The sequence below is a fragment of the Telopea speciosissima genome, chromosome 1 (genome assembly GCF_018873765.1).
Source record: "Telopea speciosissima isolate NSW1024214 ecotype Mountain lineage chromosome 1, Tspe_v1, whole genome shotgun sequence".
Classification (NCBI taxonomy): domain Eukaryota; kingdom Viridiplantae; phylum Streptophyta; class Magnoliopsida; order Proteales; family Proteaceae; genus Telopea; species Telopea speciosissima.
In genome coordinates, this window is record NC_057916.1 from 63,640,470 (window position 1) to 63,698,013 (window position 57,544).

Below are 57,544 nucleotides of genomic sequence, written 5' to 3' on the forward strand. Positions count from 1 at the left end.
GAGGGATTTTCGGTTTAAAAGAGTAAGCCCTAGGTTTCTTTTTCATTCCTTTGGGTGTTTTGTAATGATTTGATCCGTTAGAAAGCTCCATTTGTAGACACCTCATTTCGTCCTTCTCCTCGGAAGTTTCCCGCGACAAAGATGAGCATCCTCCAAGGCGTAAAGTCGATGTATTTGTAGATGTAGCGTAAGTGTGCATTGCCTGAATCCATCCATCGATCATTTAAACCCCTACTAGAGCTGAAATCAGAGCCTCAAAACCTTCCAAGATCCTCTGGAAAAGCTAGCCCTGACCTAGACCCTTGGAACCAGCCTGGCCTAGCACAGAACCTAGCCCAAATAGCCTAAATCCATCTTGTTGACACCCAAACCAAGGTCGACACTGAAAGATCCCGAGTTGACATCGACCATACCTTCCATTGACATCCACCCATCCTTGTTGATTGTTGAACAAAGCCCTTTATTATCTATCTCACATCGACACTCAGGATATTCACACTGACATCCGAAGCACTTCTATTGATGTCGACAGATGTTCATCGACAACCACTTGATGTTGATCTACTCCCTCCTTGATGTCGACTCGACCCCAATTCAATGTCGACCCTGTGCAAATTTGAGAAGCCCAAACTTACTATGCTTAGTTGCGATCTGACTTCCTTTCGCGACTAAGCTCAATTTTGCCAACTCGGATGCGTATTTTGGCAACAAACCACTTGCCTACACCGCATTGACCATTATTTTGACAAAACACCCACTGTCAACGTAAAGACACCCATTTCAATGCTTCACCGATGATCCAGATCAAAACTAGCATCCAAGCACAAATTTGGTAGTGCGCACACCCCTCTACATTTAAAAATACATTCTCTCTCACGTTGAGGAGGGTCCTTTGATTCACTACTCAATTGGTCTTTGGTCCTTGCTTGGTCCTTAGTCCCTTGCTCAATATCTTTTGCCTTTTGAGTTTATTACTTGGTCTTTAGACTTTAAGCTTCAAGATCATAGCTTAGAGTCATCATACTTGGTGATTTCGGTGCTTGACAATGAAGTACTGCCTAAAGAGAAACAGAAAAACCATCACTATCGGCGATATTATCTTTATGTACCAATCTCCTGAGTCACAAAGAGAAGCCTCCACTTCTTCTGGTTTGAACTACTCTTAACTAGGTAAATCTTCGTTGCTTTACTTGCTTTTGCTGGATTTATCGTTCACCCTTTTATTTATTTTGCATTTCCTAGTGGTGTGTGATCCCATCTATCTAGATGATGGTCACACACACACACACAAACACACACTCGTTTTTAGTTGCATGTTCATTCTTATTCATGATCCCATCCCCCGTAGTCTAAGACTCCCCATGGTTCCATACATTTATTGAATCTTTCTTGCTTATATGTCTTTTGTCTTTTATCTTTTCTTTTCATGCACCCCTCTTTTAGTCGAAGTTATGCATTTTTAACGATATGATGCTTTGATCTATTTCTTTTATATTCATTTGTCCATGCTCCATATTTCGAGTTATGTTTCTTCCCACTTCCATGTCTTGGTTTCCTCCATACATACATGCAATTTAGGCATTAGTCTTTCTATCATATTTCCATCATCCTGGCATGTTATTACATAGATTCTCTACATCTAGTTCTGCCTTCTTGTCATTATCGTCTATACGTTTCGCATGTTATAGCCTTTAGCTTCTTTACTTTACATATACTAACCCTTACCATGCAACCGAGCTTCCAGGTAAATCTTTTTACTTCCTCTTATATTTTACCTTCATTTTCCCTTTATTCTGTATTTTACATTTGCTCCCCAAAAGCATGTTATAACCCTACTCAGCCAAGTAATAGAAGATCGGCAAGTCCGGGGCAGACTGGGGTGCCCAATATCTTCTCCGATCCGTAACTTGATCCATACCCAGACCAATGGACTGATCAGTCCCCAAAAGGATGTCATATGAGAGTCATTACATTAACATTCCAGGTCCTTGACCCTCCTCTAAGTGGCAACTTACAACATTTAATTCACCTCTCTTTCTTCTCTCCAAAGAGGGATGAGGTGGAGGACATGTGGTGATCCCTCGCCATAAAGTCATTTATTTCACCAAGTTGCCTACGTACCCTTAGATTTTTAAGGGATCAGGTCAAGCGTAGTTCTCTCTTAGGAAGAAGAAAGAAGACTCAAAATAAGAAGAAAGAACATGAAGAAGAAGACAAGGTCGGGTTGGGCTGGGCCAGGCAGGGCTCAGCTCGAGGCCTCAACCCTGAACCAGCCCCAACTCAGGGCCAGAAATTCCCAACCCTAACCTGCCCTCAGGGCCAAAGTATCTCAACTCAGGCCCTGTTCGGGCTCAGGGCGGGCTTGGGCTATCAGGGCCAAACTTGCACCCCTAGAGGTGCCCCAATACACACCATGTTGAGGTGGAGGAATAGCCAATCCTTCAATCTCTTCCCTTGTATAATAACGTAAAATCCTCAATGGGTTAAAAGGAAAAAGAAAGAAGTCTTCAAGAGAAGAGTTTCACATAGATGGTTATTTGGGCTCTTCTGTGTTGGCACATCCGGAAAGCCAGTGTCGTTTATTCTTTGGTGGTGATCAACTCTGTTTCCTCTGAGGATTTCTCTTCCACATTCTCTTATCCCTCAAAAGGACTGTACTCGGAGTCTGGCTAATAAGGAAGAGCTTAAATTGACTGTTGTTGATGGAGCTTATCGGAAGAAATATGGCAAAGCTGAATTTTTTTTTGTAATAAGAAATTGTTTATGGATAAGAGGAACAAGAGGAGCTCAAGGTATCCTAATTACAGAGATCAAAAGGCCAAGGATTGGAATCAGGCTACACTATCTTACTTGTTAGAGACAAAGCCTTCCTGGCTAGAGAGTGTGCAACATAATTCACATCTCTAGAGTTACAAGAGAAATAGCAATCTGAAATCCGAGTTGCTAAGTACAGGATATCCCCCACAATTCTAGCTATTTCGAGTGGTGGGGTTTCACTTGAACCCTGTAGCAAGGATATGAGGTGTGAGTTATTGGTTTCAACAATAATTGACCAAGCCCAGCTTCCCTTGCTAACTACAACCCAGCTCTAATAGCCATTGCCTCTCCCATTAGTGCATCTGAAAGTGAGTGGTTCTGAAAGAGCCTTAATGGGCTTCCCAAGGGGGTCACGGATGACAGTACCAATACCTCCATTATTCGTGTTCATGGGTAGAGCAGCATCACAATTCAACTTCAAATGGCCATTAGAGGGGGGGGATCCATTAATGAGGAGGATCCACAGGCTCCCTGCTCGAAGAGACATTAAAGTGCACCGTTTTGAGCTCGAGAAAAGTTGTTTCGCTTTAGAAAACACTTCGGTTGGGGTGTTGTCCTTCTGCTTGAAGATTTTATCATTTCGGGCAAGCCATAGATGCCAACAGATAAAGAAGAATAAACTTATCTTTTCAGCCTTCAACTTCTTACTAGGGAAATTGAATCGGTCCCAAATCTGCAATAGATGGGAGAAACTTGGGGTGGTGGTGGAAGGAGTGATGAAGGACAAGTTGCTTCCAAACCATGTAGCATTGGCCTTCGGACATCCCAACAATAGATGATCGGTTGATTCCACCATATGTCCACACCAAATGTAGTTGGGATCCAAGGGCAAACGCCGTTTCAACAGGTTCTCTCCGAAAGCCACACCTTGAGCACACACCTTCCAAAGGAAGGTCTTGATTTTTGGGGGTTTTTTTTTTAAACATGATTTGTTATACCCTGGGTTATAGAAGAAATGATTGTTAAAACAGAGGTTGTTTAGCTAATTTTGAACTTAGAGCTTTGCCACAAATCTGAGCTAATAACATTTTTTTTTTTTGGTAAAAGATAGATTTATTGCAAAGAACGGGAAACACTCCTTGAGTCCAAAGTCGCAGCTTCAGAAAACAAGGGATCGGAGTTGGGCCAAACCATCCTTCCCGCAACGGATAGAGCCCTCCTGGCAAGGCAGTCTGCTAGGGAGTTAGCAGCCCTTGGAATATAAGCAAAGTTACAAGCATCAAAGTAGGTGGAGATATGTCTAATGTCCTCCACAATAGGTAAAACAATAAAATTCAGGATCTTCGAAGGATTCAAAAGTGAAGAAATAATGCCCAGATTATCACTTTCCACGGTGATGGAGAGAGTTCCTTCCGAGATGGCTTCCAAAAGCCCTTCTCTAATCGCCATCGCCTCACCAACCAAAATTTCATTGAAGGGAGTGGGATTTGAGACAGCAATGCAGCATCTACTAACATGGTCTCTGATGACAAAGCCAACACCACTTCGCTTGGTCCCTGGATCCAACGAAACATCACAATTGAGTTTAAAGGAACCAGGGAGAGGGGGAAGCCAAGAAACTTGCCCAGGAACTCGAGAAGGGGCTTGAGAGGGATGGGCTATACTGGTGGCCTTAAAAAACTCATCACACACCCTCTTAGCAGCTTGGATGAGCTCTTCACCAGTCCAAACCTTACCACTAAAAAGCAGATCATTCCTCGAGGTCCAAAGATACCAAAGCACGAAGCAGCAAAGAGCTGTTACCTCCTTAAAAGTAGACTTGCCCCAGTCTGCAAGGGAGATCCACGCCTGGAGGAATTGATAAAGATGAAAGTTGTCACCAAGAGACAAGAGGGGGTGAAGGTTACAACCGAACCAAACAACTCTCGCAAACGTACACTTGAGGAGGATGTGATCAATAGACTCCTCATGGGCACCACATCTACGACAACAAGTATCAACTGGAACCTGACGTTGGTGTAGAGCAGTAGTCAAAGCCAAACCACCAGCGCAAGCTCTCCAAAGAAAGGCCTTTATTTTAGGGAGGGTATTACTCGCCCAGATTAACCTCCACATTGATCTCGGCACCAAGTCCCAAGAATGTTAATTCGCTGAAGAGGCCTTAGAAGACTCGCTTTCCATTCTTTGGTTGGAGAGAAGATGGTAAGCACTTTTGACAGAGAAAAAGCCGCCTTTTGCTGCCCCCCAAATCAAACAATCACTCCTAGGAAAAAGACTCAAGTGAATTCTTCGAATAGCTTCACTATCACTGGGGTGGAAGTATTTGGAAAGGACATCCTCCTTCCATTTCCTGCAAGAATGATTAATAAGCTCCCAAACCATGCTAGGGGGGTCTGGCTCCATAGGGGGGTATTGTAACCGAAAATTAGGTAGTGAAGGTTTCTGAATTTCATTGATGCTAGAAAAATATAATAGACATGTTACACAGGAATTTCCATAAAAGGAAAACAAGGATAATCTGAATTTCCCCTAGCCCAGTTCTCCGAATTAAGGGGCAATATATTTAATTCCACTTAATCATAAAGTAAAATGGATTTCACAAATCAAGAACAAATGCATTTGAACAACAGATAACAATGGACATTCAATTAATTTCCCATCTACTTGGTGAAGTAAAAATATTTGAGCTATTTTAGATTGGATTCTCATCCCTCTTGGTCATGTTTCTGCTAGATTCCTTTGCTATTTTTTCTTCTCAATTATTCTTTGTCAAGATCGTGAAAGGAATAATGAATTGATCATGTGTGTTTTTGAGTTCAATAGTGTTGTGATGATCATCGTTCTTGTAGATTAATACCTCAAGCTGGACCTGGGCATCTAGTAAAAGATTGTTTCTCTCAGCAAAATAGAAAGCAAGATAGAAAATCTTAGATCAAAGTCCCAGATGTCCAAAACAATAGTAGTGATAATACTTAAAGGCTAAGGTCGGACAGGTTTTAATCGAGGGAAATTTATGAAACACCCCCTAAAAATGGACCGATACTCAAATCACCCCCTCATATTTGAAAATACTCAGATCACCCCTTCTACACTAACGATGTTAGTTTGTTGTTAGTTATTGGGGTAAAAGGACTATTTTACCCTTGTAAAGACATTATTGTCAAATCAAACGAAAAGATAAAGTTCTTCTGGAACCAAAAACAAAAAACAAAAAAAGAGACTAAAAAGTGTTAAATGATCATCAGATCGGTACCGTCGGATTCGTTGGTTGATATGACAGAGAGACTCCGGCGATTCTTGGAGAAGAGATCCAAATTCTCATCCGTGTCTCTTGTGATTCCAGAGATACTCCTCCCCCTCCGGTGTTGCGATTCGGCCATAATACTCCTCCCGCAGGCGAAGGAATCCTTCGAACTCCGATTCATGGCGACAAATCATAAACCTTAACCGCGGAGCATGAGAAAAGCGAATCAGTTCCAAAGAGATCTGCTGCTTTGGAGAGTGAATGCAGTAGTTGCAGAGAGAAAAAAACAAAGTTTTTGTAGTTAGAACTTCCACAGCACATAATCTCTCCCTCTCTCTCTCTCCCTCTCCCGAGGAAGGGGAACAAATCACAATCCCTAATGGAAAACGATGGTTACCTTTTGCAGCTGTAATTTCTTCACTCTTCATTGTTTAGGGATGTTTGGAGTCATTGCAGTGAGAAAAGTTTGAGAATTGACAGCTTGAGGTGAGGTGCATTCCGAAACTGCACAAATGAGGGATTCAAACAACAGTGGTAGAAATGTAGAAATGGAGGTGTGATTTGAATTTGGAGTGGAGGGTATCATGGTCAAGGAAGGAACTGAAATTTTATCCAGTTTGTGGTGTGGTCCTTGTCGCCATTAATGAGGACCAGTCTCTTGGAAGAGGAAGGAAAGAAATGAGATTAAAAAAAACAAAAAAGAGATTTGGCTATGCAGGTTTTTCCCTTCAAGCTGGTTGGTTGAATCTTCACCTTTCTCGATGAAGGAAGGGTAGTATTGTAAATTTAATTGTATATGTTGGGTTTTTAGATCTAAGGGTAAAATAATAATTATACTCTTCTCAAGGGTAGTTTAGGATTTTCAAAAAATTTAACTAGCTGACTTCATCAGTTAACTAACGGTAAGGTCTAATTTGAGTATAGAACTCTAATACAGGGGGTGATCTGAGTATTTTCAAATATGAGGGGGTGATCTGAGTATCGACCCATTTTCAGGAGGTGTTTCGTAAATTTCCCTTTTAATAATATATTTGAATAACAAGGCCTTATAGCCAAAACCAGCCCTCCTTTATCCGGGTTTGCGATCGGCAGCAAACAATGGCGGAGTTAACTCTTTTTTTTTTTTTTGCTAAAAGGTATATTGTATTAAAGAGACAAAAAAAAAAAGAGTAAAAAAAATGAAAGGAGGGCATACCCTTCCTATTACAGAACAAAAAGATTAATGAGAACCCACATTCGGCAAATGCCATCAGCAAGATCTCAAAAATCCAAAAAAAAAAAAAAAACTATTTAGCTTCTCAATAGGACACAAGTCAAGCCACCCAACAATACAATTTGCTTACACAGGTTAATTACAGCCACAGTGATAGAGTGGCTTTCTGCTTTTGCTTTTGCTTCAGCTGCTTCATTGTTTTCCCTGTATAATAGAGTACTACACTTTCCCTTCAATAGCTAGATACCATAAGAAATCCAATTCTACAAATGGAGGAACAAGATAATTAAGAATTGAGAAATTTGAGACTATTGCAATGTCTAATTCAATAAATGAAATCAAATAAAAAAACGCGGCGGAAAAAATTATTTATACCTCTAGCAATTGTTTCAGTGAGCGCAAACTCTCCATGTAGAAACTGAAACTTAGCCTTGGCATGTTCCGACTACTATGTATAAATCCCTTGAAACTCTTGCTTTGATGGTGGTAGTGACCTAAACCTTTGGGACAAGCCTCAATTAGCACCTATGTGTCCTCCTCAATGTCTCTAGGTGCATAATATCCAATAAAATCGTTTTTCCAATCTATTCAGTAGCTACAGGGCAAGACATTCAGATCAATACTATATTCTTTCACCCATGTACCCCCACCGATATGATGATCATAGTCTTTAAACATCCATATGTCCACTGTAGAACCATTGGCACATGAAAGTTATAGCAACCCACTCAACTCCACCAACTAGAATGCATTGGGTTGTAAAGACCTAAGATCAGGATATCCTTCAGGATGTCGGACTAATCCGAATTCTTCACTCTGGACATCAAACGCGATGATCGTATTCTTAGGGTCAATCATATGCCCATTGTAGACCTTAATGTCAATCAAACGATCATAGAAGACCAACCAGTGGATGGCTCTGTTAACAAAAAGCTGGAGAACTAGAATGGCCGATATGATATGGAGAATCCACCACGTCTGTCCAAGCCCAAGAAGATGAAGAACTAGAACTAGAGGCCCTTCTTTTCATTCCCAAGGTAAAGATTTGACATTTCATGGTTAATGAAGCATGGTCAACACTAAATCCCCTTTCTACAAGGCCATAATCAGGTCAGTTGACTCAACATATCCGAAACCCACACCAAAGCAATAAAGGGGGCGAGGAAGTTCTGGGCCTTTTGGAAATGTTATGAATTCATGTGTAGTGGGATTACAAATATGAACAATCGCATCGTTCTGAATGCATACCAGATCGAAACTTGTAGGTAAGAGCACGGCGTAAGGATTCTCAGACTTGGAACTTAAAAATCTACTTATTTGATTCTTTTCTCTGTCCGTGGATGTTAGAAAAATGGGCCAGAGACCCCTTATCGTTGAATCGCCTGGACTTGATGTAAAGAAGAGACAAGGTTGTTTCGATTTGGATTGCTGAGACTGGAGTTGAATGAAACAAGGATCATCAGAGATCAGATTACGCCATCGTTTACATACGCACCTGAGTCTCAAGAGGATCTTTACAGGTAGCCTCGACAGAACGTTAATCAAAACATCTTCTACCTCAAAAAGCCGATCTTTATGGTCCAGACATTGTCTCTTAATCGTCTTCTCCTCCATATTCTTTCCTAAGTCTACGAAAACTAAAACCTTGAAACCCTTGAAACGACTGAGCGATATCGTCACACACACAGAAAGAAAAATCCTTGAAACGAGTGACTCAGAGACATCGTCAGGCACAGTTGCGAATTTAAAAACCTGATTCAAGGGGCATATTCCGTAAATAAATCAAACCCTGATTTTAAGGGGCATATCCGTCACGACATCATGACTTTGGTGTATCAACATCTCTCTATGCGCCATCAAATAACATCTAACCAAACTGCATCACGGTATTTATTTAAATTTTGGAATTTCAAAATTCAAATCTTAAATAATTTCAGCCATTCCTTTAGAACCCGCAACCAGAACTGTCGGATGGTCACTTAAGTGAACCATTCACGCATGTGCCATTTTATGCTATCATGTGTAGCACATCCTATTGTACTCCATGCGCCCATCTATTCAAATGCTACCAACCAATAAAAATGCTCGTGACAGAATCAAGTTTGACTTGTCATTCCGCACACTCCAAATGGAATCGAACCACTCGGATTCCAATCCAATGGCCAAGAAAGCTCTGGAACTGTAGCAATCTAATGGGAATTGACTGTTCACAATATGCAACGTTATTTGAAGCCATATTTTTTTGGCTAAGTATGAACTCCACCTTATGTGTTTGACAAATGTCCTAGTAAAGCTATGTACTTATTAGCCTTGACCCTTGAGCCAAGGCTTGCTCGGCATGGCCACCCTGAAGGTCTTGGATCCCAGATTTGGAACCTATTGGCTTATTGGTTTGGTTTTTAATCTTGACCGTTTAGGGCCGGTAAGAACTGAATCGGACCAATTGACACCTTCTCTATCAGAGAGAACCACCTCATGGTTCGCAGCTCATCCTGAGTTCTAATCTAATTGTTCAGGCGCTATGAATTGCCCTTCCAAGGTCCGGAAGATTTCTGCCTTGGTTACGGATTGCCTATGGCAGAAATAGCAATTTCAGAGCGATCAAAACTGCTCATCACCTCCTCTCACTGGAGCCTTGTGTCTTGCCTGTTTCTATCCCACCCTTTATTGAAGCCTTACGTTCCCTCTTCCTTTCTGAGCAAAAAAATCCTTCCTTCAGCAGCAGTTGGCATCTCAGCCATATCGTAGGTACAATGGCAAGTTCCCTCAACAGAAATGATCTTTTGCCAGACCCACAGACCACTGCACAGCTGAGAATTGAAGGTCAACTCTAGCAGGCAGGAACTGGTGTTCCTGGACCATCTCTCCCCTGTACCCAATGTTTATATTCTAAAACATCCCCATTGCGCTAGCAGCCATCAACCAAGTTTCAATACTTACAACCAAACAAACACCTAAAATTTGGTGAAACAAAAAATTGGTTTAATTGGGCACCAGAAACCTAAGAATAACTAGCTTCTCTCTATCATTATCAAATTGATTACAGTAGTGACATTGATTTATAAACATGTAACACAGAGGGTTTACTTACATGAATTTCTTTCGCACTCGGGCGCAAGAGGGGAGTCGGAGGGAAGAGAAGGAAGATTTTGGTAAAAGAGAAAATTAGCTCTAACTATAAACAGTCAGCTACTTGTGAAGCCTCAAATAGAGATCCTGATGGTTTTGTTTGCTATTCATCATCCTCAGCAAAATATTTTTCCTCGGCATCATGATTGGCCTCCGTCATCCAGTGATCGTCCAGTGTCTCGTCATCATCTATTTTAGTGTAGTCCAAATGCTGAGAGTCTTCCCCTGACAAAAACTTATGTTGCATTATGTGGATGAATTGCTCCATCTGATCTTGTATCTCTGCAGCAGATACAGGTGATTCCTCACGTGGCTCCATGCCAGCGTGCTGCACAGCATTGGTTGCCTGTCATTCCAGAAACACTTATTATGAATACTAAGACAAGAATATAATCAAATATCAACCAACAAATTCAAAAAAAAACACTGCTGTTGGAATTGTAACATAGCATGAGCAAAACATCAAGTTCTAATACTACCAAGTACCAACCCCATCCTCCATCCCCCTCCCCATAAACAAAAAGAAAAAAGAAAAGAATTTAACTCAGATACTCCATTGGTTCTGACAATCATTGACATGGATACCTTAGGTAGTACGGGCTCAGGAGCGAAGGTAGGGTTGTTCTTGGTTATGAATCTCGAAAGGTGATTCTGCAGGTTTAGAGGATGAGTGAAGGTGTTGACTCCTGCAGTGGGCCCATTTGCCCCTAAGAGGAATGCAAGCAGGGACAGGACTTATTAATATGGGGCAAGGAGGTTTTCCATGCAAAAGGTCTCATTTGATGGCCAGGCATCAAATGAGATTAGTGGAGGAAGATTGGAAATTTTCCTGATTAGTAATGGTAGTATTACTTACAAGTGTAACAAAGGAGCAAACATTCCACAGAAGCCTCTCTTCAGTCTCTAAGCAAGGGGAGCTAAACCTAAAACACACTCCCACCAAATTTTATAATAATGAACACTGAAAACAGACTTAACTTTCCATGAAGAGAAACATGCCAAACATTTAAAAGAATATGCTGCCAACATTTAATCCCCTTGAACTCTTTGAGAATATAAATGGGAGAAATGTCCATTTATCTAAACGAGGTTGCAGTGGGCAAAGTGGAGAATCTGTAAAACATGAACAACATTGGAGGCAAACAAGCAAGAGAATCTGAGGATGAGGTGTTGAAATACCAGGTATGTAATTTGAACTAGGCTAACCTGGACCTGATTGGATCCAATCTGGATTTTGCTGGGTTGTTTGAGGGTTTTGGAAAGGCCAACCACAAGGTCAGCAAGGGCTTGGTTAGGTTTGATGCTTGAGTTCAACCTGGCACAGCCCAAACCCGGCCTTTCATGTACACATGTATAATAAAAATGCATTTTCAGAATGACATAGTAGATATAGCTTAACATTGATTCAATATAATCTATATAAGATTAGGTGGTTGCAAGATTATGACAGAAAGAAGGAAGCACTCAGCATCGTATCAGCAATACTGCATCTAGTGTAGATCTTACATAGATTAGAGGTACATACTATGTAGTAAATCAGGCAAACTGAACCCAACCAGATATGATTCAAGAAATCACGTCAGTTGTGTGAGGTCAAGGTGATGCAGTTATGCGTAGGATATAAGACTTTTCTCTTTGGCTTATTTTGTAATTTTCTTTTGAGTAAATTACTCCCCCCTCCCCTCGATTATGCCTGAATGACAAAACCCACCCCTGGGTATTGAGTAATAACTCTCCCCTCCCCTGAATTCAACAGATTCTTATTCAACCGTACCCATTCTGTTAAAAATCGTTGTTAAGGACATCACCCTAAATATATTCAATTAAACCTCAAAATGCCCTTATATTTGTAATATTCCAATAATACCCCCATAATAACAAGAGAGAAAATGAAAAAGAGAATTTCAAGTTTTCTTCTTCTTCCTTTGTTCGAACACTCAGGCGGAACCCTAATCCACATTTCTCCTCTTCTTTTCGTTTTCTTCAATTCTCTGATTTTCTCTGTTCTTCGGACCATCTCCTATCGCCCTCTGATTCTCAGTTTTCAACCCTCAAATCTATCCAAGGCCATGAGACTGTAAAAAAAGCAACCCTATTTTGGTTATCTGACCGTCCCCCAGGGCCAGTAAAAGCTCCATAACCATTAACCCATTAGATTGTAGATATCAATAAGGCAAGGAGAAAGAGGAGTTTGCTGCGTAGTTATGGTAATGAAGAGGCCCTGTAAACCAATTTGAGAACTGCGGTTGGTTTAAACTTTGACTGTCTTGGTGTTCAGGTTTTGGTCTTTTATTGCTTCTTGGTTTTTTAGTAGGGTTTAAGGTGCTTAGAAAAGGGCAGACCGAAGGAGATGTCACCGGAAATAGGGGCAAAAGCCGAGGCTCTGACCTCTGAGTCTCTGGGAATCGTAATCGGAGATGGATGCAAATAGAACCCTTTCTCTGTAACCGCTTTCTCCTCCGCCATAGAAACTGATTCTATATTTTTGCCTTGGTGTCCCTTACATTGATTTGGATGGTTCATCTTTGATTGAACCAAAACTGAAAGGGGTTTTGCTACCGCCATTGCAAGTGATTTCCTGGTCTTGTTCTGAGCCCTGTTACGTCGTTAATCCCTGACCCCTTTAATAGGTCTCTTCCACCTCGGTACCTATCCATGATCTCTGGGTCTGTCCCTGGGCAATTACTTCAGTTTGAAGCTTGTAAATTGGAATCCCCAAATGAAACTGTTTTGTTAGGGTAGACCTTTTTTTTTTCTTTCCGACTTGCTATGCAGTATATTGGTTTGCAATAGGAGGAAGAAGAAGAGGAACAAACCTTGGAATGCAGTTGCTTCTGTGTTTGAATGTGTAACATGTTTGAGGATTTGCATATATGGATTCTTCTACATCAATGCTAATCCATGGCATTTGGAAATAAAAACCATTCTGGACTGGAGATGTCTTATCCATTAATGCAAAGAATAGCAGAAGGTTAGGTGTAGATAATACTAGAAACCAGTGAAAGAATCATAGAATCCACAAATAGCTTAATATCTATTTCTCATTAAAATAATCACCCAGATGACTCCATTTTTGCTGAGGAATTTGGGTATCTGAATGCAATGAAAAAGCTGAAATGGATGACTTCATTTCAAAGTGCAACCTGAACAAAAACAATATATATCCAAAAAACCAGAGTGGACTCTTTCACATCGAATTAACAGCTCTTATGGATGAGAGCACAAAAAAAAGGTTAATACAATGAGTAACAGAACCATTCAAATTAGCAACATTAACACAGATGAGAAAGGTTGTGGTGAGAGCATGAGTGGGGGAGGTGAGATGGGTTGCGTTGGCAGCAGGATGGGAGTGGAGTTGCAGGAAAGGGGTTGCAGGAGGAGGAAGAATAAGAAGGCGGCGGTAATATAGTCTTTTTTGAACACTTAACAGCGATTTTTAACAGAATGGGTACGGTTGATAGAATCTTTTGAATTCAGGGGAGGGGAGAGTTATTACTCAATACCCAGGGGTGGGGTTTGTCATTCGGAAATAATCGAGGGGTGGGGGGAGTAATTTACTCTTCTTTTTTATTTCCAGTTGATGGAGTCATAGATAGAGTTAGGGTTTGTTTCAGTTTTTGAGTCCAAGTTAGAGTCAAGTTTTGTTTAGTTTTGGATAAGGATTAAGACTGTTTTACGTCTTTAAATACATGCTTTAGATTTTTTAAATGAATAAAATTTGAGTTTATGTCGTTGGCCGCCAAGAGAAGTGGTGCACAAACCTCTCTCTTCTTCCCTGATCTCCTCTCTCATTTCAGGTACAACCTATCCATACACTTACCTTTCAATCCCTTCCATTAAACCTTGTTACTCTTCCTCACCTTCTTTCATTATTTCCCTTCCTCGTTCCCTATTTACTTATTGTTTCAACTCTTAGTTCCTGCTGCTATCGTACTTGTGGTTGAATCAGAGATTGTTACAATTACTTGTTCCCTAACCATTGGGTCCGAAATTTCTTGGGATTTGCATACATGAAAAGGCGCTCCTGATTGTGAAGCTTGAATTCAGATTACATCCACTATGGTGAGAACCAGACTCTTAAATAGAAGTGAGTTCAGATGTTCTGCTAAGTCAGATTTCAGAGGATATTTAATGAAGTTTTGATTGCTGGATTGAGTGTGGGTCGAGTCGATTCAAGAGCCCCAAGTGTTAAGTACTTAATCCCAGAAGTTCAGTTCGATTGATCTTCGTTGGAGAGAGATCTCTTTTTCGAATCAGATTCCGGTTACCGATACAACTCTGGTGTCCAGAGGTTGATGATAACCAAGGCCATATTGATTCCCATTTACACAAATCCTTTTTAAATTTCCTTTTATTTTATCCCATATTTGTTTTAAATTTTCTATTTGTCCTTTCCCCTTAATTTTATTTACGGATTTGTCCCTATTCCTATGTGTCACTTCCAGAAGGGTACTAAGCAGTTCTGAACATTTACAAAACTGCCACTATTCATTCAATTTGCGCTATTTGTCACTTAAGGGCCCATAATGACCTACAATAAGGGTAACTGAACCCTAGGTTGCATCAATTGATATCGGAGCCGAATTTTCTAGTAATTACTAACCATGAGAGGTCAATCTCGCATCACATATCCCGAGTTACACAAGTTATATCGGGAATTGGTTGAGAGTCATCGGGAACTAACTGAGAGTCAGCAGAAGACTGAGACCAAGCTTGACAAGTTCATGGGAGAAACTCAAAGCACTCTCACTGAGATTCTTGCCTTTATTAATAGGGGCGAAAGGCGAGATGAAGTAGGACCGTCTACACCAGTTCCTCGGTTTGATGCTTTCCAGATCGAAGATACACCTGAGACGGCAACACGATCCTGCTATCCCACAGGATGTCACACAGCAATTTTCAGACATGGACAATAGCATCAAGGTTGAGGTTCCAAAGTTTGACGGCTTACTAAATCGAGAGGATTTCCGATTACAAGTCCTTCTCAAATAAAAAGAAATGCGAGCTCATACTCACTAAATTTACTATTTTGCATGTTTATGGTGGGATGACATACTACATTTGAGGCTTGTCCGACGACTTGGACATGTTACTAATTGGGAGGTCATGAAGCAGATTATGATTGAGAAGTTCGTTCTTGCTAATTATGAGAAAGTACTATTTCAAAAATTGGTTCATTTTCAGCAAGGATGTGGATACCTACATGATAAAGTTCCACAAATTATCTTCAAAGTGCTGACTTCAGGAGACAAACCAACAACAGGTTCCAAGTTATAGCAGTGGAGTGAGTACCGAGATTCAACTAGAGTTGTACAACAGTGATTTCAGATCCATTGATGAGATAGCTACTTATGCCAAGACAGTTGAAGAGAAGCACAGTTATTTGAAGAATATGCTAAAAAATCCTTCAGCTTATAGACCTCCACCACAGGTGGAAGAAAAGAAGCCTGAATCCTGCAAAGTGGAAGAAAGGAAGCCAAAGGTTATCAAAGGGAATGACTGGTGGAAGAGCATTGTATGCCGTAATTATGGCGAGAAGGGTCACATTGGCAATAAATGTCTCAATATGTCTCATCCCATGAATGTAGCAGAGACACTATCAACAAAATAGGATGATGATGATACAAATAGTCTTACATCATTTTCAAACAATCTAGTTGTTAAAGCTCTACTCTTCAAACAGAAGGGTATTCTTCTGCATGGTGTTGGTTCTTCAGATGTTCATACAGTCGTTGATACCAAAGCAGAAAAAATTTTTATCTCTGCTGAATTGCTCGAGCCATCAACCTTCCATAAAAGTAGCTCTTCAAGAAGATTCATGTGTGAGGTTTTGGACATACAGATCGAGAAGAGACCATTGCTCAAGTAAATCTGCAGTTTAGGCCATTACAATACCATGTGCGTTGTTTAGTCACCCCGTTGGCGCATTGTGACATTCTTTTAGGGCAATCTTGGCAACAACAGACTAGTATTCTCTACAATGGTGCACGAAATACCATCAAGGTAAAACAAGGAGGCTGTACATATTTGATGTCGCTACACGTGTTATCAGACATGCCTTGTTGGGGTCAGTCTCCTCCAGTTATGAGTCACTCTCTCCTCCCCACGCATAGAGTTGTGGTTCGACCGTCTTCCCCAAGACAACTTGCCACCTAAGCATTGAGATAATTACAAAGGTGACTTTGGTTTACGACCTAACTCGATGGAATCAAATTCTTTTAAAAACTGGAGAGTTAATGCAGTTATGCACATAGTTGTCAAGGTGTCGCCTTGCTGTTCAAGAGGTTTTTTGGGGTCTAGGAGACTGTCACCTTAATGCAAGGCGCTGGTTTAATTTTTTTTATTATTCTTTCATTCCATTTATTAGGTTTCTATTGGTATTGAACCAAGTTTGGCACTGATTTATGCCAAACATCATTTAAGTAAATAGATTTATAATTATCTCTCCAATTACTTAAGATATTATTCATAAATAAGCAAACACCACAAATGAATCTAATAAAAATAGTTAAAAATTCAAATTCCTAATTCAAGAATAAAACTGAATTTTCGGTTGTAGGGGCAATTTTCAACTTTCAAATGCTAAGATTTTTCTCAAATCTAAAAATTTCACAAATCTTATTGTGATAGAGCATTACTAAAAACCAAAAGAGTGGCAAAATAATTTTTTTGTTTTGATGTCTAAAAATTTATTTCCATTCAAGGTGATTTTAAACAGCATTCGCGCACCAAATAAGGTTTGACCGGAACATAAATCCTTCAATAAATCAGAATTAAGCAATCTTGGATTTGTTGGAAAGCTGATTCTGTGCTCTACATAATACAAAAAGTCCCATGTAACAATAAATCATTTGACCAGTCAAACTTATCAAAGAACAAGAACATTTCTCTAAATCGAGAGCAGTTTAATTACTTGATAAGATCATATTTTATAAAGACAGTATAAACCAAATGTATGTTTTGATTGTTTCAAACTTCCAATAGCTTGCTTCTTTAGTTCTGCTATCTTCTAGTTCTATGTTGATTTTTGATGACTTGATGTGGCTTAATGTTGATTTTTAATGATATAAGGTATATATTGTAGCATACTAAATTATGTTAGAAAAGAGGGAAATAATAAAATAACACTTGGGCACCTTGGTTGCCTAAGCGCTTAGGTCGCCTTGTCGCTATGGTTATGCGTATGATATAGAACTTGTCTCTTTGATTTGTTTTTGTAATTTTCTTTTTCATTTCCTCAAGTTAGAGTCAATTTTTGTTTTAGTTTTGGATAAGGATTAAGACTGTTTGAAGTCTTTAAGTACATGTTATAATGAAGAATTCATTGATTTTGGAATGAATAAAATTTGACTTTATGTTGTTGGCCGCCAAAGCTGTTGTGCACAAACCTCTCTCTTCTTCCCTGATCTCCTCTCATGTTTCAGGTACAATCTATCCGCACTCTTACCTTTCAATCCCTTCCATTAAACCTTGTTACTCTGCCTCACCTTCTTTCATTATTTCCCTTCCTTGTTCCTTATTTACTTTATCATTTCAACCCTTAGTTCCTGCTACAATTGTACTTGTGGCTGACAGAGATGGTTAGACCTATTTATTCCCTTATCTATTGGGTCTTAAATTTCTTCGGCTGTGCATACATGAAAGCACGATCCTGGTTGTGAAGCTTGAATTCATTTTACAGCCACTGTGGTGAGAACCAGGCTCTTAAATAGAACTGAGTTCAATTCTTCAGCTATGCCAGATTTCAGAGGATATTTAATTAAGTTTTGATTGCTGGATTGAGTGTGGGTTGAGTCGATTCAAGATCCCTACGTTCTAATTACTCAATCCCAGAAGTTCAATTCGATTGATCTTTGTTGGAGAGAGATCTCTTTTTTGAATAAGATTCTGGCTATTGATACAACTCCGGTGTCGTGAGGTTGATGATAACCAAGTACTAGAAATTCCACATAAGGCCATATTGATTCTTATTTCCATTTTACACAAATACCTCCTTTTAAAACTTCATTCTATTTTATCACATGTGTTTTAACTTTCCAATTTGTCCTTTCCCCTTAATTTTGTTTACGAACTTTTCCCTATTCCTATTTGTCACTTTCAAAAGGGTACTAAGCAGTTCTGAATATTTCACAAAATTGCCACTATTCATTCAATTTCTGCTATTTGTGACTTGTGGGCCCATAGCGACGTATAATCAGGTTTACTGAACCCTACGTTGCATCACAACATTTGAGCCATTTTAGACATGGTTAAAATTGAGAAACCTCAGCTTCAAATCTTGCTGTTACAGGTTAAAATATATGTACCTAAGGCAGGTCAGGGGTGGCATTGACCTGGCCCAATTGACGTATACAACATACTAAACCCAGAACGGACCCAGTTGTAACTGGTTTGTGAATGAACCCCACAAGAAAACACTTTAACCATCCTTGATAAAGTGACACAGGTTCTTGAAAAAAAATCTTTACAACCTGTAACATATTCAAAAATAACTCAACCTTATCCCAACTAAATGGGATTAGCTACATGGATCCTTGCCCTCCAATCAGCTCTATTTGAGGTCATACTTGATACAAGGCCTAAGCTATCCATTTCTTTCGTCACTACTACTCCTAGGGTCATTTTAGGTCTGCCCCTGGCTCTTTTAGTTCCTTCAATCTGAAACAAATCACTCCTTCGTATTGGAGCATCCAAAGGCCTCAATTAAACATGGCCATGTGTCACCTCAAACAACTTTCTCGTAGCTTATCATATATCAGAGCTACTCCCAAATCAGCTCTATGATTATTCCTTACTTTATCCTTCCTAGTTTTGCCACATATTCATCTCAACATCCTCATCTCTGCTACACTGAGTTTATTTACATGATGCTTTTTAACTACCCATACATCATAGATCATATGAATGTGCTATAAAATTTTCCTCTAAGTTTTGAAGGAAATACGTCGATCACACAACACTCCAGACACACCTCTCAACTTCATCCTTCCTATTTTAATTCTCTGTGAAACATCATCCTCTATATCATCTTCTTTATTTATGATTGAGCCCAGATACCTAAAATAATCACTTTGCGGAATCTGTCTCATCCATTTTCACCACCTCATCATCCGTCCTAGCGTAACTAAAGTTACACACCACATACTCCGTCTTCATTCTATTTAGGTTAAATTACATCTCCCTCCCGTGTACTTTGCCCTAATTACACATTTCTCCCCTCGACTTTCCCCAATTACACCCAGACCCCCTCTGGCTGAAGGTGTTAGCCTGCTATTAGTTTTTGTTTGGAAAAGACTATTTCACCCTCGTACTAAAACATCAAAATAAAATTACAATGCTACCCTTTTCTTCATCTTCAACCTAAAACACCAATACCTGTCTTTCCTCCACCGCCGCCACCACCACCACCACCGTCGTCACCTCCTTCACCGCCTTTCTTCTGAGTGTTTACAGTGTTGTTCAAACGACAGAGCTGCAAGCATAGTGGAATCAATCTTCAAATAACAAATGATGTAATTGTACACCAAATAGGAATTTTGGGAATCAAATCGATTAAAACCCTAATTTGCCAATCTTAACCCTAACCTGTAAATCAAATCGATCGCCCACCTTGCCCTGTTTGCGCCACTGGCCATATGAATGCAAGAATGAACGGGTTACATTTCCAGAAGGGGGATGAAGCTCAGTGGGACAATTTGATGATTTGAACAAAAATCAACCACAAGGCCACAATGGCTGTGAATGTTGAGTTTCCGTTGGACTTGGGGAAGAGAGAGAGAGAGAGAGAGAGAGAGAGCTGGGTATTTGATTTCTACTAGTCCCACTGTGTTGATCGCCCCTCTTTTTTGGTTGTTTTCCAATTCCCAGAATTTTTCTTTTTTTGTTTTTTTTTCTCCATTTTCACTTCTGCTTTTTCCTCCAATCATGCCTAAATTTCGTAAGTGAGTAACACTCAATCCCACCTTTTTCACTTTTGCCCAAATGAAATTGAATTTAACCTGTTCTAGAGACCAGATGTCCAATTCTCAGAGTTAGCTCGACCCACCCAACCTCTGTTCACTTTCTATGACATAACCATAGCTAACTACTTATCACCCCAAATGTTTATGGGTTACAGAGGGTTCTAGCTTGGAGCTTTAGTGATGAAGGAAGAGCTAAAGAAATACAGACGGTCAAATTACCGGTAAGTGCAGCTTTCAACGAGTAAAGGGACTGAAAGGGGGCGGATGGGGTTGCAAGAGGAAGAAGAAGAAGAATTGTTTTTAATCAAAAGGGTAAAAGGGTCATCTCACATGGTCCCACGGTTAATTTGGGGATTTAAAAAAATATTAGTAAGCCACGTCACGACTTAACAGACGGACGCTAATGGCATGGGTGTAATAGTAGTTTATTGTAAACAATAGGTGATACGGGTGTAATTGGGGAAAGTTCAGGGGAGGAATGTGTAATTAGGGCAAAGTATAGGGGAGGGGGATATAATTTACCCTTTTATTTATCTTAAAACCTTTTGATTCCAAGGCTGATCTCTATAACTCCAACTTGGCGTTAATCCCTGCTTTTGTCTCATCCACCAAAACAATATCATCAACAAAAAGCATATCCCAAGGACCTCATCTTGAAGGTCCCTAGTTAATTTATCCATGATAAGCGTAAACAGATAAGGGCTTAAAGTTGATCATTGATGAAATCCAATTGTAATTAGGAATTAGAATCGATGTTAAAAGAATAGCAACAACAAACATATTAGGGACAATTATCAAATATGAGTTGTAGAATCAAAAGGAGAAGTTGAATATTGATCAATATTCACTCAATGTCTGTTTAAACAGACATCAATATATTGCAGTCCACACGTATGGTTAAAATGATCATATTAGCTAAATATTAAGTATTATTTAAACAGCTACTTACGCATGTATACTATAAATTCTGTAATTAATCAATTTGGATGACAAAGTCCACATTGCTCGTATATTATAGCAGGTTCAGTAAAAAGGGAAAAAAAAAATCCAAGCAAATGAGAAAAATTAGAAAAGCTGAGACTCAAGTGCACAGAAAGAATGAACCTAAGATAAGTACAGGTTCCTAATAGGAAAAAGAGGGTAGAAAAACACGCCATAAATCTGTAACCATTATTAATTATCAAATATGTAAAATTCCTTCTTCCTTTTCATTGGTCAACTTAAGAGATGAAAAGGCAACAATCTATATTAACTCCCCCCACAAAAAATCTATCAAATTGGTGGACACGAGTCGAACTAAATTATAATGGAAATACCACCAAAGGTCTGTCAAACTCGAGAACACATACTCCACATAAAAATGTGGGTGCCTGGATTTTCATATTGAGTCTCCATTCCTCTATTCTGTTTTGAATACCTTACAACGAAGGTCTACTTTGAATTTCGTCCACATCACAATCAACTGAATTTATCAACATCTAATTGAATAAGATAACAAACAGGAAGGGAAAAGAAAGATACAATGCCAACCCATTCAGAGTCACATGTCATAGTTAACTGTGCTATGGTCAGGTCGACAAAATAAGCAAGAAGCAATTAAGTGCACTTCAAAGAGGTGTATCCCACACTTATTTATCGCAATGATCGAAATGATCAAAGTGAAAATTTCTATTATATCGGATGGAGGACAAAGGAAGAAGATCCCATTAGTTATTCCTGGGGATCAACCTATCTTGCAAGTTGCATCACAGTGAACTGTAATAGCAAAGAAACAAGCTAGTCGTTTAGGCTGGGAGGTTCAGGGGACATTGTTTATAGCCATTGCAGCAACAACGTGTCAAAATCTTAACTGAGGGGGGGGGATCTAAGAGGGCAATCGTCCATTCTAAGAGGAAGGACATTCACATTGAGATTTGAGTTCATGTTTGGAGGGAGCTCTTGCTTCCTTGCACAAGGTCAGAGCTCAAGAAAGTGATTTAATTATGGTAAATGGTTAAACATTATACCAGTACAATAATCCCCAGTGACAGAAATAATGAAGAACAGCCACTGTGACAGGACAAATACATCGAGTGCAATGTGACATAGTTCAACCATTTAAAGTTTTTGCACCAAATATGTAGCTGCATTCATTTACTGTAATTATATATGGAGTTCATATTACTTCTAGCATTAGTAAGCGTCAGCAACAGTTTGAACAATGAGGTTTGTTGACATTCAAAGTTTGAAGCTTGACCAAATAGAATGCCGAAAAAGCAAAATATTCAAAATTTACCTCTGAACCAAGAGGATTCTCCTTCCCCTTATCGCCTTCTTCTTCCTCATCTTCCTCATCCTCTTCTTCTTCTTCTTCTTCTTCCTCCTCCTCCTCCTCCTCCTCCTCCTCGTTTTCTATATGTCTTTCATTGCCGACCCAATCCTTCTCAGGAACACCCAACCTCTGCTGCTCCCCTCTAATCTTTGCGATCAAAATTGCTTCTTCCGACCTCCGCATCAGGGTCTCCGACCAACGTTCCCCAGTACGGGCCATGCTCCTGCCCGTAGGATCCTGAAACTTCCCCACATACTCATGATGCAGATACGGCTCCCTCTCCCTCATCGCCTCCTCAGAGAAGTAAAGCCCATCGCTGATAAGCTTATTCAAGTAAGCAAGTCGACGGTTCTTCACTTTCACAGATCGAGAACGGACCTCCTCCGTAGTGGGAATAAGTAAGCTACGGAGATGCTTTAGGTGCCAATTCACTTCGTAATCGTCCTTCAAGACATCAAATCCTTGAAGCTCTTCGCTAGTCAGTTTCGATCCATACCGCTCTGTATCCATTTAAAGAAAGAACCAAAATCAGAATTTTTAGGGTATAGAGGAAAAGGAAAAGGAAAACCGAGAGAGAGAGATGAAAGTATTTGGGAAAGGTAAATTTTATTACCTAAGAAGACGGCAACGTCTTTGGAGAGGAGGTTGAGGAGAATGGACTTTCGTTGCAAAGCGTTGACAGCGGTTTCTTGGACTGCGCGTGGGAAATAGAGGTTCTCCATCGATGATAATCTTTCCGCTATAGCTTCCATGGCGGAGCTGCTCATAGCCCTCGTTTCCTGCATCTCTCTTTCTTTCCCTCTCTTTCGCTGAGACTGTCTGGTATAGTTCTTAAATCACTGCTTCGGTTGTTCTGTTAACTTTGGTGGAGCAGGCATGGGACGGTCTAAGGCTATGGGGCATACATGACCAGAGCCGGACAACAATGGTCTGGTCGTTTTCTCTGGTTCAGTGAGCTCATTGAACCAGTTCACACTGAATTTTTATCCTCTCAAGTACAAGTAGAGTGTATTGGTTAGTGCACATTTAAAATGCATCCGACGGTGTCCAAAAACATGTTCTTGGATTCTTATGAAAATCCATCTACACTCATCTGGAGAGAGAAATTGCTAGATGGGTTTCCATTAAGGTTCAACCGGTTTGGTTCATGATGAACAAGATTCAAAACAAAATCAAACCAATTAATATGCGGTTCAAATTTTTGAAATCGAAACATAATAGTATTCGGTTTTGATTATCCAGTTTTTTTTTGTTTCAAATAGCCAGTTTTCCATTCAGTTGGTTACGAGTTCAAAATTAGTTTAATTCAATTGAAATCAATCTGGTGTCAAAGAAAGACTACTTAGAGCTACTTAGGCCCCCAACAATGACCCCTTCACTTGTAGTGACGACTGCATAGAATCAAAAGACAAGTGTAGTCTCCAATTACAAATAGAAAATTTAACTAAAAACATCATAGCTTGAAAGTCAAGTCTACAACGACTCATGAAAACCCTATGATGTGTGTGTGTGTGTGTGTGTGTGTGTATGTGTGTGTGTGTGTGTGTGCGGAATTATGTAAAAGTAAGTTATTTTTTGAGAATAGGAAGTTATATATGGTAGTTGTTGGTAATTTAGTGGATGGTTCCAATAGTAAGATGGTTAATTAATTATTTAAGTTGATTGATTGGTGAGAGTCAAATTGCATGGACCGGTTCTAGCACACTCTACAATTTTAGGGATATGTTGGCCTAATCCATTGCGGTTTAGGGTTAAGGTTAGGATCAATACAGTATTATATATACTATGTTTTGGGTCCTTACAACCCTCATTCTATTTTTCTCAACTTTACCACAAAAGAGAGAGAGCAAAAGGAGGTCTGAGGTACTGTGGAAAATCTCGAACTAACAAGAAGAGAATTGTGAAAAACTACAACAAAATCATCTCCAACATACTTTAGTGTAAGGTACACATCGTTTCTCTCGTATTTGTTTGAATTGTATTCTTGATCTCTATATAAGATTCAATTAGGGTTTGATTAGAAAACCTAAGTAAGTTTTACAATTGGTATCAGAACTCCCTATATGATGTAGAAGAGATATCAAATGAGTTCTTGAGCCAGTTCGACAAGTAGAAGTCCACCCAGACTGATTGGAGGTATCAGGGTGAAATGGGACGAATCATATATCAAATCGAAGATCTTGAAGAGTACTTCAAGGGTCCACGCCCACGACGCTAATGTATGCATTTTTTGGTCGTTTAGGTGCATTTTGAAGGCAAAAAAAGTCCGCCAGTTTTAAAATATGAATTTCAAATTTGAATTTTGGCGCATTATTTGAATTTTGAATTTAAGTGTATTTTATTGATTTTCGAATTATATTTGACCTATTATATAACGTCTCTTTAGGGTTTGTAATTTTCAGCTTGAAGTATATTGAAATTTGACATTTTCGTCCTTATCTTTTACCTTGTGGATTCGAGGGTTGTTTGTGCTAGAACGATAAGTTCACCAATCTTCTACTGCGTGTCATCAATTTTGGAGTTGAAACCTACGATTGGATTCATATTCGTTCCTAGGTGTTTTTTTTTCTATTTTTGATAAAAGATAATCTTATTGAAGAGGGGGGGGGGGGGGCTTGACAAACACAAGGCACCCTAATTACAAGCTTCAGAAAGCCAAGGAGTAGAAAGTGGATAAATTGTCTTACATGCTAAAGATAAGGCCTTCCTTGCTCGGAAATGGGCAATACCATTAATATCCCTAGAAATACAAACAAATGAACAACTTTTGAACTTAGAAACACAGGTCCATGTTTCATGAGTCATTGCCTCAAGCTGGATAAGACGAGGCGAAATGATATAATTTAGAACGTCAATAAACGCTGCACTATCAAACTCAATTGCTAGGTTTGAGATTCATTTTTCCAATGCCCATAACAAACCTTGTCAAATAGCCCCAAGCTTCACCTAGAGAGCTCTTTGAAGATATTGTTGGTTTCGACAACGCCACAGGAATTACACGCAAGATCTTAAGGGAGGATAAAGTTGGTTTAATAATTTTTAGAATGTAATTTTTAAATTCTTATTTTGCGGGGTGGGCTTTCTTATAGCTATGTGTGAGATAGTGATATGTTTCTTTCGATAGTAGTAAGGTGGGTTAATTCCCCCCCCCTTGTACTTCATATTTATTTTGTATTTGCAATAAAATTCTAGGGTTACCCGGGTCCCAAATAATATTCGGGATAAAAAAAATAAAAAATGAAAAATGAAACCATGGGCTAAGAAAGGAGAGAGATCTACTTGCAACTATAATCAACTCTTAATTTCAGATGGTGGACTGCAATGACAAGTTGGCAAAGGTGTTCTCTACTTGCGACTTCGAGCAGTTCTCAACGTGACATCTTTGTTTTAGATCTACTTGTGTGATCCTTCGTTTGTTTTTGCATTATCTTTTTTTTTTTTAAATAAAAAAACTATTGATGATAAGAGTACGTAGTAGCCAAGACTTATTTACACACAAATAATAAAGCCAAGGAGTGGAATTAGGCCAAACCTTCATACACACTAATGACAAGGGCTTCCTGGCACCTTCTCCATTGAATCTCATACCCAAGATGAGCATTTTTTAAGATTGGACCCCTTGGTGGCTAGGGATTTACAGCCCCATGGGTAGAAATGAAGTGTCGAAGCTGGAACTGTCAGGGATTCGGGAGAACCTTGACCGTTCGTTTTCTCAACAAACTCTCCCGCATGGAGCATCCTGATATAATATTTTTTATAGAGGCAAGAGGCAAGAAGCAGCGCCTAGAAACTTTACGGTGCCGGTTATAGATGCAATCCATGTTCACTGTTGATCTAGTGGGAACGGAAGGTGGCTTGGCTCTTCTATGGAATGATAATTATCAAATTGAGGTGTTATCTTCAGATTCCATAATCTTGGATACAAAGTGTCTACTAGTGGAGGGAGAACATTTTTCATGAGCTGTGTATATGGGGACCCGGTGCCTTCTAAACGCCAGCAAGTATGGGATCGTTTAATCTCTCTGAGTGGGAATCGCAATGATGATGGTTAGTATTTGGTGATTTTAATTCCTTTTTGTCTTAGCAAGAAAAGAAAGGTGGGGAAAATGTCTCTAATCGAGATGTTCGTTAATTTCGAGACATGTTAAGCTCATGTCAGCTTATGGATCTAAGCTTCTATGGTCCAACATATACTTGGTGCAACAATCGTCTAGGTACCTCGACGATTCAGATTAGGTTGGACCGTGCAAATCAAAGTTGGAGGATAACATATGAAAATGCAGCAGTGTTCGTAAAACAAGCTGTAGGATCCGATCATCTTCTGTTAATAATTGATACCGAGGGCGGTGCATTCAAAGGCCGACAACCATTTTGTTTTGAATCGATGTGGTTCCACCACCATAATTGTAAAATTGTTGCCTCAAATGCATGGTTCACACCTATATTAGGCTCACCATCAACTATATTTTCTCAGAAGTTGGGTCTTTGCCAATCAGCCTATCAACGGTGGAACAAAGAGGTCTTTGGCCATGTTCAAACAAAAATTAAACATTTTTTGCAGAAAATTGAGACGTTGCAGAAGCTTCCACTCACAAATTCTGTTCAAACTCAAATTGTTGATATTACATTAAAACTAAAGATAGAAATTGCAAATGAAGAGGACCTTTGGCAACAAAAATCTAGGCAGATGTGGCTTCAAGGAGGCGATAAGAACACCAGTTTTTTTCATACATCAACAATCCAAAGGCGCCAAATGAACCGAATTTTAAATTAAAGCTTCCCACCGGCACTTGGACGAAGTCTAAACAAGAGGTGTATAAGAAAATTATTGATCATTTTGAATCGATTTTTTCATCAGAAGGTGTTGATGATGTAGCTCTTCAACAAGTTTTGAGTTATGTTGATCCTGTGCTTTCTTTCAAAATTATTGGGAGGTGATAAAAGAGGATCTATTCATTCTTGTTTCGAACTTCTTCCAAACATGTTATATTTCCCCCCACCCTAAATGCTACTCTCATATGTTTAGTGATTAAAGTTCAAAGTCCGGAGAGCACGGACCAATTCAGGCCTATTGCTTTATGTGCAGTGGTTTGAAGGTGATCACCAAGGTTTTGGCTACCCGACTAAAACCTGTATTGGATACTTTTATCTTCTCAACCCAATCAACTTTTATTCCTAATTGGTCTATTTTAGATAATATTTTTATTGCTCATGAATTATTCCATTACATTAACAAAAGAAAGAAAGGGCGAAAGAAGTTTGTTGCAATGAAGCTTGACATGAAAAAAGCATATGACTAGGTTGAGTGGAGTTTCCTTGAAAAACTAATGCTTCGATTGGGTTTTAGTGATCATTGGGTTCAATTGGTAATGGCCAACATTCGCTTGGTTTACTACAGTTTGCTAATTAATGGAGTAGCTTGTGAGACTATACAACCATCAAGGGGCAAGGTGATCCACTTTTACCTGCTCTCTTTATTTTATGCTCTCTGGCATTGAGTAACGTCTTAGCAGGAGCTGAATCTGAAGGAGTTATTCACAAAGTTCGTGTCTGCAACCATGCCCCTCCGGTTAATCATTTGCTTTTTGCATATGATCTACTCCTTTTCTTTGAAGTGCAACTTTCTGAACTATATGCGCTCAAAGATTGTCTTGATGTGTATTGTCGAGCATCAAGCCAAGCCATAATCTGCGGAAGTCATGCATGACTTTCAGTCCAAGCGCCCCCTCTAAATTGAAAAGATGGTTCTCTCGGATCTTTAAGGTTCCATATGGAGCAAGCCTTAAGAAATATCTTGGCCTTCCCATCCAGTTTGGAGCATCTAAGGCTCAACTTTTTAAAGATATTTCTGATAAAGTTGATAAAAAACTAAAGGGGTGGAAGACAAAATTACTATCACATGCTGGTAAGGAGGTGTTATTGAAGTCTGTTGCTTTCTCAATGGCAAATTATGCATGTTCGCATTTCAAACTCCCAGCATTGCATCATCAACAACTTTGTCAAGCTGCCTCAAATTTTTACTGGGGTGAAGTTAATGGTAATCCCAAACTTCATTGGATATCATGGAAACGAATGTGTCGTTCAAAAGAAAAGGTGGTTTCAGATTTAGGGATCCCTCCCTCCAAAACCAAACTTTATTGGCCAAGGTGGCTTGGCGACTATGGACCGAACCAAATTCGTTGTAGGCAAAATTTCTTAAATCCATTTACTTCCCACATGTAGACTATCTCTCTGCCACAATGGGAAACCAACCAAGTTGGGCATGGCACGGCATCATGTTAGGGCGGGAAGTTATAAAAAAAGGTTTAATTTGGGGTGTTAGACGTGGGGATAATATTGACATTTGAAACCATTCTTGGGTTTCATCTCTACCAAGTTATCGTATCCAATCATCACAGCCTTCTACCAACACAATTCAGTGGGTCCCCCAGCTTATCGATCAAAGTATTCGGACTAGGAGACATGATCTCTTAGATTCTTAGTTCCAGCCATTGGAAGTAAATGAAATTCTAAAAATCAATCTTCCATTATTCCCAAATGATGATCAACAAGTATGGGGAGCGGCACGTAATGGCATCTTTACAATCAAAAGTGCATATCATTTGTTGAGTAATTTGGAGTCCGAAAAGCTTAAAAGGGAGGCATCATCATCTACTTTGAAGTCATGGAAGCAAGTTCCAGAATTGGTATGAAAGAGGATATGGGGCTGTCCCACTTTACCAAAGATAAAAAAATTTCTATGGAGGGCATGCGCTTCAGGGCTGACCACAGCATCAAATCTACGTTGTCGAGAGGTTCATGTTGACCTTATTGTGCTCGATGTGGGGACAAAATTGAATCAACCTCACATATTATCTTAACATGCCCCTTTTCTTGAGCTATGTGGATGGGTTGCAATTTGTCATCATACAAGATCCCTGAAGATACGAAAGTCACCACTCATGGCTAGATTAATGGGTGGTCGATTTTTGGTACCAGAGGGAAATCAGGTAGTCGTGATCTTATGTCATTATGCTCGTTCATTTGCTGGCACTTATGGCTATCAGGAAATGATCTTCTATTTGGTCAAAAGGTTTGGTCTCGTATGGAAGTCATCAAAATCGTGGAATCAAATTTCCATGAGTTATCTTTTTCGTTCCCACATTCAAATGCTCCAGACGGGGATCGGGATATCAATTTTTCGCCACCTATATGGGAACCTCCTCCACCAAATGTCTACAAAGCTAATTGTGATGCTAGCCTTCCTAATGAGTCAGCCCATGGAGGGATCGGTTTTATTTGCTGAGTTCATCATGGTCAACCACGTTTCGCTATCTCTGAGATAGCATCTTTCTCTCTACCAGTGGTCGGAGAAGCGATGGCAATTCGTTCGGTGATGTTGGAGGCTATATCAGAGGACTTTGTTCGACTTGAGGTGGAAGGAGATAATAAGGAGGTGATAAATTATTTGCAGCATGGGGTTTCAACAACATCTCTTATCCTCAAACCTATCCTAGAGGATATTTTATATTTAAAGTCTTTCTTTGAATCACGTAAGTTCTTGTTCGTTTCAAGAGAGTTTAACAATTTAACTAACTCTCTGGCAAGGAGGGCTCTGTCTGTGATGTGTAGGATGGTTTGGACCGTTTCTGATCCATGGATCAAGGATCACTGTAATCCTTTATCCATGAGACTTTCCCGTCTTTCTGAATAAATTCGTTTTCACCCAAAAAAAAAAAGAGCCACAACATTTGCTCGCCTTGGAAGAAAAGAAAAATTACATTCAATAAAAAAAAAAGAAACAAAGACCCACTTGATGGTAATTAAGGGTTGAAATCAATTGATGAGTTGTAACCCCTTGATAATAATCAAGACCCACTTGATGAGCTTTGATTGTAATCAATTGATGAGTTGTAACAGCTTGATAATCAAGACCCACTTGATATTCATTAAGCATTGAAATCAATTGATAAGTTGTAACCGCTTGATAATCAAGGCCAATCAATTGATGAGCATTAAGGTTTCCAGTGGTATCATCTTCTCCAACAAAGGCTACAGCCGGAAGACAATTTAGCCTCGACATGGATGTCAATGAGGGGTCTACATGGTTCCTATAACACTCAATTTCATCAAAATAGTTAAACATATGCAGCCTTCCATACCTGATAACAAGCTCATAGCGAACTTCAAAACGGCAACGAGTGGAAAGAATAACTTGGATAACAAATATTGGGGAGCAACGAAACAAATATTGACCGACATTCATTAGAGAAACCTCCACCTTATCTTGAGCATTCCATGCAGAGACCAACGCTTTGGTCATAGTCTGCTTGCGATGAAGCTTACTTGGAAAGACACATCCCACTAGAAAATTATTCTAGGCTATTACGAAGTTATCCTCAAATTCATCCCTTATCACAAACTCGTTTTCATCATCTTCATTTGTGTTTGTGTTTGCCTCCATCTTAGAAACCTCCACTCTTCTTGAACATTCCATGTCAAATTATTCAAGGCTACTACAAAACTGTCCTCAAATTCTCCCCCTACCATGAAGTAGTCTTCACCTTCACCTTTGCCTTTGCCTGGACAACTTCCAATGGTTATGGTGATTCACTCACAAGGAGGAGAGAAGCAAACACTCAATAAGAGGAGAGAAAACACTCACAAAGAGGAAAGAAGCACTTAAATGAAGCATTGGAGATTGTATTTCATATTAAGCATTTCTTCCACTCCGCGTTATCCTTTGGACCAAGAAATATCTCTTTGTTATAGAAGTATAAACCTGTAGTACAAGCGCTGACAAGGTTTTTTAAAGTGGTGATCTATTGGCTGGATCAGATTGGAATCGGCTCAGAACGATCCTGATTTTGTCCATTCCATAATGAGATTGTGTTGAACCGCAGTTCAACTGATCCAACACTTGCATGATATGTCTCATGTCAATTGTTGCACTTATAAATAAAAAACAAAGCTAAACACGTGAAAGACTCAGGTAACCAAGAAGAAGAGGGTAAATCATGCCGGAGAGTGAGGGGGAAGGGGAGGGGGAGGGGGCAAGGGAGAGAGAAACAAAGAGGGAGAAGGAAAGCAGGGGGTATTGCGGATTTTTTTCCTCTAAGGTTCCCTGACCATACGGTTCGTGAGGTTTTCCTTAGGGATGCTCGACATGTGTCAAAGCTGTATCCAACGGTTAGCTTTTGAAATACAACCGGAGTGCTGGTTCCCTATGAACCAGTGACTCTCTCTCTCTCTCCTCTGTCCACTCTTTCCTCAAAACCACTCTCTCCTCTCTCCTCTCTCCACTCTTTCCTCAAAACCACTCTCTTCTCTCTCCTCTCTCCACTCTCCACTCTCCACTCTCCACTCTCCACGTTTGCAACTTCTCAATGAAACAGCAAAGTGCAAAGATGTCTCCTCTCTCTCGTCTCTCTCCTCTCCCTATACTATTTCCAAAGAAAAAACAAAGAGAGCTTGGAGAAACTCCAGTGGTCACCTCTGCAAACACCGGTGAATGCGACAAAGGCGTTGCAACCTTCACTCTCGGAAAAATATGCTAGATAAATAAAAATGGGTGGATTAGTGCCTTCCAAGAATAGTGCAAGCACAAATAAATTGATGTACAAAGATACATGTCAAGTGAGAAAAAAGAGCAGTGTTAAGTTATGATTTTCTCTTTCTAGTTGGGCTTAAGGGACACTTTTTCATACTTGAAGGTTCATGTAGTACTTCTCTTCCACTGCAATCTTACAATCTCTCTTTGGTGACCGGTGAGTAACATACTACAGGGTTTGCTAGACACCCAAACAACTGGAATGAAGTACCACCTCAACGAGGTTGTCCAAGTGTACAGAAACAGGACCTTACAAATTTAATTCATAGCACACATGATTTATGTGTAGGTTGATGATGCTAACAACTAATGGATAACAGATAAAACAGCAACTTGATCCAAAATGAGGCCATAGACAGATACTAAGTTATCAATCTTTGTGTGGTAGAATGAACTATACAATGTAAGCCTTGTCCTGGGTGCAATGACTGTGAAGAACTGAACATGAAAATAGCAGTCTTGAACTCACAATTCCCATGAGATTTGTATGGGACTTTCAGGTTCTCTTTCCATGCAAAAACTTCAACCATGGATCCATGACAGCCATTCCTTGCATCTCCAACTATGAAAGTGCCATTGTAGACATTGACTGGAACTGAAAGAGTGAAGATCGGTTTATGGAGGGCCGAGAGTGAAGGTTGCAACGCCTTCGTCGCATTCGCCGGCGTTTGCAGAGGTGACCACCAGAGTTTCTCCAAGCTCTCTTCGTTTTTTCTTTGGAAATAGTATAGGGAGAGGAGAGAGGAGAGAGACGAGAGAGAGGAGACGTCTTTGCACTTTGCTGTTTCATTGAGAAGTTGCAAACGTGGAGAGTGGAGAGAGGAGAGAGAGAGAGTCCCTGGTTCATTGGGAACCAACATTGCAAACCGTATTTGAAAAGCCAACCGTTGGATGCAGCTTTGACACATGTTGAGCATCCCTAAGGAGAACCTCACGAACCGTATGGTCAGGGAACCTTAGAGGAAAAAAATCCGAGGTATTGCAGTGTGAGAGAGGGCATGAGGGGGAGGGGAAAACTCTAGAAAGTCTTTCTACTTTTCACGATTTTATTTAAAAATAAAGCCGATGCCCGATCCCATTTTGGTCAGTCCAAGTCGAGTCTGATTCGATCCAGATTGAAATTGTCCGGGACTAATTCAGATCTGATTCCTCTCTTCAAAACCCTGTTAAGACATCTGTAAGAATTCGAAAGAGGAGTTAACCCCAAGGTAGGGGTGTCAATTGGTCAAGTTTGGTTGGTTTCGGTCGGTCTAATTAGTTCCTATCAATTTAAGTTCCTGCATCATATCTACATGTTTAGGTAATTGGGTCTAACATGTTTTTATTCGATCAATCGGTTTCCGGTCCATAATCAGGCTCAAGGTAATTGGGCTAATCGGGAATTAAATGGGATAATTGACTAATTATTGCTTGTTTGAAGGACCGTTTATAGCTTGTTAAAAGGAGTAAATCGGGCTATAAACGATTGGTTATCGGCTGGCCCCAGTTAGGTGACCGTTGGGCCACTACCTTGCACCAGGACTACCTGATTATTAATCGGTCAGTGCTTGAGCTCAACACATTTTGTAATCGATCAGACCGATTCTAGGATTCAATTGATCAGTTTAGGTCAAGTCTATTGGTGTTGGCCAACTTTTGACACCCCAACTACCCCAAGGGATAGCTCAAAATGGCAAGGAAAAAAACACCTCATAATTAAGAGGTCATTAGTTCAACTAAAAAAAACTTCGAAGAGGAAGGAAGAAGGTTTAAGGTTTGGTTTAAATTCACTTTAAGTAATTGTTTTGTAATTGGTTTAGAACCGTCGGTTTTTGGTTCTCAATGACTTCCAAACTGAATCCTCCTAATACTCAATTTGGATCCTCTACTGTTGAGCTGCCAGGCAGGACCGTGCTGCCCAGACACGATGAGGCATGCAATAACCGCCTTACCCCCACTAGGGCAAGGCACTCGGGCAGGGGTGAGGCAGTCATTGCACGCCTCACCGTGTCTGAGTAGCACAGTCCTGCCGGGGCAGCTCGGTAGTAGAGGATCTAGATCCCCTAATACTTGCTCTCGTCCCTGACATTGTCCCCTGTTGATAAAACGTGCAACACCATGAAGTCTCAGCTTGACTCAAATGCTTCATCTTTCACCATTTTTTTTTTTGCACGCGGAAGAAGTGGACAACAACTTGAGCTCTTTTGGCAGAAAGAAATAAAAATTAAAAGGTAAGATCCTCCATGTAAAATGGATACTATTGAATCTCTACTATGAGAGGGAGCATTTTTTTTTTATTATTGAATAGTTACCCAAATGAGAGGGAAGTTGATGGGAAATGATGGACGAAAATTTTCATTATTCTCATCTCATAGAAGAATAAGATCCATCAAAAGCTCTCTTGTAGGCAAACTCTTAGAAGCATTTGCAATACATTTGTCTATACATTGTCTCACTCTAGGGTCCTTAACATTCAACAAGGATGTTGGTTTGATTCCCTAAATGAAAACAATAACTAAGAGGGTATGCACGAAGGTGAGAGAAGGAGGTCGCAGGATTTGCATGTAGAAGAAGAAGAAAAGACGGGGTGGGAGCATGACTTTCTAATAATAAAGGTAAATGACATTTTTACCCTCGACTTTAAGGGCATAAGAGTACGAGTTCATTAAACTACCGAAAAAATGAAAGAAAAACATTTTTGGCCATAATCCATAATAGACTATTGAGTCTTATTATTTTGGGAGTGTTTTTGTTTATTTTAAATAAGAAAAATTTCACGGATTTACGTGGTTCAGTAAAAACCTGCCTACATCCACGAAGAGATTGTTCTTCACTAAGAGAAAGAAAATAATACACGAATGGTTTCAGTTTAATCCCCAAAAGCCAAACCCAAATCCCTTGTCCAATATGCTCATAGATCCAATCCGGAAAATAAACGAATACGGATATCCCTAAACGGATACGAATGCAGATTGGATTCGGATTTTTGGTTATCCATTTACATCCCTAACTGTAGCTACTATACCTCTTTGAAGTTACTTCCTCTAAACCAAAGTCCTTCATAAGAGTCCTTAATGACTAGGCTGCAGCACCAGTCATATTAAGAAGGCAAACTCGAGATTTATCTAAGGGAAGTAGCAGTTCATTGAAATCTGAAAGAGATGACCAAAAAAGAGATCAAATGGAAACATGTGGAGGGGCATAGGAAATAAAGCACAAGATCTACCTATTGAGTGGTCATCAATGAATACTGCAATGAATCTGTCGCCGTATTCAACCTCGTTAACATGGCGGGCAGCATGTCCGAATACCCATAATCCGCAGCCCAATACCATAAAGCCAGAGGCTTCAATAAACCCAATGGTTTGCAGTTGCCTCAAGAGGTCTAGGCAGAAAATTACAATCAGATTTCTTACACAGTCTCACATAAAAGAAACATAAAAAGATGATACCAGTTTGATATAATTGAAAAGACACAAGAAGAAAGAAATAAACAGTGACAACAAAAAAATTTCTGAACTGTATGTAAAGAATTACAGTTCAGAAAAAAAAAGAGTTAAGGAAAGAGCAATTGATTGTTGACTTGATAGATAGAAGTGTTTTCTGTTTAGATGTTTTAACTTGGACTAAGCCAAGTCATATCCTACCTTTAAACATCATAAATCCTGAAACCATATCAGTTGATACCGAAGTCTTTAAGTATTACAACTACACGGTCAAGTCATCTGAATACAACAACCACATATATTTGCTTCTTTGTGGTTGAACCCAAAACTGATCTATGATTTGGATCTTTGGGTCCTCATGCTACATGATCAACAGACAATATAGTTCGCAGTGTAACTTTAACATATTTTCTGTATTCACGGGGATGTGAGGATCTGAAGATATCCTTATCCTCTCTTATGTTACTTGGTTCTCCGATACTCCCATGAAGTTTCATGAGAAGAAAGATCTTTTCTTGTTACGCTCCAGACGTGCTTCCCTCTGTCATAAAATTGAAGAGGAAATTAAAGAAGGGTGTCAATAGGGTTTCAATCGTATCAATATTCTTACAACCCCCCCCCCCCCTTTCTCAACAAAAAAAAATAAAAAAATCTGATATGTTTTCCACCATTTCACAACATAAAAACGAAATCAGATATTTTAGTAACAAAACAAACAAAAAAATATCTCATATACATCATCATATATACATATAATTTTTTTATCCTCAGCAGTGTCTAAGAGCTTTATGGAAGTAAATTTGTCAGATATCAAATAATTTACCCCAAGAGGAGCCATTCTGATATTCCAAGTCGGACATACACCGGCAGAGCATCCAACCTTTAAACCAGACCATGGATTGGACTCAGGACTAGCCATCCATCCTCCCTGCCTTGCTCTTTGAACTTGGCACCCATCCAGAGGAAGGCAGCGCCAATAACTCGATTTTTTTTCCTTATGGTGATGAATCATGTTTCAAGGGGCTTCACAACAAGTCCACTTGATTATGTGATATAAAATATTAAAACATGGAATTTTGCTTTTGGAAAGCGACTAACAGGTACTTGTTATTCCAATAACTGTGTTGTTTTTGTGTACACTCCAGCACTTCAGCCTAATTCCTGATTCTTGTGCTGCCGGATAAAAAGAGAAATGTTGGTTTACCCAATGATTCAATTTATACCTAGTTGATCTACTTGGCACAACTTGATGGGTGCTCGTCTTTAAAAGTTAATGAAAATGTGCCACTCATAAGAATGGCTGGTACATGGAAATTGCAGATATATAGCATTTTTACATCTATTCATTCTGATAGAGCTTCCATAATCTGTTTCTTGTATTTCCCAAGAGCAATTTATACACACAGCAGATGTTTAAATAATATCAATGCGATAAAAGAGGAGCATTAGATTGAAACAATGAACAAAGAGAACACAGCTTAGAACAAAACTAGCAGAAACAGACAAGGATGAGGGAAAAGAGGAGAGGAAGAGATTGATGACTAGAATGAAGACGTTACCTCTTTCTTCTTGCATTCCTTGTAAACATCAAAATGTTCTTGACATTTGCTCTTGTCTTCTCCAAATTCTTCCAGGCCTGCAAATTTTGCTTTTTAATTTGATATTGGCCAGAAAAAGGAAAGTAAAAGCAGGAGGAGAATATCAATATTATTCAAACGTAAGAATGCATTGCCTGTGATAAACGAGGCTGGCTCAGGTTCTCGTACGGGTCTGAGAGACACAGATGGAATCCATGTGTGAGACCAACCTATATTGGATTCCATCTGTGCGGCTCAGGCCGTACAAGAATGGTTCTCGTATGAGAACCTGAGCTGCACTCATGATAAACTTAGCAGGAAGAACCCCCTACAACCCAATTGGTTTGCATCAGAATTTAAATTGGTAAAAAAAGTAAAGAAAATAGGGCAAAAAAATACAAGAATATCCAAATGTACAAAACTGAGCTCTAGAACCAGAGTGTAGCAGTGGCCCTCCATTTCTGAAGGAAATTTCTGTGGCAGAAAAATTATCAAACAAATGTAGGCAACTACACAGTAAAAGCCATAACTTCTTTCTAATTCAAATCTATCTCAGTCAACTCGTGCAACTAAAAAGAGCACCCATTGCCAATTATCCATATTCAACCTAGAGTTCAAAATCTGGCTTTCAATGCATGAATAGAAATCTCACCTTTTGGTGACCTAGAAAGGCAGACTCAAAATGAATATTGCAGTTCTTTTTTTACAACACTTATGGCCAGTCCCAATCCCTAAGTGGCACCAAGAATTCACATGATGATACCTAACTGGTTACCTATTATCAATATCTGTTTGTGCTGAAAAAGAATCTCTATGATATCATTGTGATTGGGGAGTACATTCTAGTTATTTCGGAGGACATGGGTTGATTTTTCAATCAGCATAAGATCTCTAATCTGGTGGAGGACAGACAGCAAGGAAAACTTTATCTACTTGACCGATTATCAAATATTTTGATTAGTATGCCAAAGCAGAAGAAATCACTCCTTGTATCAAGAAAAATAACTCCTGCCCACGAGAAACAGGAGCTCTATTTCTAAAGTTCCCCAGGAAACTAACAATTATTATAAAAATACACTTGAAAGAGATAAATTCAACAAATAACAATCCAGCCTAAAAAATTCAACTTGTTAATTCAAAACTCTAACTATATCAAGAGTACAAAACCTAACCCACTGCATCAAAACCCACTTAAAACTTCAATCACCATGATAGCTGCAGATGATTCTTAAATAATGCGGCGTTAAGGAGCTGAGGCAGCCACCCAGTCCTAATCCCACATTAGGAATCACAGATTTGATTGGCTGCAACACAGGCACAGATCGAAAGAGGTTTACTGGTAATGCAGGCTAATCCCGAACCAGAAAACTCAGCAAGAGACTAGTAAAAGACAGGATCGTGAAAACAGAAAAATATAGGCCAGAAATCGGAGAAAGTTTGTAACTCACTGTCTGTTAGAATAGGCTAGAACTCAAGTCGAGTGGTCTATTCTAATAGAAGAATTGGCAGGCAAAATTTGACAGAATTCTGATAACAGAATAGGGATCTGCAAAGAAATCCTAGTGCTACTAAGAAAACTAATAATAGAATTAGAACAGCAATATCGATCAGAATTATTTAGGAAACAGATTCAGAATTACAGAAACAATGAAATCAGCAACTAGTATTTGAAATTTTAAGTACAAAAACCAGTACCTAGAGAAATATTGAAGAAGAATGCAATCTGAACTTACATAGAACAGGGGTATTGCAGATTAGAAGAAGCAATGAAAAGAAGCAGAAGAGAAAAGTAGAAGACAAGAGATAGCACCTGGTTTGCAGCAGAATTCAGAACTAGAAGAACAAGAGCCTTTGCCCAAGTTTGCAGAACTCAACTCCTCAAAAACTTCAATTTCTATAATCAAATCAAGTCTAACTGACGGGTAGAGGTATATAACTATATATATATAACCTTTTGAAATTCCTAATTAGACTCCTAAAACAACTCCTAATCACTCTAACACACTGACTTAACTTAGGCTATCTTTGGTATCATTTATCCTTTTGTTTATGACCTATTTAAAAATAAATCATTAATGAAAATCATTTTTTTATCAAAAAATGAAAACCGTTTGGTAACTACTAGACAGTATAATATAGAATGAGAAACTGTTTGGTAGCTATCTATCTGTACTTAATTTTTGGGAAAGAGAGCGCTACCTGGTCATGTGCAGCGCGCATCCCTCCATTTCTTTCCTTTACCGAAAGAAATCATCCCCCGAAGCTCCACTATCTACCCTTTTCTCTGTCCATTATCGCAACAATAACAGGTCTTTCATACCTGCAACCGGTTTATGAGCCAGCTTCCGGCAGGCTGGCCATGGTTGCTGCCTGTCTGCTTCGCGGACTGGCTGCGACTGCAGCTACCCTGCAACTTCTGATTTTTTTTATATAGTTTGCTAGAGGCAGATCCTAGAAGGACCCGCAACTGGGCTATGAGATGGACAGCAACAGTGAAGGTGGGCGGAGATAGTGGACTGGGGCGGTGCCTAGTTATCAAGGCGTCGCCATGTCGCCATGGCGTCCAGGCTCCTTGGGCACCATGGCGGTGTCGCCTTGAATTTTGCCCCTCTAAAACGCCATGGTCGCCTTCCCGCCTTGATAACTATGGGCCGATGTGCTGATGGTGGTGGCAGAAAGGGGGCGGTGGTGGGTGTGCTGTGATGGAGTTGTTGGGTGCGCAGCAATGACTTGAGCAGGGGCGGGGGTTGGCATGCAGGGGGGGCTGGTGGGGTGAATTTGAGAAGAGAGGGCAGTGGAGGATGCTGGAGTTGCGGAGAAGGGCAATGGAGGGTACTGGAGTTGCGGCTGGGGTTCTAGGTCAGAGATGATGTGCAAAGGGGCTGGGGTTGATGCAGGGGGTTTGGATGGGGGACATGGAAAGGTATGGGTTTCAGGTGGGTTGCCGGAGGGGCAATGTAGGGGTAGGGCAATGGGGTGATGGAAGGGTGAGGTCTCGTAGGGAAGGCACAGGTTGTGCGCAGGGGTGGGAACTCACAGTGGTGACAGATTTGCAGGGGCAATGGGATCACGCAGGGAGGGAAGATGGATGTTTCTTGCAGAGGGGGTGGGTTATAGGAAGAGTGGGGTTCGTGCATAGCTTCTTCTTAGGCTTGTTTTTCTTATAACAAAATCATATGATGGTTCTACCCATGGTTTAAAGTATCGGTCTGTATCGTATCGTATCGTATCGTATCGGCCAATACGTATCAGTATCGGTCGGTGTCGATACGATACTGACCGATACGTCTCTTTTTTTAAAATTAAAAAAAAAATGTATTGAATGTATCGATATGTATCGACCAACACATGTCCATATGATACAGTCGATACGTATCAATACACTCGATACGTACTATTTTATCTTTTTTATGGGTTTTTAAATGTATCGGTACGTATCAATATGTATCGATCGATACATATCGATACGTATTGATACACATGCCTTCTTTCACATTTTACACCAAACACGAACCAAAACCCCCAAAATTTTTCTCGGGGACTACGCCCCCAAACCCCCAAAGATAGGCCCAACCCTCCACATCACAAACTAAATCTCAACTTTTTCTCCCTTCAAGTCGCGCCACAAAATATGTCGGGTCGGGTCAGATCCACATCACACTCGAATCCTTGGAATACAAGACATACTCAACACGTGAAGGGAGAAAGGTAGGTTTTTTTCAAAAAATTTGATATTTTGCTTCAAATTCTTGCATTATAGTTCTGTTTTTTATTTTTTGCTATGATTCAAGGAGAATAGGTTCAAAATTAGATGCATGTTTTGTATACATTTGCAAAGATTTGAATTCAAATCCACCGTTTTTCACCCAAAACCGAAAATGGCTTCCTTAAGTGCTTATGTTCGGTTTGTACACATCATCATCCTACTTGCTCTTATTCTTGAAGACCCTTACAGACATGAGTTTGATCCACCCCGACATTCTTCATGGCAATAGAGTGACTCTGCATGTAAGAAATCTCATCTTTTATAACAATTTCAAAGTGTCACACTTGTCTGGTTATACATTATTCACAATTCTTAGTGTATATGCATGATATATGACATATATTGATTGTTTATATTGTTTTTTGTGTCCAAAAGTGTATTTCCATATGTATTTTGATCATTTTCATGTGTTTCTGCACTGATCGATACGTATCTCCGATACAATACATCTATTAAAATCGCCCGACCGATACGATACCCGATACCGATACTTTAAACCTTGCTTCTACCCTCGATTTTGGGACTTATGACTTATGAGCATGTGTTTATTCAAGTTGACCGCATAAATGACAAAAAGCGATTTTTGGCCATAATACATAAATGGGTCCTAACCTATTTATGGTTTTTGTGTTATTCTATTTTTATTTAAATAAAAAAAAGGGACCATAAATGATACCCAACACCGACAAAACTGAAAATGTGTTAAAACAAAAATATAAATGATACCAAAGAGATCCTAAATAGACTAAAAAAAATAACCGTATTTAACTAACAAGTAAACCTAATCTAACTCGAATCTTTCAAATTAGCAAACTAAGACTCATACTACTACAATTCACGTATGCAGACTTAAACTCCTATATTTCAGCTTATATACTATGCCCGTCGCAACAATCAACCCATAACAAGTGCCCCAAGGCCCATGGAAACTATCCATGGTTCAAAATTTGGTCTTACTAAGCCCAATTGGGTATTCTTGACTCAGTTGACTGCATCAATTCCCCCATTGTTGAGAAAAACTCGTCGAGTTTTAAAGTGTTGTAGCCCCACAACCACTCGATCAGCACCATCGTACACTTACATTGACTTGATGAGCTGATGGAGATCCAATACTTCTCATAAAAATCAGCAATAGTAAATTATCTCAACTCCACCATTTGCAAAGAAAGAATAAATTCATTGACTACAATCTAGGCAATGTCAGATCGAGTGTCTTCAATTGGAATCTTTTCTTAAATCTCATCAATCTTTATTGGAACGTTGTTTACTTCTTCAACTTGACCTTCAACCATTCGATCATATTGCTGCTTCTTTGGGATTGGCTAAGAATCATTATCATATGCAATAAGGTCTGCTTTGATTTCCAGTTTCCTTTTAGCATATTTTTCTTAAATTCTTCTTCGACCCCTCTTGAAGCCGTTTCGTGTGTTCTGCCAAGTAGTTCTTCACTCTTTCACCAAGTTGAACATATGCCAGATCTAGTGCTTATCTATAATGAATAAAGGAACTGGGATTTGGCTTTAATACCAAATAAAGCAGGCTATTCCTGAACCAAAAAATCCTGTAAGAGTACTACCACTAACAGGATCATAGAAACAGAGAAATATAGGCCAGAAACAGGAGAAAATTTGTAACACACATCAGACAGATCAGAATAGACTAGAACTTGACTCAAATGGTCTATTCTAATAGAAGAATAGGTCTGCAGAATTTGACACAATTCTGATAACAGAATAGAGATCTGCAGAGAACTCCTAGTGCTACTAGGAAACTTAATAGCAGAATTAGAATAGCAATATATATCAGAATTCCTTAGAAAACAGATTCAGAATATCAGAGACAATGAAATCAACAACTAGTATGTGATATTTGAAGTAAAACAGAGCAGTAACTACAGAGATATTAAAGAAGTATGCAGAAAATTAACCTTGAACAAAGGTATCGCAGATTTGAAGTAGTAATAAGTGGGAGCTGTAAATATATATAACCTTTTGAAATTCCTGATTAGACTAAAAATGGAAACACAATGACTTGACTTAATAAACTCAAAACAAAACTCTATTTAACTAATAAGTAACCTAATCTAGCTCAAAGTCTTTTAACTTAGCAAACTAAGATTCTTACTACTATGCAGACTTAAACCCCCATATATGGGCTTATTTATAAGGTTCCTTAAAACAAATAGCCAAAGGCCATATAACCTATCCATGGCCCAAAATCTGGTGTCCCTAAGCCCAATCGGGCAGTCTTGAATGCATCATCTGGTTGACCAGTGACTGAAAACCTTACTGGTTATATGTCTCCAGCATCCTGTAGCAGAAAATAAAGAAGAAATGTTGGGGAGATAGAGGAGGACAAGGAGAAGAAATAGGAGGGAGAGAGAATAGGGGTCAATGGGGAAAGAAAGGGGTGAAGAGAAGGGGACCTTGGTAGTGGAGGTGCTCCCCAGACGTTTTCAGAGTAGATTGGAGAGATTCCTTCATCGAAGGGGTTGAACACCCAGTTCTTAAAGATGACCCCCTGAGCATCCGAATCTTCTGATGTGGGTGAATAAATTACGTAATCCAATTTTCCTGTTCAAAAGAAGATCTCTTTTCTTCTGCATTCTCAACAAGAATGCATCAACAAGACTGTCCTTCCATATAGATCGTTGAGGCATGAACTCAGAACTTCTTCACTTCAATTCCATATAGATCGTTGTGGCATGAACAACAATGCATCAACAGCCCTTTCAGAAATTTCAAGCTTTGGTTGAGCATCAGTTTTCAAGGAAAATAAAATCTGTACAAACCAATTGGGACAGTGAATATCGCACCCTCAATTCATTCTTCTCTCAAATTGGCATCTCCCACGCCTCTCGTGTCCGCACATAAATGAACAAGGCTGTATTGAGCAGCGTAACCGCCATATTGTTGAAACTGGCCTCTATCTTGGCCCACAGCTCCGTCCCACAACAATATTGGCACTTCGCATTTTAGACCGCAGTTTATCTTATCAATTGATTGAATGCCCTCATGGTCTCAAGTGGACAATCTCCTTTCCATCTTGTCCATAATCATCCTCCTGATTACAACTTTCTAAAAAAATTTGGGTGCCTTTGTTTTCCTTTTCTCAGGCCATACCACTCCCACAAAATGGATTTCAGATCCACTCCATGTGTCTTCTTAGGATATAGCCCCTCCCATGTTGGATACCGTTGCATGGATATTGCAACAAAGCATATCCACATTACCCGCCATATTTGGTTAGATGAGTCTTCTTACCCATTCTCCATCCCTTCCATTCTAGGCCCCTCATCCACCCTTCCTATCTCGTCTTCTACTCCATGAGCATCTGTCCCTTCCCATGTGTCCCCCTCCTCACCACCCCTACTCCCCTCCCATCCATGTACTCCTCCCAGGTCTACTGCACCTACAACCCATATTAAACCACCCAACCGCACCACCCATATGCACTGCAGCTCAAACCCCTGCCACACCGGCTTCCACCTCCCCTACATCTCAATCTCCATCATCACCCTTTTCTCTTTCCCAACCCTTGACCCGACTCTTTTTGGTAGGTACCTACCCCATCCCGTTCTAGAAGGGAGGGAAGATGAGAATTAGGAGGCTCAAACCCAAGAATGACGTAGGACAAAACATGAAGAAAAAGAGGCCAAAACACTGTTCATGTTACTGTTAACGTGAACAGTGTCGCAGCCTCATATTGCCTTGGTGTGAATGCTACTAGAAGATCCTGTGGGGCCCAAGACCAGATCGTGTGAAGACTTTTTTAGAAAGATCAATTTTGTCTATACGTGGAGTTTAGGAGTTAGTTTAGTTTCTATTTTAATAGTTAGTTTGTTTCTATTTTCTGTTTAGTAACTTAGTCAAGTAGGCTTTCTATTTCAGTTAGTTTCTAATTCAGTTTAATACTTGTAAAGAACGTCTCATCCATATAAGAGACTGCTAATTTATTTCCTTCTATTTTTGATTCATCCGCTTGAGTCTATTTATAAGTAATAGCCCATAGAGGCTCCCCACAATTTAGAGAATGAATTATTGAATGAAGTTTTGAGGCATCCTTGCACTTAGTTATGGGAGTAAATCCTTGTTTCAACAGCTGGAATAGCTGTGGGTGAGAGACCCAGGGCTAAGAAAGCCCATTCCCCTACCCCCTTCTTCTATCTTTCCCCTCCTCCTTTCCCTACTCGATCAACACTGCTGTGCTGTTTTCCGTGACTGCAATTAATCACTCTGAGAGTATACTTTGAAGACCTGAATCAAGCCTCTGTCAAGTTCTTATTAGTTGCTGCTGTTATACAACCAAAGGAGGCTCTAGAACACCTATGGATCTGCAATTTCAGCGCAGTTTCTCCTGCAAATTTCGAGCCTTGATTTCTCTGTTGACAAAACAGAAATTAGGAGAATGCTTGAATGATCAATGAGATCACACAAGCCTATGTATTTATAATAAAAGGAGTTACAGCATAAAGTCTAAAATACCCCTAGCATAGCCGACTTAACTAGGGATACATAAAACACAAAAATAACAGTAAAAAGACCAGAATACCCCCACGGTATTCTGGTGTACATTATTCAACACTCCCCCTCAAGTTGGAGCAAATATGTCAATCATGCCCAACTTGACTAAATTAGGATGAAATAGCTTTCCAGACAATCCCTTGGTGAAAATATCAGCAGACTTCACAAAGGGAACACAAATCAGCCCTTCTTCCAATTTCTTCTTGATGAAATGCTTATCCACCTCAACATGCTTGGTGCGATCATGTTGTACCGGGTTATGTGTAATGCTGATTGCAGCCTTGTTGTCACAGTACAACATCATAGGAAGACGAATAAGAACACCAAGATCTTGTAGCAAGCCTGTAAGGCAAAGCAGCTCACAAATGCTGAGCGCTATAGCACAAAATTCTGCTTCAGCACTAGAACGAGCCACCACATTTTGCTTCTTGCTACGCCAAGTGACAAGATTGCCACCTACAAAAGAACAATACCCAGAGATAAACTTGCGATCTGGAGAACCAGCCCAATCAGCATCAGTATATGCCTCTATCCGTAGGTGACCATGAGAAGACAAGAGAATGCCCTTTCCAGGAGCAGACTTCAAGTAGTGAAGGATACGAAGAATAGCCTCCATATGAGAAGAGTAGGGATCATGCATAAATTGACTCACAGTACTCACAGCAACAACAATGTCAGGACTTGTGTGTGAGAGATAAATCAATTTCCCCACTAATCTTTGATACCGGCCTTTATCAACATGTTCACCCTCTTTTTCCTTGAGGCGAACATTCGCATCCATAGGAGTATCTGAAGGATGACACCCTAACAAACCAGTTTCAGCCAACAAATCTACGACATACTTCCTTTGGGAGAGAAAAATGCCTTTAAAAGATCTGGCAACCTCAATCCCAAGAAAGTACCGTAGTTTTCCTAGATCTTTAATCTCAAACTCTTGCCCAAGAAAAGTCTTCAACCGACTAATCTCATCACCATCATTGCCAGTAACCACTATGTCATCAACATAGACTATAAGAATAGTGAGTTTTCCAACAACCCTCTTTGTAAAGAGAGTGTGATCAGCATTACTCTGCTTATAGCCCACAGAAATCATGGCTTTGTTAAACCGGCCAAACCATGCTCAAGGTGATTGCTTCAGCTCATAAAATACACGCTTCAGTTTACACACTTTACCTTGGTTTTTGTCACAAGAGAACCCTAGTGGAATGTCCATATACACCTCCACATCCAGTTCTCCATTTAGGAAAGCATTCTTTACATCCAACTGTTACAATTCCCATCCAAGGTTGGCTGCACAAGATAACAAAACTCGAACAGTATTCAGCTTTGCAACAGGGGCAAAGGTCTCTTGGAAATCAATGTCGTATTTCTGGGTGAACCCCTTTGCCACGAGTCGTGCCTTATACCTATCCACAGTGCCATCCACCTTCTGTTTCACTACAAATACCAACTTGCATCCAACAATTCTCTTCCTAGGTGAAAGAACCACAAGATCCCATGTGTTATTTTTTTTTTTCAGGGCTGCCATTTCTTCCATCATTGCTGTCTTCCACTTTCCATCTGATAGAGCTTCCTGCCGGTTAGGAATACGAACAGAAGAAAGAGAAGAAACAAAAGCACGAAAGGATGGAGAAAGGGAGTCATAAGAAACAACATAGGATATAGGGTGCTGAGTGCAAGCCCTGACACCTTTGCGTAAAGCAATAGGTAGATCAAAAAAAGAAGTATTACCAGGTGGAGAAGCAAGTTCTGGAGACAAGTTCGGCAACCGGATGGGTACTGGTGCTACAGTGGATTGAAGCTGCTTATATTTTCTCATATAGGTCTACACATTAGATTCATTAATCCTCCTCTGAAATTCACTAATGGTCTTCTGGACTGGAGTTTTCTAGACTGGAGTGTTCACCCCCTGAATAGGAATGTCAACAACAGTGTCTGTGATGGTCTCCCCCTGTATAGGAATCTCTTCCCCTAAGGGAGAATTAGGAGTAGGAGGAACAGGAACAGACTCATTGTGAATATACTGCAAGGGAGGTTCTATGGTCAGCACATCTTCACTAACACTCTCCCCCTGAAAAGGTGGAAACACATAATATGAGACACTCTCATGAAAGAAAACATCAATACTTACCATAATACGTCTGGCAGGAGGATAATAGCACTTGTACCTCTTTTTGGTGGCAGAGTACCCTAAGAAAATGCAGTGGAGACTACGGGGCTCAAGTTTACCAGGGGACCTAGTATCTCTGGCATAACAAACACAGCCAAACACCCTAGGGGCAACAACAAAAGAAGAAGAGCCAAGTAAAAACTCGGCAGGGGACTTGGAACCAAGAACCCGACTAGGCTGCCTATTAATTAAATAGGCCGCAGTGAGGACAATATCTCCCCAATAGAAGGATGGGACATGTCGAGCAAACATTAGTGCTCTTGCCACCTCCAAGAGATGGCGATTCTTCCTCTCAGCCACACCATTCTGGGCTGGAGTATCAACACAGCTGGTCTGATGTAAAATCCCATGGGCAGCAAGGTATTTTTGGAACTAACCTTCCATATACTCTGTCCCATTGTCACTGCTCAAGACTTTGCGAGTGGCATTAAATTGGGTCTAAACCATCTTGTGAAAAAGCTAAAAACATGAAAAAATTTCATTTTTTGTGTGCATGAGGTAGACCCAAGTGAATCGGGTATAACAGTCTATGAAAGTGACATACCACCGATGACCAGAAATAGAAGCTTTTCTACCAGGACCCCACACATCAGTATGAATCAAATGAAACAAGGAAGAAGATCTTTTATTAGAAATAGGATAGTTTGGATAGTTTGAACGTATCTGTTTGGCCAAGACACAAGGCTCACAAAAAAATTCTTCCTTATTACAACTTTTAACTAATGTTGGAAATAAATGTGATAATGTTCCTAAGGGGGAGTGTCCTAGTCTAGAATGTCATTGGTGTAATTCAGAGGAGAAAGATGCAGGTTGACAGAGCTGAGAAGGTAATGCTTGTGTAGCAAGAGGTTCACCATCAAGCAGGTACAATCCACCATGCACTTTACCCGATCCAATCGTCTTCCCCGAGTCCAGTTCCTGAAAGACACAGTGAGTAGGAAAAATGTCACTTTACAATTCAGATTTTTGGTAATACTACTAATAGAGAGAAGGTTAGTAGTGAAATTGGGAATACGCAACACAGAAGACAAGGTAAGCGAAGGGGAACAGCTAATGCATCCTTTCCCAGAAATAGAGGAGAGGGATCTATCAGCTATTTTTACTTTATCCTTGCCAGAAGTAGGTGAATATGTATAAAAAAGACTAGAAGAACCTGTCATGTGGTCAGTGGCACTGGAGTCAATAACCCATGGAGTGGAGACAACCAATGCACAATGACCAGCAAAGGAAATACCTGAACAGGCAAAGTGGGAACCTGATGGAGTGGAGTAACTGGCAGCAAATGTAGTAGAGGCAGCGGAAGTCTGTAGCATACACCTGAAAGCCAGTAGTTCTTCCGGGGAGAGGCCATTGTCGGCAGTGGGGGCTGTAGTTACACTTTCAATGTGATTGACCCTGTTTTTAGTTTTACCACAACCACATTTGGCCTCAAAATCTGTGAGCTTCCCATGTAATTTCCAGAACTGAGCCTTAGTGTGATAGGATTTGTTGCAATGGTCACACTTTATAGGCCCTTTTGCAGGAGCAGCAATAGAAGCACTACTCTCAGAAGGAGGAGTAGAGGAGGAACCAACAGCCTATAGGCCTGATCTCTCAATAGTAGGAGTCAACATCATAGCAGCCCAACGTGTCTCTTCAGTATGAACATAAGAAAAGGCCTGCTCTAATGTCGGAAAGGGGACCCTACCAAGAACTTGCACACGAATTGGATCATATTCAGCATTAAGGCCAGCCAAAAAATCATAAACTCGAATCTGGTTCACATACTTTCGATAGGCAGCAATGTTGGCGGCTGTAGAGGGCTGAAAACGAGAGTAGTGATCCAATTGTTGCCATAAGCTCTTGAGGGCAGCATAATATTTGGCGACAGACAACTCCTTCTGAGTAGTGGTATGGAGTGTCTTTTGAATCTCATAAACCTGTGCATCATTCCCCAACTGTCCATATGTTTCCTTGGTAGCAGTCCATATCTATGTAGCTGTGTCAAGGAGAAGGTATTATGCAGACAGTTCTGGTTGCATGGAGTTCAGAACAAAGGACATAACCATAGCATCATCAGCATTCCATCGAGCTAGAAGGGGGCCCTCTTCAGTAGGCTGTGGAGTGGTGTCAATAAGATGGCCAGTAAGTCCTCGTCCAGCCATAGTCAAAGAGAGAGATCTGGCCTACATTAGATAATTGATACCATCAAGTTTAATGGCAGCAACATAAGGGAGGAACTCAGTCCTGGACTGACAATCACCTCCAGAAGTAGCCGTGGTAATATCAGAGTATGGCATGATAAAAGCAAAAGCTTTGCAAAAAAAATCAAGAGAAGAAGCTGAATATGAGGTCGAGTGATCCTCTTGCCAGCAAAAAACCCTTGAAAGTAAGAGCATCAACAAGCAGCCTTAACCCCTAAAAATCGATAAGGATCAGGGTTTTGAAAAAAAAAAAACCCTGAAAGAGGAGATCGATTAGGGTGGTGTCTTCAAAAGGCTTGAAAGGGGGTGATAGTGATGTCAAATGCTCCTTGAAGCAGTGTGAATGAGATCTCCAAAGATCAGCCCAAGAAAAGAACAGAAAACCCAAAATCGATAAGAGTCAAGGTTTTTTCAAAACCCTAAAGTTAGATCGATAATGGGTATAGGCTTCAAATAGGTTGAAATTCCTGTGATAGTTGCTATCCAATACTGTTATGATGGATCTCCAATAAGGAAAAACAGCTTCCAAGGCAAAAGAGAAACTGATCTTCAAGAAGGGGAGAACTCCAAAAAAAATCACAGAGCCAAGGGCAACAGCTATCGAGCTTGATATGTGATTAAACCATCTGTTGAAGAGGTTGGATTGAGGGCAGCATCTAGATCGTATGATCACCTCATTAGATCTGCCCTAGTGAGTGAAGAGAACAAAAAAAAACAAGAGAAAGAGAAGATCGAGAGGAAGAGGGTGGAAGAGAAGAACAATGGCAGGGATGGGGTTTTGAAAACCTAGATCAGAGAAATTGGCTCTGATACCATATTGACAAAATAGAAATTAGGAGAATGCTTGAATGATCAATGAGATCACACAAGCCTATGTATTTATAATAAAAGGAGTTACAGCATAAAGTCTAAAATACCCCTAGCATAGCCGACTTAACTAGGGGATACATAAAACACAGAAATAACAATAAAAATACCAGAATACCCCCACGGTATTCAGGTGTACATTATTCAACACTCTGCAACCTGTACTCTGTTTCAGCAAAGGTTTGGAGGACTGAATTTCACAACCCAGGGTTACACTCGATCCTGACTTGGAGTCCAAAACTCCCCCTGTTTTGCAAGATCTACACAGCTTTCTATTTTTGAATCTGTTCTATATCTCAGCAACCCTTGGTCATAATTGACCGAGATTTGGAGGTTTTTCTACTGCTGCCTGGGCCTTCACTCGACCTCAGTTTCAGCCTCTACTGCTGGCTGGATTGTTCTTCAGCACCACCTTCTAATTCTGAGCTTTACCTTCTATTTTCAAGACCATGTCAGATCTCACTTTTGACCATCAGAGTTGGACCAGATTTGGAGCAGGCATTCACACCACCAAGGCTAGTCTTTGATCAGATTTGGAGTGCATTCCTACGGCTGGTTTGCTCAGATTTGATTATTTTCTAGTTTCAGCCTTTTCTTCTATTTTGTGTTGTGGGTTCATTTTAGGGCTAAGTACCCGAATCTAGTCTTACATCCCCATCTTGAAAAAAAACTCACCCTCGAGTTTGGTAGAGAAATCGAATCAGACTTGCAAGATGAATCTCCAATTGGAAGTAGAATGCGACAAGTGTCGATCGTGTCTACTGCCTCACCTGGCTCTGATGCCAAATAATGCAAAGTGTTAGCAGATCTGAATTAGAGAATACTGCTTGGATGATCAAATATTGACCCCAAGCCTTTGTATTTCTAATGAATAATAGAGATTACATGGACAGAAATGCCCCTAATATAGCCGACTCTAATATAGAGTGGCTGTATATGATAGAAAATATAATAAAACACTGAAAAAAGGTCCAGAATACCCCTACGGTATTCTATCCCATACAATCCAACACTCCCCCTCAAGTTGGAGCATATATATCATGCATGCCCAACTTGACTAAAATTGGATGAAACACTTTGCCACTTAACCCCTTAGTGAACACATCGGCTAACTAATCAGCAGACTGCACAAAGGAAACACAGATGAGTCTAACTTCAAGTTTCTCCTTGATAAAATGTCTGTCAACCTCCACACGCTTAGTACGATCGTGCTGGACAGGATTATGAGCGATGCTAATGGTAGCCTTATTATCACAATATAGCATCATGGGAAGATGGACAACACCAACATCCTGCAACAATCCTCTAAGCCATAACAGTTCACAGATACCTTGTGCCATGGCACGAAACTCTGCTTCAGCACTGGATCTTGCCACAACATTCTGCTTCTTGCTACGCCATGTGACAAGATTTCCACCCACAAAAGAGCAATATCCAGAGATGGATTTTCTGTCGGTAGAGCCAGCCCAATCAGCATCAATATAAGCTTCAACCTTCAGAATTCAGTGACCATTGGGGGAGAAAAGTATTCCTTTTCCTAGAGCAGACTTCAAATAACGGAGGATGCGAAGTACTTACCAAGCTTACGGCAATAGCTATGTCTGGCTGTGTATGAGAGAGGCAGATCAGTTTACCAACCACCCGCTGATAGTGACCTTCATCAACTGGTTCACCTTCTTTCTTCTTGAGTCTTATAGTAGCTTCCATGGGAGTGTCTGCAGGATGACACCCTAACAGCGCAGTCCCAGACAATAGATCTAGGATATATTTTCTTTGAGAAAGAAAGATGCCCTTTGAAGATCGAGCAACTTCTATCCCCAGAAAATATTTTAGAGGTCCCAGATCCTTTATTTCGAACTCACAGACAAGAAAGTGCTTCAATTTGTTGATCTCTCACCATCATTTCCGGTTATCACAATATCGTCTACATAGACTATGAGAAGAGTAACCTTATCAACAACTCATTTGATGAACAAGGTATGATCAGCATTGCTTTGCTTGTATCCCACAGAAACCATAGCCTTGTGAAACCTGCCGAACCAAGCTCTAGGTGACTGCTTCAACCCATAGAGAACACACTTCAATCGACAGACCTTGCCCCTAGTCTTGTCATCAGAAAAGCCTAGTGGGATGTCCATATATACCTCTTCTTCTAGCTCTCCATGGAGGAAGGCATTCTTCACATCAAGCTATTGAAGATCTCATCCAAGATTAACAACACAAGACAATAGCACTCTTACAGTGTTAAGTTTCGCCACTGGTGTGAAGGTCTCCCGATAGTCAACCCCATATGTCTGAGTAAAGCCTTTTGTAACCAAACGTGCCTTATATCAATCCACAGTCCCATCAACCTTCTGTTTGACCACAAACACCCATTTACATCCCACTGGTTTTTTCCCTGGAGGAAAAGCTACAAGATCCCAAGTATTATTTTATTTCAATGCTCTCATTTCTTCCAACATTGCTGCCTTCCAATTTTAATATGTATAAGCTTCCTGACAAGTTTTAGGAATAGAAATAGAAGAAAGAGAGGACACAAATACACGAAAGGATGGAGAAAGAGAACTATAAAAAAACAAAACGAGAAATGGGATGTTGAGTGCAAGTCCTAGTACCTTTGCGATGAGCAATAGGTAGGTCGAAAGGAGAGATCTTACTAGGAGAAATTGGGTCTGGATACAGAGTCGGCAATTGGATGGGCACTAGTGCCACAGTGGATTGAAGCTGCCCTTTCTGGAACATCCTCTTTGATAGGTTAAAATGTTGGAGTCGCCAATCCTCTTCTGAAATTCACTAATGGTTCTTTGGACTGGAGTCAGCTCCCCTTGATTAGGAACTTCACCATCACCATTGTCTATAGTCTCCCCCTATATAGGATTCTCTTTGGCTAAAGGAGCAGCAGCCAAAGAAGTAGGGGCAGCAGTAGGGACAGCAGCCAGAGGAGAAATCTCAAGAGTAGGCTCAGGCAAAGGAACTACATCTTCACTAGAACTCTCCCCCTGAAGAGGTAGTGAAGAATAATAAGAAAGGCCTTCATAAAAATAACATCCACATTGACCAAACAACAACGGGAAGGGGGATGGTAACACTTATAACCCTTCTAGGTTGGAGAATAACCCAAAAAAATATACCGTAACCCACGGGGTTCAAGTTTGCTAGGGGACTTTGTATCCCTAGCATAACACACACAGCCAAACACTTTCGGTGAAACAACAAAGGAGGAATTCCCAAGTAAAACCTCAAGCGGACTACGGGAGTCAAGAACCCTAGTAGGCAACCAATTAATGAGATAGGCTACAGTGAGAACAGCATCTCCCAAATAATGGGAGGGAACATGTCGAGCAAACATCAATGCCCTGGCCACCTCTAGTAAGTGATGATTCTTCCTTTCTGCCACACTATTTTGGGCTAAGGTATCAACACAACTAGTCTGGTGAATAATACCATGATCAACAAGATATTTTTGGAAGTGACTACAGCCAAAATCAACACAATAAGGAACAACAAATTGAATAACTGAAACTTTTATTGCTTTTTTTTCTGTTTACATATGAGAGAAGAGCATAAAGGATAAGAAGAAGAAGGGGGGATAGGATCAGCTCTCTCAGCCCATCATCCTCTCACTCAGGGCCTCTCACGTTGCCACGTCTCATAGCTTCAACCATAACTCTTTTCTCTTCAATCTTTGTCCTTTTCTGCTTGGACAATTACATGTATTCATAATAAAGCATGGTTACAAAATAGTAACTCCCTTTTGGCTATTGGGAGGATTACAAAATAGAAACCAAACGAAAATAGAAACTAAATCTAACTAAAAGGAAACCGAAGGCTGAAATAGAAACTTCTAAATAATAAAACCAAGCCTACTTTCTAAATCTGAAATTACAAACTAATTAGAAGACTGAAAAGAATCTCAAAAATCCTCCTCTAAGCCAGCTGTCAAGCTGGGCCACAAGTCCACAACAAAGTTCATGTGAACAATAACACGTGTTACTATTCTAGTGAAAAGTAAGTTTTGATTTTATTTATTTTATTTTATTTTATTTTTTTGTTTTTTTTACAATTTTCTTCTTTGTGCTTCAATCTACATCAAAGAGCTCCTAGTAGGGTGAGCTTTTACACTCCATACTCTACCAACTGCGCTATGCAGTTGTTCTCAACAGGTCAATTATTGCTCGAACTGATTGGATACGTTTCTATGTCATCATCTAATCATCGGTTAATATTCAGTCCACTTCAATTTTGCCACATGCCAATATAATGTTTTGCTAATTGCTTGAATTTAATTGTCTGAAGAATTTGGACCATTACAAAAGAGGAATACATGTGAGTCATACTACTAAGAAGGCACATTTAATTGACTTCTAACCTGTTCAATGGTCAAAATAACCAAGCCACCACCTCATGTAGCAAGATAGGTCCCAGGACGGAAACTATTCCAGCACCATCAATGTTGGAAACCTTTTTCCATTATCATTTAGTGTTTTACCTTCGACTTATGCAATAAATTTTTTTTTTCTTGTTGAGGAATAAACTTAAGATGCACTACTATCTCAATTTTTTTTCTCAATGGAATGGCATTTTGAATTATTGAATTATAAATAATATTTTAAACTTCTTTTGGCAATAACAATAAGGGGCATTGGGGCATTACAAATTGGTAGTCTTATCCCAATTGGCAAGTGTTTTCTATTAATGTTAATAAATTAGGTGCTAGTCTAATATGGCAAATTCCTTGCTCTCCATTCCAATAACGCTAAAAAATTGTTAAAGGACTTGCATGCTTTACATGATTCAGGAAAATTAAGCTTAACTAATAGTTAACAGACTCAGATTTGCTACAAAAGAAAAAAATTCCTGCATTGGACTGATGCACAAGCATAGAATGGGATCATTTCCAAAGTAATAGAGCATAGGGTTCAGGTATTTAGGGAATTCTGTAAGTTTTAATTGAACTTATATTCTCGTTATGTGTGGTAAAGTTAACCTTTTGGTCATTAGGCATTGTTTAGGAGGGGGTCTTTTTTCTTTCTTCAGTTCTAAAGTTGTCCTGACAGTTGGTTATAAAATGAGAAAGGGTTCTCCAGGTTCTAAAAGCAATGTAAATGTAAAGGTTCTGACTTCTGATAGCTTGAGATCAAGAATAATTGCTAATGGGTCCATTATCCACAAGGCTTGGTTTTCAGTTTTTTTTTTTTGGTCTTAAATTCTCTGTAACAATCCATTAAATCTCTACTTATCACCGCCAATCCTGAAGCTTCATGCATACAGAAGTTAAAAAACCTACTGCATTAACCCTAAAACATGACATCCTGTTAAAATTTTACTACACATACAGTTGCATACATCTCTCAAAAGGATTTTCTCCTTCATCGAAACAGAAAACCTTCAGACGCGGCCCCTTATATTTATATCTAATAAAATCCTCACATGTCCAACTCTAATCTTACCAATGCCGCAACAAACACTAAATTTAGAATGTTCAGTCCTGAAAAAACTGACTATAATTTCCCTGTTTTTATCCCCAAAATAAAACCATTAAAGTTCCTTTCCATATATTGCCACAAATCCTACACGCCCTCTTGGTTTAGATACAATTCCCAAAGCTTTTCTTCTTTGATACTAAAAAAACTTCATCACAAAAATTAAGCATGGTTGTGGTCCACTGCCAATTGCCGATTTAAAAATCTAATGAACATAAACATGAAAACAGAAACTCCAAAACATAGTATATCACTTGCATTCCTAGTCATTTTCCTTGTACCACTAAGAGAGAGAGAGAGGGGGGGGGCAGAACCTAAAAGGGAAAATAGAAACCAGAAACAGAAACAAAAACCAAAAGAGGCGAAACAAACTCATAGGTTAAAACTCAATAAACAGATTCAACAGATGGAAAGGTGGGTAGGTTCTGAAATCTAACCACAAAATCTCTAGTATTTTAAGAAATTAAGTGTTCACAGTTCTGAACAGAATTTCAGACACAATGGAATAAAACCTAAGATCAAGAAAAAATTTACCAAAAAAAGGATCACGGAAAATTGAAATTAAAGAAAATGGTGTACATACATTTTAGAGAGGCAGAATATTGGGTGTAACACATGGAATCGGAGAGTCTAGAAACGCTTGGATAAGATTCTGAAGCTGCCGACGCTGCCATGTCTCCTCCCTCTCTATCAGCTGTTCTTCCAGCCTCCTCTTCAAAACTTCGACTTCCATTTTCCAACCACTTCTATCTGCCTTTTATATACTGATGATGATTCACGCTAGCCCAGTGGCCCCCGCATGAATCGCGTGTCGCGTTGTCAACTGATATCTGTTAGGAGCTGCACAGGAGGCTCTTCACCTGGCAGGGTTGAGCAGCATGGTTTCAAGAATCGGGAATTGGATCGGTGAATCGGCTAAATTGGCTGACATCCATCTCAATTCTCAACATTGATCGACCCTAATCTCTGGTGCTGGAATTGCATTCCGATTCAAATCGGCCGATTTCTATCATCTTCTTACTATTTTCAGTTGGATCTGGCGATTTGTGAGCCAATTATCCCATTTTCTCCCTAAAATGACTTGGAATCGATTGGGACGGGCTGATTCAGATTGGAATCGGTTGTCCCATTTTCTCCCTAAAATGACTTGGAATCGGTTGGAACGGGCTTTTTCTATTTGTCCTTCAATTATAGATCTGCAAAGTTTAATAGTGCATCTAAGAATTTCAGATACACTGTACATACATTATCATAAACAAGTATGGTTCCGATTATAAACCGGATATGCTTATTTAGGAGGCTTTGGGCTGGAACATTTATGATTCCGTTGGGTCTTTAATTGTTA

General features: G+C 39.9%; 3 protein-coding genes across 3 annotated transcripts; all 3 read right to left on the bottom strand.

Moving 5' to 3' along the window:
* Positions 1–3,870: 3,870 nt before the first annotated feature.
* Positions 3,871–4,872, bottom strand: LOC122652786. Its single transcript, XM_043846645.1, has one exon. It carries the CDS (start codon positions 4,870–4,872, stop codon positions 3,871–3,873), a length of 1,002 nt encoding a protein of 333 aa, XP_043702580.1.
* A 5,470-nt stretch (positions 4,873–10,342) lies between these two features.
* Positions 10,343–23,443, bottom strand: LOC122647234 (coiled-coil domain-containing protein 97). Its single transcript, XM_043840686.1, has 3 exons — positions 23,230–23,443; positions 22,581–23,116; positions 10,343–10,689 (listed from the first exon to the last, which is right to left on the bottom strand). Exons 1-3 carry the CDS (start codon positions 23,399–23,401, stop codon positions 10,447–10,449), a joined length of 951 nt encoding a protein of 316 aa, XP_043696621.1. The 5' UTR covers positions 23,402–23,443; the 3' UTR covers positions 10,343–10,446.
* Positions 23,444–35,845: 12,402 nt separating this feature from the next.
* LOC122656867 (cytochrome c oxidase-assembly factor COX23, mitochondrial) lies at positions 35,846–56,933 on the bottom strand. The gene is made up of 3 exons (XM_043851557.1): positions 56,783–56,933; positions 37,190–37,266; positions 35,846–36,171 (listed from the first exon to the last, which is right to left on the bottom strand). The coding sequence occupies exons 1-3, from the start codon at positions 56,871–56,873 to the stop codon at positions 36,124–36,126; spliced, it is 216 nt and encodes a 71-aa protein (XP_043707492.1). The 5' UTR covers positions 56,874–56,933; the 3' UTR covers positions 35,846–36,123.
* Positions 56,934–57,544: the final 611 nt, after the last annotated feature.

What these genes read in the sequence shown, in the direction of transcription:
- LOC122652786 (XM_043846645.1), bottom strand. Translation starts at nt 4,872, where the DNA reads ATGTGGAGGTTAATCTGGGCGAGTAATACCCTCCCTAAAATAAAGGCC.
- LOC122647234 (XM_043840686.1), bottom strand. Translation starts at nt 23,401, where the DNA reads ATGCAGGAAACGAGGGCTATGAGCAGCTCCGCCATGGAAGCTATAGCG. An exon ending in AGACGTTGCCGTCTTCTTAG is followed by an intron (nt 23,117 to 23,229) that starts GTAATAAAATTT and finishes AAATGGATACAG; the next exon opens with AGCGGTATGGATCGAAACTG. An exon ending in AGAATCCTCTTGGTTCAGAG is followed by an intron (nt 10,690 to 22,580) that starts GTAAATTTTGAA and finishes CTGGAATGACAG; the next exon opens with GCAACCAATGCTGTGCAGCA.
- LOC122656867 (XM_043851557.1), bottom strand. Translation starts at nt 56,873, where the DNA reads ATGGCAGCGTCGGCAGCTTCAGAATCTTATCCAAGCGTTTCTAGACTC. An exon ending in ATATTCTGCCTCTCTAAAAT is followed by an intron (nt 37,267 to 56,782) that starts GTATGTACACCA and finishes CAAAATTTGCAG; the next exon opens with GCCTGGAAGAATTTGGAGAA. An exon ending in AGGAATGCAAGAAGAAAGAG is followed by an intron (nt 36,172 to 37,189) that starts GTAACGTCTTCA and finishes ATTTTATGACAG; the next exon opens with AGGGAAGCACGTCTGGAGCG.